General features: G+C 55.9%; 1 protein-coding gene across 1 annotated transcript; it reads left to right on the plus strand.

Moving 5' to 3' along the window:
• Positions 1–17,894: 17,894 nt before the first annotated feature.
• Positions 17,895–52,973, plus strand: SLC16A2 (solute carrier family 16 member 2). The gene is made up of 6 exons (XM_075720694.1): positions 17,895–18,234; positions 45,457–45,601; positions 49,683–50,145; positions 50,535–50,678; positions 51,208–51,436; positions 52,753–52,973. The coding sequence occupies exons 1-6, from the start codon at positions 17,895–17,897 to the stop codon at positions 52,971–52,973; spliced, it is 1,542 nt and encodes a 513-aa protein (XP_075576809.1).
• Positions 52,974–69,299: the final 16,326 nt, after the last annotated feature.

Raw genomic sequence — 69,299 nt, forward strand, 5'->3', positions numbered from 1 at the left:
AGGTCTGCTAACAGCATTTGAGACCATGCCATGGGCGAGCATCCCTGGAGAAGAAAGATCCCTTTAATCTCCCCCCGAAAAAGCCCTAACAAGACCCAGAGCTTGCAGCAGAAGAAACCAAGGAGGAGTCAGGTGCACATTTTTAGGCCAGGGTAGCCAGGACAGGCAACTTTGGCTGAGCCACGGGAGAAACTGCTTTTTAACCTCCCCAGTTAATGGCTGCTAACAGGAACACAGCGATTAGAAACCCCTGCCATCCCATCCCATCCCACCACAAGTGCCATAACCTGCTGTAACAGCACCCCTCGTGCACCAGCAGCACCAAACCTCCAACTTTTGGGTTGAAAATCCAACTTTTCTGACCTAAAACCCGCGACCTCAAGGCCTGCCCTGACCCAGTGAAAGCATGCTCAGTTCTGCCCAGCGCTGCTCCTGCTCGTGCAGATATTTTGGGTAATTTCCAAGCCTTCGAGGGGCTGATTTTCACGGCAAGTCCTCAGACCTTCAGAAAAGGGCTCCCAGGAGCGGAGGTGACTGCCTGGTGCAAGGGGGAGAAGCCTAAACATGGCCAGAGTTAGGCCAAGAGCAATTTGTGATTTCTTCCACACACATGGCCATACCGGACCCCACCTCAGTGCTCAGCACCACGGGCTGACGCACAGCGGGCACCAGGCTCGGCAGCGACCGCTGTGGCACCCCCAGTACAGTCCAGCTGGGCATTGCCGTGCAACCAGTAAAGCCACATCTGGGCAGCTGCAGGGCCAAATTAGCATCTTCTCATGGGCACTACTAGCTCTTGATGGCCCTCAGCAGCCTCACCTGGGACCCCTACCCCACCCATGGGCCCAGGAGGTTATTTAAGCTCAGCTGGGGATGCTAGCCCTACTCTGAAGGATGCTGCTGGTCTCCAACCTTGCTCCTGGCTATGCCCTGTTGGACCTCACCCCTGCAAGCAGCTCCTGCCCCAGGTGGGTCCCTCGGGTGGGTGCTAGTACCCAGGGCAAGTCCTGGGTCTTCAGGGTGGGTGTTGGACCTGTGTCGCAGCCTTGACTTTGTGCCTGTCCCCTTTGGCTCCTGCCTCCTGGTCACTTGATTCTGGGGCTGCCAGCAGACCCTGTTGCCTGCTCTGCCTGCTGTTTGCTGACCCTGAGGGGCCACGATGGAGAGCTCCTGTGCTGGGGTCACCCTCAGCTCCCACTTACTGGCCCCACCGCACCCCAGCAAGGGCAGAGGTGGCGAGGCCGGGGCAGCACCTTGCTCGCAGCACTGGCTTCATGCATGCTGCAGTGATAACCTTGTGCTGCAAGAGCACAGCTGGGGGGGGTTGCATCAGCGCTGCTGGGGGGTGAGACTTGAGCCAGGGCAGATGGGATGTCCAGCCTCGGTGTCTGTGCTTGGGTTGGACATTGGGAAGGGTTTTTTACCTTGCTGGGCTGTTCCAGGCTTGGTGGAAGGTGTCTGACCATGCCCAGGCAGCCCTGGGATGCTATGAAATGTCTGCTCTGGCATGGAAGGTGTGAAAAGGAGTTCCTGAAGTTCTCCCTGGGGATACGTGTGTCTATCCTTGCTGGTGATGGATGCCTGTAGGTGGGGACGAGCTCTTCCCCTCCCGCCCTGCTCCTGCACTCCTCTCTGATCATGGCTCAGGAGACGTGCCAGCCCTTGAAGGTTTGCGTTTTTCCTTTCTCTCTAGCTGAGAGTGCGTTAGGAGATGCAGCTGATGGCTCCGAGGCTGCAGGGAGACCCCAGCCATGGCTAGCAGCGCTGCCCTGCCTGGCTCGGCATGGCCCCTCTGATCCCACCCTTCAGCTGCTTTAGGATAATGGTGCAAGCCCCGGTAATGCTTCGTCTTCAAAGCCCCACTCGGGTTAGGTGGTTATATGGGCTTTTCCAGCCACCCTCAGGACGGTTTGCTTCTCTTATTTATTTCTCATGCGATGGTCCCAGTTTTTTTAGGCACTGGCTGCTCCATGGTTGCGGGTGCTCAAAGGTACAGCCTCAACCAGCCAAACCTTCTTGCGATGACGTGAGCCTTCCTGTTTCTCTGCACATCTACAGGGTGTGTTTGTAGGGTGAGCATCTCTTCTGCTGGGTCCAGGAACATCAGCCAGATTCTGGTATCACTTACATGGACTAAAATCCACAAGGTTTTATTGTCTCCTGAGTGGAAGTGAGGAGCCACAAACCCAGCAGGAATTTCCTGGAGGTGGCAGGCAGGAGGAGTGGGACCAGCTGAGGGCTTCCTGGGAGCTGCTGCCATGGTACAGGCACTGCGGGGGCTCTCCCATCACTTGTCTTCTCTCCCTGACTGCTGAAAGAGTCGATAAGTCTCTATCTTGCTGTAGTGGGAAATGCCACAGGTGAAAGGCAGTGGTGGCAGCCTCAGCTGTCAGGCCAAGGAGAGACTTGCTGCTGATGATGGTAACTGGAAAGCGCCCGCTTCTCCACAGTGCGTAGCTGCTTCCTGGGGTAGCACATTGCAGTTTCCATAATATGTCTGTCAAACCTCCTTGGCATCTCGCCGGGACAGCAGCACTGACCTCCCCGAGCTGCCTGTGCTCTGGGAGATGCATCGGGCTGCTCAGCCCGGTTCCCCGCCGTCGCTCTGCTTGGGGGGCAGCTCACAGCAGCCCGTGCATGGGACTCTGGGCCAGCTCGCAGCCTTCTCCAGCCTGCAATGAGCTTTGGTGCTCCCCACAGCCGCAGATCCACCCTGATATCTGCCGTATCCTACTCAAGCTGGCCATCAGCTTGCAGAGGTGCAGCCTCCCAACCTGCTTTCTAAACCAAGCAAAGGAGCTTGGAAGGGAACAGCGTCCAGCTCACCGCTGCCTGAGCAAAGATCAGCCGAGATGCCCAGGCAGGGGAGGTGGTGAGACCAGAAATGAGCTTTATCTTCTCCCAAGGAACAATCAGCAAATTGACCGCAGCATCCCAAACCCTAGAGCTGCTGGTACTGCTGAAGAGCAGCCCCTGCTTTCCCAGGCCAGGCAGGAGCAGAGCGCAGGAGGGCTGGAGAATAAGCGCTGCCCCAGACCATGACTGCCAGCCCCCGGCCCTGCAGGCCAGCCCAGCAGTGCGATTTGCAGATGCTGGCTCACAGGTGACCCCTACAGCTGGCTCCTTCCAGATGCCATCCCTCACCTCAGCAGCCATCACATCTGGCACCTTAAGTCCTTGGGGTCCATCAGGGGCAGAAAAGCAGCTCTCATTTTGTAAGAAGGTCCAAAAAATGGAGCTTCATGCCCAGCCATTGCTCCTTACGTTCTTTGCAATAGTTTTTCACGTACATAACTGTCTCCTCACCTCCACTGCACCCTCAAACCCACTTGCCCTCTTCCACTGTGACTCGCAAAGCCAAGCTGGATTCCCACGGCAGGGCCCAAAGTGGCCTGAAGGATCATGCAGTCTCCCTGCAAGGAGGGACAGATTGGGTGACAACATGTTTCTCAGGTGCTGGCTAATCCCCAGGACAGATGTTTGGTAAGTGCCTGATACTGGCAGTCTCAGCCCCAGTGCCCTGCTTCATATCACATGAGACAGGGGAGAGAAGTCCTCCTGCTGTCACCCTCCTTCACTGGGGCGAGGTGGGACAGAAGGCAATTTTGGGGTTTGCTTTCCATGGCTGGGTGCTCCCTGCAGGAGAAACCTGGATTGGGAACAGAACTGTGGCAGAGGTGAGCAGAGCTGGGCTGGGAAGGATGCCCGTGTTGCACGCTGCTGGCTTGCAAAAACAAATCAGCCATCAAGGTATCATCAATACCTCACGGGATGGTATTGAAGCACAGCACCCGACTGGCTGGATGGCATGGGAAGCAGAAGCTGAGCTTGTAGAAGACGGCCAAGGGAAACCTAACTCACCGTGTGTCGAACGGCCAAGACAAACCCTGAGCTTGGATTTGGGGAGAACGTGGGTAAGCGTGCAGCGAGCGCAGCCATGCCAAACCCCTAAAATCTGGGCGTTTGGTTCAGCCCCCGCAGCTGAGCTCAGTTCTGGGCCAAGCTTTGGGGGCAGTCTGTTTGCTCGGCCCTTGCAATCGGAGCTTTTACCCGAATTGGGCTCCCCAGGGTGCTGCGGAGCCCCGAGGACCAGACGCTGCCAATAACCGGAGGCTTTTGCAAGGAAGCAAAAGCTTTGGTCGGATGCCAGGAGCCGGAGTAGTGCAAAAAAACCTAAAGTGGTATATTGAAAATCTATTATCCTTGAACAAAAGACAAAAAAAAAAGTTTACAAATGGATATCAAAAGAACAAGAATTCGCAATGCCGGTTCAGGACAGCAACCCATGTTTTGGCACAGGCGCCCTGGGAATGACAAGGTAGGGAAGGGCTGCGGGGGCAGGAGGGAGAAGGAGACACAAGGCAGTCCTGAAATACTGACGGGAGCAAAAAAAGAAAGCTGATGCTGGAGTCGGGAAAAGGACAAGAGGCGGAGGTGACACTCAGCCGGGCTCGTAGGTGCCTGAAGGAGCTTGTCCTACGGTGTTTGGCAGGACAGACAGCGTGCAGGAGAGGGCTGGGAAGGATCCCCAGGGTGTGCGATGTTTTGGAGCAGACAGAAATAAGCGGTAGCTGCAAAAGCAGCAGGCTTCTGAGCTGTTGATTTGTGGAGCTCTGCCACAGGGCGTGCTGGAAATCACTGCGGAAGGGTTCAAGGAGCAACAGGACAAATCTGCAGAGGACAGATGGGGCCACCAGCAGCTGCCTAATGGCTGAGGAGCAACCTCTGCCTCAGGTGGCCATAAGCTCCTGCTTCTCAACCTCAGATGTTTGGCTGATGTGGGCCATGAACAGCCTTGGGAGGGAGAGCAGAGCCCACAGGGGCTGAAGCTTTGGTGTCTCAAAAAAATTCAACCGGCAAAAAACTGTGCAGGCGGCTCCTTGCAATGCAGAGAAACCTGCTCGCTAGAGCTGGACCAGATCTGCTGATGTACTTCGCACAAAATGGAGCGTGATCCGCACTGTGAGGACGCGTTGCTCTAATTTACGAAATGCATCTGCGACCACTTTTTAATTTGTTGCTAGCCCAAATTACTACGAACGCTACCGGTATAACAAATGTCATTGCATTGTGTGAAGCTGATAATCACTCCAGAGCTATTGTCCAAAGGTTAATTAAATATATTAAAACCGGCTGGATCTCAAGCATTCCTCTTGCTTAAAATAAACCAGAGGGCAGATCTTCAGTGAGACTAAATTCTCCTGATTGCACTGAGGCTGATGGGCATGGGAAATGCAATCAATACCACTGCCTGCCCCTTCCTTGAGAGCTCTGCATCCAGGAGTCTGGCTTTACGAACGGTCTGGGGCCACGGAAAGCATCCCGGCCCCATCCTGAGCGAGAAGGGTTACGACATCTCATGGCAAACCATCGGGTGGCAAAAAGCCTTGGGGACTGAAAAGCCCCAGGACGTGGGATGCTGTTTCTGGTTCCCTATCTGCAGGTTATCAGCTCAGGGGCGGCTGGAAGCCAGAGCTGTGGCCCCACTGCTCCCACAGCACATGTGAAACGAGTTGAGAGGTCTCAGCCCTGATCCTGGGTGGCACGGAGGAATATTTGCTGTTGACCAAGAACGGATTGGGGCTGAGCTGCGACTGCAGGGAAAGGGTCAGGCCCTCCAGCCAAAGGGAGGAAGGAGCTGGCCCTCTGGCTGGCCCTGGGGCAGGGCTGCATCGCTGCCTGGGTTGGGGCCGAAGCGGTGACCTGTGCCCCACTGGGAAGGCACATCGCCCGCCCCGGCTGGGAGCGCTGCCCGCACCTCTCCTCCGGTCCATCTGCAGCTCTCCTCCTCTGCTAACTCAGCCAAAGGCAGCTCTACCACGGCTGACAACTGCTAGGAGGCTTCAGCGAACAAACACTTCACAGCAAAGTGCAACATAACGTTAAATCACAGCTAAAAATATTCCTAAAGAGTTTTATTAGTAAATGCCACAGTATTTTTTTTTTCCCCCCTTCTACTGCAAAATGTTTCAGCTCTAGGAACAGCACTTGACTAAATTGCCTCTAAATCACAAACGCCTCTGAAGGCTGGGCTCTGCAACACCAACCTTCGCCAAAAAGCCTGCTTAGGAGGATGCCATAAATGCAACAGCCTCGCTACCTTGGGGGTTAGGATAAAAAGCTCGTCCTGCTGCGTGTCTGGTTTAAAACCGTGATTTAAAAATGGTTTTACCTAAATGATGTTGCTTTATAGGTATGCAACGAGCAAACACTGTAAATTGGCCAGTGGGTTTTCAGGCGGTTATTTTCCTTGGGTTTTAGTTGATGTGGGGTTTGGGTTCTGTCGTTTGATTTGTCAGAAGTGGGGAGCCCTCGGTGCCCCCGGCGCTGGGCATGGAGCTGAAGGCCACTTTGTTGGGTCCTCCCCATCCCACAGAAGCTGCTGCTGGCCCCCGGACGGACCCGCCACCACCACCACCTTTTGGCTTCATCTCTGTTTCGGATACAAACCAAATCCATGCAAACGCAACACCTTGATGCTCTAACGCTGAAGGGAGAAAGGGCTGGAAAAAAAAAAGGTGCGGATCAAACTACGCGTGATCCTCCTCCATCATCCATCGGCTGCTCCGTGCGTGGCTCCTGTGTGAGGACCGCCGGGGAGCAGCGATGCCTTCATCTTCAGAGGAGTCAAGGGATGGGGCGGTGGGAACAGCAGCACAGATCCCGGCTCTGTTTTGGCTGGAAAAGATCCCCGCTGGCCCAGGAATCATGTGTTGCTTTTAAGGACTCTTTATCACCAAAGAAAAATCTTCAATGACATTTTTTTCCCCCCCTTTTGTGCTCAGCTCATTAACAGAAGGATCTGTCTCGCTTGCTGGTGGTTTGTGTGAGCAGGACGCTGCTGAACAAACCGGCCTTATTCTCCCCGATATAGAAGGCGCTTTGATAAACCCAGGAAACCCTTGGCGAGCAGCAGGGGTCTTTCTGGAAACCCGGCACTCTCCGCCTTTTGGAGCGGCCGCAGGACCAGCGTCTCCAGCCACAGAGCGTTCCCAGCCGGCTCAAACGCCTTTCCCTGCCGGGGCTGTGCCCTGTGCCCAGGCGGTCGCTGCTTCGCCCGCCGGTGCTGTACGTGCAGCCCTGCAAAAATCCCGGTGGGATCTGGGGGAGCGGGGGCAGCTCCTGCCTGGGAGCCGGTCGCATCCCCTCCGCTCAGAGACGTGCGAAACGCTGCAGCTCTCGCCCGCGGGGTGCAGCTCAGAGGGTGGCTTTTTGGTTGAGCAGCTCTGCAAAAAACATTCCTGCTAATTTTTTTTTTATTTTATTTTAACACTTTTGGCTTGAGGGCTGTTGTTCATAACTTGTCAAGATCTTGGCATCAGCAGCTGATTTGTCATCCACCATAAAATGGAGGATGAGCATCTTTGGTTCAGAACTGGGCCAAGGGAGATGACAGCTCAAAGCAAAATATGCTTCATCTCGAGTTTTCCCTGTGGGCTGCAGCTCCTCGGGAAAGGAGCGGACATTTGGGGTCTAAGTTGCATCACGGGCATTATGTGTAAGAGCCCTTAGCGTGCTCCGCGTTTGCGACAGAAAAGCACGGTGCACATTAACCTTCTAGCTGCCAGACGAAATTTTGCTTGGACCGATGCTGTCTTCAACCTCCCGTAATCACGGAGCTGTTCGACCTGTCATAGGGTATGCTACTGAGATATGGAGATGCCCTCAAAATACCTTTTTTTTTTTTTTTTAAAAAAAAAAAAAAAAATGAAACTAGCAACCTCTCTAAAATCCAAGCAAGGAGACGCAGCGAATGAGGGGTGTGCCTTGGCACGCTGAAGTTTTGAAGATGACTTATTCTGCCATTGCTGATCTGCCCATACATCCAGGTCCTGCGCTCCCTTCCTCCAGCTCGTGTCCGGCAGCGGGCTGCCCTACGCCAGGCAGCCGCAGACAAAGCAGCCACAAACTACACTAAAACACATCTTAATCCGCAGGTATTTTATCACGCTGACACCGCCACGAGGCAGCAAGAACTCAAGTTTTAAGTGATAAAATTAAAGCTGCCTGCAAGTAGCTGAATCATGGGGCATGGAGGCCCGGGCTTGGCACCCTTGGGTGGGGTGCCCCTGCCTGCAGCCTGGGGGGGGTACCTCGGGCTGGGGGGTTATGGGGGGGGCTCCAAACCCCAGGGAGGGCCCTGGGTTGGGTTGGGTGGGGGGGCCATGCATGGTAGGTGCCCCCAGGCTTCTGCCCCCCTCAGCCCTGTCCCTGCTGCTTCCCCAGCCTCGCAGCAGGCTGCAGCCCCCCATGCCCCCCACATTCCCCAGCCGGGGGGTGGCGAGCCCTGCCCTACGCTGGCTCTAGGTGCCCCCCCCGCGCAGGCGACCGCGGGCCCAGCTTATCCTCCACAATGATGTAAAAATGCGAAGCGGTGGCGGATCCTCCCTCCCCAGGACGCAAGGATGCCAAGTGATGCCCACCCTCCCCAGCCAATGCGAGGGTGCAAAGCAGCCGGGTGCCCCCCTCTCCACGCAGGAGTGCAAAGGGACAGCACCCACCCCCGCCATGCAAGGGTGCAGAGAGGCCTGACACACCACCCCCCCACCCCTTGCAAGGCTGTAAAACTGCTAGGATTCCCTCATGCAAGATGCAAAGCAACGCCCCTCGCCACGCAAGGATGCAAAGGGCCCCAGAGCCCCGCGATGCAAACGTGCCAAGTGGTTTGGCCACCCACCCCACCCCCCCCGCGAGGGAAAGGTGCAAAGCAGCCTGACTCCCTCCCCTCCACGCAAAGGTGTAAAACGGTAGAGGACCCCCCCCCACCTCCGCAATGAATAGGTGCAAAGTGAGGGGACCCCCCCCCCCCCAGGCAGGGATGCAAAGCGGTTGGAGACACCCCCCCCCTTCCATGTGAGGATGCAAAGGGGTTGGGAGACCCCCCCCCTCTTTCCATGCAAGGATGCAAAGCGGTTGGAGACACCCCCCCTTCCATGCGAGAATGCAAAGGGGTTGGAACCCCCCCCCCCCCTTTCCATGCAAGGATGCAAAGCGGTTGGAGCCCCCCTCCTTCCCATGCAAGGATGCAGAGCGCTGGGGGAATCCCCTCCGTGCAAGAATACCCCCCCCAAAAAGATGCAAAGCCATGGGGGGAACCCCAATAAAAAGCCTGCAAAGCGCCCCCCCCCCGATGCCCCGCGGTGGTGTGTGTGCCCCCCCCCCGCAAGCTCACACATTTGGGGGGGGGCGACCCCCACTTTCCCCGTGCCGCGTCATTCCCGCATCCCTCTCCCGCTCACCTCCGCCGGTTGGGTTTGGTTTTTTTTTTTTTGCGGGGGGGGGGGGGGGGGTCTCTCCGCGGCGGCCCCCCCGGGGCTGTGCAGGGCTGCGGCGGCCCCGCGGTCCCCGCTGCGCGCCCCTCCGCGCCGCTCCGCAGTGCGCGCACGGCGCATGTGTCCCCTCCGCCACCGCCCCCGCTCCGCCCCGCGCGGACCCCAGCTCCCTCCCGCCTAACTTTGGGGGTTTATTGGTGGGTTGCTTTTTGGTTTTTTTTTTTTTTTCCGAAATACCTATTTTTCCCTAGTTTTGCAACCTAGACTCGCCGTAAACGGAGGGTTTCGCCCAGCCGGATGGCAATCCTTCCGCTGGCAAGATTAAGAGCTTGAAAGGATGCTCCGGTGCGAAGGGGAGCGGGTTAGCGCGTCGTCTTCTCCGGTTTTGGCATCGCCAACTGTCTCCTCGGCGCTTCCTCCACGCCCTGCGATGCCCGCGGGTCTCCCCGGGGGTACTGCGCGGCGGGCAGGACCCCGCGAGGGTGACGGGAGCCCGAGGACCGGGAGCAAGCAAACCCTCGTCCTCCCCAGCTCACCACTGTTACCAGCTGCTCTTGCCCGAGGATTTTTGGTCCTCTCCTTGGTCATGTCCCAGAGCTGGACCTTCCCCAGATGCCGTTTGATGCGAACGGTTTCCAAGGGTTCTGTCTCGTCGTTTGGGGGTCTCTGGCAGTGGGGCTGGAGGTCTGATGCTGCTACTTCCAAAACAGTCCCTCTCTTTCCATAGCCCATGGGCGCCGCTTGGTCTCAGACCAGGTCAAAGCCTTCAGCTGGAGCTAACAGCACCCAAACCTGGGTGTCCAAAAAAAACCCCCACCTTAGGGCTCTGCCCTTCTCCGGCCGCTCCGGCCCACGCAAACCCCTTGCCCGGGCTCTGTCCACGCTCCAGCCCCTGTGGCCAGCAGGGATTTTCCAGACTGGCCAAGGAGGGACATGAATGACTCTCTCCGGGGCTGGGACTGCCGGAATATCGTACGGCTCTGCCTGTGCCGTCCATGCCAGGGATGCCAGCGGAGCCAGCGCAGGCTCTGGTGACCCCCTACCCCCTCCTCACCCCCCTGGCCGTGCCCCTGCCCAGCCAGGGCAGCCAAGGGGCAGCTCCAGGCTGGAGGCCGGCGGTGCAGCAGAACAAGGCACCGCACAGAATTAGCACATTGCCGTAAAATCCAGCCGCTACTAGAGGGCAGAGTGAGCCGGGCGAGACAGGTTTTTTAGCTGTGCCAGGAGCTGGGATGTGGGAAACAGTGTTTGCTTCCCCTTCCCTCTTCCACCGAGGCATGGGAAGGGAAGAGGGAGAACTTCAGCAGGGTGAGGGATGATCTGTGACATGGTTTGAGGTTTGGAGTGGGATGACTCACACTTTGATTTTTTTCTTTTTTAACGGAGCGCTCCGGGGCTGGATTAAGCTGTGTTTGTAGGGAAGGCACCGCAGCGAGCACCGTGGAGGCAGCGGGGCTAAGCTCCCCGTTCCCCAGCACATCAGGCTGCTGCACCCCCAGCCCTGAGCGCTGCTGCGACCGCTCCCGGTCCTCGCCAAGAAGAGAAAACAAGAACGGGTGCGTGGCGAGTGCATCCCCAAAGGGAGAGCTGCTATCTCCTGCTAACTCGCCAGGCTGGACCTAGGCACCAGGCTACGTCCCGGCCCAGCGCCCATCTCTTTTGCAGGCAGGGGCGTAAGGGTGGCTTTGATGTTCCCGGGGTGCTCGGGCAGGTCTGCAGCCTGCGCCAGCCCCGGCTGCTGCACCCTCGCACCAACCCCACCTGCGCGCATCCCCAGTGTCCTTCCTCGAGCGGCCGGCGCAGCGTGGGGCCGTTCAGGCCAACTGCTTCGGATTCAGCCTGGACTTCCTTGGCCGGCTGTGCTGTCCCTGTGCTGCTGCGTGAGCTGGTGCTACCGGAGGTGTTTACATCTCAAAAAATGAAGTAAAAGTTTTCCCTGACCCTAACAGAGCCAGAGGTGCAGCCGGTTGGGGCGAGACAGGCTGATGCTCCTTCCAGGATCGGCACAGGCTGCGTCGGCACCACCTCACCGCAGGGACCGGGATTCGGGGGCCTCACCTGCGGCCAGGAGGTGGGAGCAGCCCCTCTGCCGTGGCCCGTTGTGTCCGAGCCGAGAGCTGCCCAGCCCTGCCTGGAGCTGTTGGTCACATCCAGCCCTTGCTTGGAGCAGCTCCGGGGCTCCTTGTGCTGCCCGGGCTGGCAGGAGCAGGTCAGCACGTCGTGAACCCACAAACTGCCAGGAGCAAACACGATGGATGTCACAACCACCTCGGGCCCCAGCCCCAGTAGCCCCCAGCCCACTTCCCGTACCGCCTGGGCGAGCATGCTCGCAGCCCCCGCGCACGCCTGAGCTCGGAGGGCACAGGCAGCGAGTGGGCAGCGTGCCCGGGGTGCCCCATGCAGCTTGGCCATCTGGTCCACGCTGCGGGGACGGGCAGAGGAAGGCAGCACGCTGCGCTTGGCGCGGATAGATGGCGAGCCGGGGAGCATCAGCTCAGCTCCTGCGCGCGGGGGGACCTTTGCCGTCTCGCCGCAGCTGCAGGTGGTGGCCAGGCACATTTTGACCGACGGTCTGTCGACAGGAGGTCCTTGCAGATACTCTCTGCCTCTTTACCAGCTCTGCAGATTAGGGACTTCTCTTTCCGTGCCCACCCTGGAGCTGTGGGAGGGGATGCTTTGTGCCTGGCGTCTCTGCCGGTGCCGGGGGTGCTGCCCTGTGGTTTGGGCAGGGTGCAGGTAGGCAGCAGCACCCGCAGAGCTGAGCAGCACCCTCAGCCCAGGGCCGGCCTCTACACAGGCTCTTCCCAGCTCTGTGCGTAGCCGGCGTGGGGTTTTTACCCAAGCTTTTTTCCTGTCCCACTCGCAGGCTGGGTCTTAGACCAGCGGTGCCCTCCTGCCCGAGCTCAGCTGCACGAACCAGCTGCACCGATGCTCCTGGGGCGGTTTTCGCCGTGGAAATGTTTGCGCTGGCTTTGCTCTGGGCCGCGGGGCAGGAGCAGGCAGCCTTCCTGGCCACGCAGCTCGCCGAGATGCTCTGGGCTTGCCGCAAACAGTGTGGGGCCAACCTCGTGCTGCGCTGGAGCTGGGACGTGCCCTCCAGCCTCCGAACCGAGGAGCTGATGGGGAATTTGCTCTCTCCCCGGATAAGCTATGCAATTATCAGTTACTACCACTAATTAACGAATCACGGGAACAACTTATCCTGGGGGCACATCCACGAACTTCTCTGCTAGCAACGCCCTGAACACCCCGGGGTTTTAACCTACTTGGAGTCAACAACGGCTCCCGCATCAGTGGCACTAGGGACAAACAGGCACGTGCTGGCACACGGGGTAAGTGCCCAGCCAAAAACCCCGCGGCTCCAACCCTCCATCCCGCTCAACGCGGCAAACCAAGCGCCGCGCATCTGGAGTCGGATGCCGGGAGGCTGCCAAAACCCGGTTGCTCTTCGGTTTGGGTCGCGGACCCCCAGCCGGCGCAGGAGGAGGTGCCGGGTGCCACGCCGCCGCCGCACGCGCTCCTCTCCCGCGCAGGCTGCTGCAAGGGGTGAGGTAATCCTGGGTAATTCCTGACTTCCATGGAAATGCCTCCAGGCCGCGATGATTATCGCTGTAATTAGCCTCTCTGATTTTTCTTGGTGTTCTATAAAATATTAATTTACAGCTGGATCCTTGCCTCCTTTGTGCGCCGGCTCGAGCTCTTCCCGTCAGCAGAGCATCTCCGGCTCCTCTCGCCAAGGTCCTGTGGGGTTACCCGGCACAGCCGGGGCGGCCGCTGGCGGCTGGACGGTGGTTGGGGCCAGGAGCTTCCACTTCCCGGCAGGAACATGCCCCTGTAGCTCCTATTTCAAAGGAAAGACGCAAAACCAGTGAAGCACTCTCAGAAAGCAGCCTTCACACCTCTTCACCTGGATGGCGAAGGCGAGCGGGCAGCCAAACTGCTCCCGAAGCCCTTTAATGCGACGTAGATCCATCCCGTTGATCTCTTTGGGCCAGAAACAGCGGGTTTTGCTGAACTGCATGGTAAATCAGAGAGGGCAGCGGCTGTGGCTGAGCCGGACCACGTTCCCCAGCCAGCCTGCAGCCTCTGGAGTCAACACGGCGCTGCGATTTCCACCGCCAAGACGAAGCCAAACGCGGAGCTCGATGGCTCGTCATGCCCTGAAAACCCGCTGCTCACACCAGCATTTTTAAGTCGCCTCATTTTTCAGCCAAACTAAGCACAACCACCTTTAATCTCGCTAACGAAGCAGAAAATGCCGCCTCTAATATTTTGATCCCAAACTTTGGGAAGGCCAGGCAGAGAAAGGATGCCACGGCGCACGTTTTGCCTCGGTTGGGTATAACAGGCGGCAGCCCCGCAGTGCTGCCCGCCGTCGGGGCTGCGCTCCCCAGAAAGCAGCGCCGGCAGCATTGGGAGCCCCGGTACTCTCGCTGCCTTCTCACCGGGACAAGCCTTGGGTGCTGGACCCTGTGCCCCAGCATCCCTGCCAGTGGGTGACTGCTGCCACGTCCCTTCAGGCTGCCCCGGAGTTGTTTATTCCTCTGGGAGAATGTATTTGCTGTCTTTGCCAGGCCAGATGTAACGGCTAGCTTAACTGCGGCTGAAATCTGAAGAGAAAAGCGTTGCTAATGACGGGCATGCGGGGAAGGGGTTGTGCCCAGCATACGAATGTCTCTGCCGGGAGCTGCTCGCTACCGGAGCTATTTTTCCTGGCACTTTCGGCCAAGCACCAGACACTGTCCACAATCTTCCGTCCTCGAGGCTTGCTCAGGGCAGCCCTATGTGTCCCCACACCGGGCCGTGCCACTGTGCAATGCCTGCCGAAACAAAGCGGGGTTGCAAAGCTGCCAGGAATTTGTATTCTCCTCCGAGGCCGCATCCCGCTGTGATGCTTTCCAAGGTGTTTGCATGAGATACTTCCATTTGGTCCCTCTTCCCCTTCTGCAAAACTGAACACACACATTTTGTAGCTGCCAAATCCTCTGGCAGAGGCTCTGGCACCACGTTTCGGAGGCAAGCAACAAGCTGCTGAGAGCCACGCTTTGCCCGGGCAACCGGAGGCCCACGGGCCACGACACGAGGCGCTGCCTGACAGCTCTCCGGGGATGTTGGACGCGCATCCCGGAGAGCCCGGCTCGGCCGCAGCCATCCACCGCACCCCTTACCGAGCCAGGAGGCTGGGGGCTTCGAGGAAAGCTGTGCCGTGGACATGGAAGGGTATTTCATCATCAAATGCAACCAAGGAAGAGCAGCTTTATCTTTGTTTTTTCTCTCGGTGTTTCATTCGGCTTGCGGAGCTGCAAACACTGGGTGCGGTGCTCCAATCTAAATAAAAGCTGCTCTTGCACCGGCGAGCAGAGCCGTCTCTGCCCAACGCTGCCGGAGTTTTCCAGGCTGCAGCTCCCTCCTGGTTGAAGCCTCCACCAGCGCAAGCAGCCCAGCCCTTTAACCCCCCCTTTCATTCAGCCTCCCCCGGCGATTTTACCCCCGGCCCCCCAGCGTTGTCCAGCCCAGCCCGGGAAGCTGCAGTGATGCCTGGCACAGCCGGCACCAGAAAATGCTCCGTCAAGGCGCCGTGCAGCCAACATCCAGGAGAGATGCTGCTCCGTGGGTTTTGTGTCCAGCTCAAGGTCCTCAGTAATATTAACCCCCGCTGCTTCCCACTCCACGAGAGCCTTCTGCAGCTCCGGAGGGGAGAAGTCTCCGTAAGACGGTGGCAATAGCAATGCCGTGGCTGTAGCAATGCGTGCTATGGCAAAGGGCTCTCCCACCTCTCTCTCTGCTGTCTTTAATCCAGCCCCAGCTCTGCTGCTGCAGGGAATTAGCATTTTGGGGGTGCAGCTCCCCTGCGCGCAGCCCCCAACTCCTTCCCTCTCAGATTGCTGGGGTTTAACCAAAATAAAATCAGCAGGCCAGCAACCTCAGCCGGCCTTGTGGCAAAATGGTTAGTAAAATTCAGTGCTGCAGCTCCTCGCATCGGCAGAGGGCAGTGGAAGATGCTCCCAAACCTCCCAAGCTTCCCCCGGCAGCTCTGTGGAGATGGGGATCCTGGGAGGAGACTCCACCAGAGAGGAAGGGAAATAAAAATGCAGTTCCTCCAGCAGCGAGGCTGACCCGAGCGCGGCGTTACCGCCGGGCACCCCAGCGGCTCGAGGGGATTTGGGCGCGTCCATAGGCGCGGGCGCGAAGCGGGAAGGCGAGGGGAGGAGGCCGCGTCTCCCACCTTCGCGCCCCTCCGGCTCAGGTCTCGCCAACGCGCGCGCAGGCGGCTCGGAGCCAGGGAGAACCACTGCTCATCCCCTGGCCGGGAGGAAGCGGATGGCGATGGAGTAGTCGTGAAGCCGGCAGGGATTTTGCAGTCAAGAGCAGGCAGGGAGGCCGAGGAGAGGTTCTTCCTGGCTGTAGCCGTGTCCCAGAGGGTCTTCGCCAAGCTGGGCGAGCCGCAGCACGTAGGCAAACGCCTTGCCACCCCGCAGCCCGCCTGCCCGTGCCCAGGTGCTGCTCTCCGGCGGCGGGAGAAGCGGGGAGACGGCGCTGGCAGTGTGGCCCTGCCCGCCGCCTCCCTGCCGGCTCCGCACCCTGCCCTGCTGCCTCGCCAGGCGTTTGTAATTAATATCCCTGGAGGTAAAGAAAGAGCAGCGTGAGGTTGGGATGTATTATTTTACTCTGATAGGAATCTGACACTGACACAGCCATTAGGGTAAAGAAAGAATAATAACTTAGACTTGGCATATATTAAAGCGTAAATACCTTCAGCGTGTGAAAAGACAGGCTTTAATATATTGGTGGGTTTGTAATTATTTATTGAAAGAAGAGAAAAGGCAGCGCTTATTGCAAAACAAGACGGAGGTGAGGGAGCAGCTCCCCGCCGGGGTTTGGATCGCCACCGCTAGCTCGCCCGTCCTGCTCGGCGAACCCCAGTGCCGAGGCGACGTGGGGTGACCCACGGCCCTGGGGAACATCCCGCTGCCGGCATCCCGGCGAGAAGCCTGCCCGGCTGCGGGCTGCTGTTACAAACACGCTCTCAAAACTTTTTGGGGCGGCGGGGGTGCCGGCGAGCCAAAAATCCCACCGGCAAACACGGCGTGAAATGAAATCAGTCCCTGGTGTTTTGCCGCCCGCTCGGCCTGCTCCCGGTGCCGTCATCTGCCTTGGCTGGGGCAAAGGGTGGCAGCGGCATCAGCCTGCTGTGGCCACCGAGAGCCCGCCGCGGCCACCGAGAGCCCACTGTGGCCACCGAGAGCCCGCCCTGGCCACTGAGAGCCCATTGCAGCCACTGAGAGCCTACCGTGGCCACTGAGAGCTTTCCCTGGCCACCGAGAGTCTGCTGTGGCCACCGAGAGCCTGTCGTGGTCACCGAGAGCTCGCCGTGGCCACTGAGAACCCACTGTGGCCACTGAGAGCCCATCCTGGCCACTGAGAGCCCACTGTGGCCACTGAGAGCCCACCCTGGCCACCGAGAGCCTGCTGTGGCCACTGAGAGCCCGTCCTGGCCACCGAGAGCCTGCTGTGGCCACTGAGAGCCCGTCCTGGCCACCGAGAGCCTGCCCTGGCCACTGAGAGCCCACTGTGGCCACCGAGAGCCCGCCCTGGCCACCGAGAGCCCATCGCAGCCGCCGAGGGGGCCCCGGCCCTGCCGCGCAGCCTCCCCCCGCGGGCCGCCCCCGCAGCCGGGGGCCCGGGGAGCGGGGCAGGGGGGTCCGGGGGGGCCGGGGGGGGGGGCAGCGGGGGCCGGGGAGCGGGGGCCAGGGGAGTGGGGCCGGGGGAGCAGCGGGGCCGGGGGGGCAGCGGGGGCCCGGGGAGTGGGGCCGGGGGGGGCAGCGGGGCCGGGGGGGGCAGCGGGGGCCGGGGGGGCAGCGGGGCCGGGGGGGGCAGCGGGGCCGGGGGGGGCAGCGGGGGCCCGGGGAGCGGGTCCGGGGGGGCAGTGGGGGCCAGGGGAGCGGGGCCGGGCAGCGGGGGCCGGGGAGCGGGGCAGGGGGGTCCGGGGGGGCAGCGGGGCCGGGGGGGGGCAGGGGGGGCCGGGGAGCGGGGGCCAGGGGAGTGGGGCCGGGGGGGGCAGCGGGGGCCGGGGGAGCGGGGCCGGGGGGAGGGCAGGGGGGGCCGGGGGAGCGGGGCCGGGGGGGGGCAGCGGGGGCCGGGGAGCGGGGGCCGGGGGGGCAGCGGGGCCCAGGGAGCGGGGCCGGCGGGGGCAGCGGGGACCGGGGGGGGGGGGGCAGCGGGGGCCGTCGGCGGCCCCGGGCCCGGCCGGGCCCCGCGGGGGCGGTGCTGGCGGCGGCCCGCCCCGGGGCCGTGCCCGCCGCAGGATGCAGCGGCGGCGGGGGCGGCCCCACGGGCCGTGCGGGGCCGCGGCCGGGCCCGGGGCCGCCTCGGAGCCCCGCGGGCGGGCGGCGAGCGCGGGCGGCGGCGGGGAAGCGGCGCCCACAGCCGGCCGGGCCCGGGGCGGGGCGGGGGGGGGAGCGGGCGGGCGGACCCCGCCGCAGGTAGGGGCCCGGGGGGCCGAGCGGCGCGATGGAGGAGGAGGAGGAGGAGGAGGAGGATGGAGGCGGCGGAGGGGAGGCGGGGAGTGAGGCTGCGGCAGGAGGGGGCGGGCGGGGGGGCCGGCCGGGGGGGGCGGCGGGCATGTGGGACCGGCTGCGGGGCAGTCGGGCGGCGGGCGGCGGCCGGAGCGCGGCCGCGATGGCGCAGCGCGGAGAGAAGGGGCCGGCGGCGGGCGAGGGCGATGGCGAGGGCGAGCCGCCGGCCGGGGCCGGGGCAGGGGCCGGGGCCGAGCGGGGACCGAGCGGCCCCGCCGCGCCCTTCCAGCCCCCCGAGGGCGGCTTCGGCTGGGTGGTGGTGTTCGCCGCTGCCTGGTGCAACGGCTCCATCTTCGGCATCAACAACTCCTTCGGGATCCTCTACATGATGCTGCAGAGCGACCTGGGCGAGGGGGAGAAGGACCCCGCGCTGGAGTTCAAAACAGGTACGGGCCCCCCCCCCCACGCCCCCACACCCCCCTTTCCCCGGCTCCAGCCGGGGCAGGGCGAGCGGGGGGCGCAGAAGCGGAGCCCCCCGGCCCGGGGGAGCGGCGGGGAAGCTTGCGGCGGCCCGGCCGGCTCTGCCTCCCGGAGCGCAGCGAGGAGGCGGCGGGGCTGGAAGCGCCTGCTCGGATGCGTTGAAGCACGGTTGCTCCCTGCCCCCTCCATCCTTGTAGTCGTGGCCGTATTTATCTGCAACGGCATCATGTGTTTCTAAGCTCCCATGTACTCAATTAAAAGTAATTAAGCTGAAAAGCGTGCCCTTAGCTTGTCCTGCTTGGTGTGTTTTGGAGTAAGGAGAGCAACGCTGCTGAATCAGCTGGTGTGCGTGTGCGTGAGCCACCCCCTTTATTCTTTATTATTATTGCGATTTTGTTACGGGGTTTTCAAGCCGTACGCCTGTCCGCCGGATCTGCCGGATCGCGCCCGAGGGTGGCTGCGGGAGAGCATCTGCCTCGCCGATGCGCTTCCTCCCAGTCGTGTCCATTCAGCGGGAAAGCCTGCGTGGGGCAGGTCCGGCAGCGCTGCCTGCGCGGTCACGCCAAGGGCGGCGCGGGGTCTCCGGCCGTTAACGCCCGTTAATAGCAAAGACCCACAAGCTGCACCCGGTTGTGCGTTTTGGTAGGACCTACAGGCTCGGCCAGGGTGGAGGCTGCGTTGCGTTAACGCGGAGAAGGGACGTCGCTTGCTGCAAAGACCCCGCTGTTTAAGTAGACTTGGCCGAGGGACGCCAGCTTGCCAGGGTGGTGGTCCCAGCAGGTCTGCGACAGACGGCAGCGGTGGGAGGCCCAGCCTGGTCGCAGAATCGGTGTCCTCCCCCCCCCCTCCGAGAAGATCATGCCCGGCCCCAGGATGGACGCCCATGGCCCACCTTGCTTTTGCCTGGCGGATAGAGAAACAAGCGCTTGGCATTGAGGGAAACTGCTGCTGGTGGTGTCCCTCCGGATGGGACGTGGGCAGCAGCCCGAAAGCGAAGTGGGAGCGTGCTGCGGAGAGCGGCTGTGCTGGGGGGGGCACGTGAGGACCTGAAAGTCTTATTTTGGGGACCAGTGTTGCCCGCGTTCCCTCCGCTCAGCTGACACCCGACGGGTGATCGCGGCAAGGAGCGCGCCAGGAGGAAATCCAGTACGAGATACGCCGCATCTACGGCTCACGAATTCGCTCCTTGATACTGTTACCGGAGAAACGGCGCGATCGTGTAATTACGGGCAGTAACGGAGTGCCGCAGAGAGCTGTGGACGTGTGGCCGGTTGTAATTAGGGTGATTGAGGGGCCGTATGAGCGTGCGTGTGATCCCTAGGAAGCTCATCGCATAGCTCGCTCTTCCCTGCTCCCTGTGATCGTATCTAGAAAGCCTAAGGCAGAGCTCGAAAGGTAGGAGCGGTAACAAAAGAAATTAAATACTGCAAGTTCTGGTGGTTTAAAGGCTCCATGCCCAAGACGGAGGTTGCAGGAGTCACATCTGCCTCTCGCTCCTGCGATCTATTTATGGCTGTGACCGCACAGAGGCCTCGAAAAAGAAAGGCGTGTGGGTGTGCGAGGTGAATGCGGGCTCGGTAATTAAATTGCCTGGCTGACGAATAGATGCGTTTTTGGTCCGGGTGCTTAATGAAGAGGCCATTACTAATGCCGGCGCTGCGCGGCACGCCGGCCGAGCGCTGCCTCCGCGCTCGGAGCTCGCGGTGCAGGGGCTCCGGCGGCGGCGGTGGAGCCCGTCTGCCGCGGGGAGCGCGGTACCGCGGGGGCTGCAGCTGCACCGGCCAGGGTCGAGGGCAGCGGGGTGCGGCGTGGGGCCCCCCGCCTCCAGCCCTTCCTCCCTCGCTCCCACCCCTCCCCGCTCCGGGTTGCATAATTTCCCCGCGGCGCTCATTTGTGTGCAAACATAATCAGGAAAATATTGTAGCTCCTTTCCAAGCGTTAAGTGATACGGCCTTCCTGAAAAGACCGGCGCTGTCTGTTTGTCCTCCGACGTCAGTCTGCTTCTGCCGGCTGCGAGCGGCGGCCGCACCCCGGGGTCCCCCTCGCCCCCCGCCAGCCAGGAGCAGGTCGGGGGGGACGAGGACCCGCTCCCTGCTCCCCGCTCCCCGCTCCGACACCGGCGTTCGGCGTGGCCGTGGGTGCGTCGCTTAGCCTTTTGGCTCCGCTCTTAAATCTCTTCTCGGAAAGGTGGGTTCGTGTCAAAGAGGGGATTTGGAGGCAGAACGGGGAGTAATGTTGTAAGGCGGTCAGGCATCCCTTTAAAAATAGGGTTATGTTTATGCTAAAGCAGGTACGAGTCTGCACTAAACAATAGCTGCCCCAGCGCAGGGCTATAATTATCGAGGTTTATTTCTTGTTTGCATTGGTCACGTTTTCTCGCGTTTGATCTTGAGAAACGCAGGATCCGCGGAGTTCAGCTTTGGGGTCAGGCTTTGAAAACAAACCCTCTCGCAACAATGCATTGAATGCATAGGCTCCTTTGTTTAAAGAAATATACTGCGCCGCGTATGTCAACAAGCAGCGCCGGGCTGAGGCGGGCTGGCCGCCGGGACCACCACGTGCCCCTTCGCGGCGGGAAGCCAGAGCCGGGACTTTTGCAAGGCACACTCTGTGCTTTCGGGTTTGTTTTCTTTCGGGGGGGAGCGGAGGACTGGGGCGGGGGGGTTCACTGAGACGGGAATAAAAAAAAATAATATACATGCGAGTACTCAGCCAGGAAAAAAAAAAAAAAAAAAAGATTGGCCACCTCTGCTGGAGAGGTGTTGAGTGATGCTTGAAAGCGTTTGCTAGGAGCTGAATGGTGGCGTTTCCCTCCGGTTGTACAACGCTTGTTCCGGTGCCGCGGGATCCGCAGGGCACGGCCGCTCTGGTGCCGGCCACGCCAGGCGCGGGCTGCCGCCGAGCCGAGGGACGGATCGGCCGTCGCGGTGTGCTCGTCTTCCCCAGCTCCAAAAGCCAATTTGAGTGGCAGAGCAGTCCTGGTAAGTATTAACTGAGTGCTGACCCTGTTAAATGGATGTCTGCTCTGCCGCTGCTTGGATGCTCTCCCAGCCTCGGGAGAGGCGAGGCAAGGTGAGCCTGTCCCCGGCCGGGGCTCTGCCCTCGGCCCAGAAGGTCCCGCTTGCACCCAAGCCACCCGAGGGTCCCGGCGGGGTGTCCGGCTGCCTGGGGAGAGCCGGGAGGGCGGCACTGCTCCGTGCAGCTCGTTCCTCCAAACGCATCCTTGGAGGAAGCTGCCGGAGCGCCCCGTGCCCGGGGAAGCCGGGCTGGTGCACGGAGCGCAGCCCTGGGCTTAGCGTATCTCGTTGCGTCCAGGAGACCAAGGCAGAGCCGATGTCATCTTTATACCCAAATTCCCATCTGTTTTGGTGGGGAATTTCCTTGTGAGCACTGATTTCACGTCTTTAGGACGGGTGAACTTAGCTGGAAAAGGCAATTTTCCTCCAACATCGTAACAGAGGCTTGGTAAGAAAGAGTGAGTTTGTTTCTTAGAGAAAATAAAGCATTTCGGTGCTAACCCTCATAGTGAAAGATCAGGAGGAGAAGCCACGGCCAACTCTCTGGGCTGAAGAAGAGTCCCAGGGTGGGTGAGTGTGGCCGGAGCACTAGGAGCTGAGAAGGAAAATCCCAAGGAGAGCATAAATCGCAAGAGGCAATTCTTGGAAATGGTCCCAGCTAAATCTCAGCAATACCCCATGGCCCAGGTGAGTCCGAATAAGGACGGCTGCCACGAAACTGCACTTTATTTAGCCTGCTGCAACGAAAGACATCTACCCCAGGTGTTAGGCTTGGGTTTTGGGAGGCGTGAGGGCACTCTTACCGACACTCTTAAATACAAATTACCAACCAGTGACATATCCGAGACCTGTGGTGGGTGTCATCGCCCGGTGCTGGCACCCGGGAGGCTCCTCTCTCCTGAAGGTGACGCTGCGGTTGTCACCTTCTTACCCAAATCTGCAGGATTCGGTGCTTTTATTGATTGCCAGGGAGCTGCGCTGGCCCCGTTTCACAGATGCTTTGGCCGAGGGCACTGTGGACCTCGGGATTCCTGGGAGCTTCCCCGCATCCATCCAGGTTTCCAGCCCTCCTCTGCATTTCCTAACCCCGTGGAGGGATGCGCTGTCATGAACAATATTTACGTAGCCTAGATGGGGATGTAAATTCAGGCAAAAAGAACCAGAAAAAGCCGTTTATCACCCAGCCCTGCTAGCTGGGGAGTGCAAAAGGCAACGCGGAGCTTTCCCAACTTTACTGGGGGTTCCTCGCAGTGGGATGCCGGTGTGCCAGCACCAGGCTCTTCCCTGGCTCAGCTCCCACCGTTTTGGGAGACGGAGCTTGTGATGGCAGGGGAACAGGGGCGGATTTCGGAGGAACTGGGTTTGCACCTCCTGAGCTGAGTGCAAGGTGCCACGTGAGATAAAGCAGCCTGAAAAGCAATCAGAGCACAGTCATGTCATTAAACCTGGTTCTTGAGGCCGTCAGTAGCGATTAAGGTTATTAGGAGGCCGGAGCGCCGTTTCCAAGGGAAGTTCTTGTTTTTAAAGACCGAAGGGGCCCTCTCAGCCAGCACACTTGCCATTTTAGTGGGTTTTAATTTATTTTTAAGTGTCCTCCACCAGCCAGCCAAGGTCCAGTCTTAGTTGTATTTTTTGGTGGCCATGGCCATCATCCTTGAGTGGTGGCAGCTCCCGTGACCATGCTGCGGTAGACGAAGAAGTGGTGCGTAGGGTTGTACAATTGGTTTGAAGTTTTTGTTTTCGGTCGTTTCAGTTACGACAAACCAAACAAAACCACCCCACCTTGCTGGGATTTGATTGTAATTCAAACTTTGAAGGCGCCGGGTTTCAGCTCTGTCGTTGGGACTGGGCTGGGAGGAGGAGGAGGAAGGTGTGGAGGGCGAAGGGGACGGATGCTGCAGGGTGCAGGGCCGGGATGGATGCGGAGGTGCGGGGTGAGATGGGGCGCGATGCGGTGCAACGCTGCGGGGCTGGGGGGGTCAGCAGCAAACGAGCAATTTCATTCCCCCTTTTGGGGGGAGATCCAGGACTTTGACAAGTCACCCTTTAATCCCCATAAAAACCCTCAGCAGCTGGAAGCTGACCATCAGCCAGGGCGGTTGACGTCCAGCACCTTAAAATAGCACCTAACCCATCAGGTTGGGCGAAACCCCGTAGCCGGAAGGCACCGCTGACCTCGCCGGCAGTGCCCGTCGGGCTGGCTGTGCATAGCTGGCGTGGGCGTTGCCGCCCGCCTCGGGTCCCCAGGGCACCTCCTCTGCCTCCCTCCCTCCTTATCCCACGTGTTTACGGACGTGTCCATCCATGGGGCTCGTGCCGCTTGTGGGGCAGCACCGATGGGTGCCCTGTCGCACCGTGTGCCAGGCGAGCGGTGGGTGAAGCCGCTTTTCCAAAAATCCGATGGCGTGATGGAGACCATCAGGCTGGGGGGACGTGGAGCCGGAGCTGCGGCTGAGGGAGCTGGGGTTCTTTACTCTGGAGAAGAGGAGGCTGAGGGGAGACCTTATCGCTCTCTACAACTCCCTGAAAGGAGGTTGTAGCGAGGTGGGTGTTGGTCTCTTCTCCCAAGTAGTTAGCGATAGGATGAGAGGAAATGGGCTCAAGCTGCGCCAGGGGAGGTTTAGGTTGGAAATTAGGAAAAATTTCTTTACGGAAAGGGTGGTCAAGCATTGGAACAGGCTGCCCAGAGAGGTGGTGGAGTCACCATCGCTGGAAGTGTTCAAAAACTGGGTAGATGTGGCACTTTGGGACATGGTTTAGTCTAGTCTACCCTTGATTGGTTTAGAGTAGACTTGGTAGTGTAGGTTAATGGTTGGACTGAATGACCTTAAAGGTCTTTTCCAACCTAAACGATTCTGTGATTCTATGATTCTATAAGTGTTCAAAAAATGGGTAGATGTGGCACTTGGGGACATGGTTTAGTCTAGTCTACCCTTGATTGGTTTAGAGTAGACTTGGTAGTGTAGGTTAATGGTTGGACTGGATGATCTTAAAGGTCTTTTCCAACCTAAACGATTCTATGATTCTATGATTCTGTGATCTCCCGTGGGGTTTGTAGGGCTGTTTGGGGAAGGAGGAATAACCTGGGTTTCCACCACCGCAAGGCTGCGAGCCCGCCGGCACCGGCAAGGCTGAGCGCTGTGGGGTTGGCAGTGCCCTGGTTGTTTTGGAAAGTCCCCAGAGGGATGTCTGCAGCCTGGTTTTGTATCCTGCAGCGCGCAGGGGGAAATTCCTGCCGGGGGCATGGGTGGCAGTAAACAAGCCCTGCTCCCGCCACGCTAACGGGGAGCTAATCCCAGTGGGACGGCGGCACCGGCACCCGCTGTGCCCGGCGGGGATTTGCATCAGTCAGCAGCATCTCGATATAGGGCCCGGGTAACCTTTTGCTTTTTTGTCCCGGTGACTCCTTGGGACATCTGCCAGAGCAGCGCGGCGTGCGTGCCAGCAGTGGAGTGACAGTGCGGCTGGGCGAAGCGATGCGTGGGCTGAGGGGGGCCTCGGCGGTGTTTGGGTCGGTGCCACGTGCGCTTGCCCTCGCCCGCCGGTCCCCACATGGGCTCCCAAAGCAGTTCCCCCCCACCTCGCTGGAAACAGCTGAGGCTTCACCCCGGCTCAGCGATTGGGGTTTTGCCCGCTTTTGGCTGGCGTCCAGGTGCCATAGGGAATTTTTTTTGGCATGTCACCAAACACCTCGGTCTCTCCCGCTCACTTTTTTGGGGATGATGACCCTCCCGGGGTTTCCTATGAGCTGGGCAGGGCATGGAGGAGGATGCCAGCATTTCCCAACTGGGACAGTGGCCACACACCCATCTCTTGCAGCCAGTGGTTTCCCTGGGGAATCGCTTTTCCCCGGCTTTCCGCAACCACGAACCTGTGTGTCCACGGCGTAACCGTACCTGCTCTGGCAATGGGGAGCGAGAGGACCGGGCACCCCCCGTGCGCCGATACAACACGCATGCAAAAACGCTGCTGCACCCATTACCGTAGGGATTTGTTGGGTTCTCCCTTCCTCTTCCTCAAAGGATTGATTATTCCCTATTGCAAGGGAAGGAGATGCTGCCTTTTGGCGTTCATCCCTGTGGAAAAAGGCCCGGTGGAGGGGCGTGTGCCGGGCTGGGCATCGCCCCGGGGATCCTGCCCGGCTCTCGGGCTGGGGCGTTGCCTGTGCCCGCCGTGGGCGCTGCGGAGCTCGGTTCACTCCGGGCTCTTTCCGTTCATCCACCCTGAGACAGTTGGGGCGGTTGCAAAACCCCCATGACGTGTGCTGGGAATTGCTGCAACACGCTCGCAGGTGCGAGCCGTTCCAATCTCTCCCAGGCACCTCGTACAACAGGTCCTGCCAGCTGCCGGGGCAGGCGGGATGCGGGGCTGCCCGCAGAGCCCTGCCTGCACCGCCGCCTGCCCGCGGCACGGACTGCAGGCAGCACCGCTGCTGCCGCCGCTTCATCCTGCGCCCCGTGGGGCAGGGGTGCAGCCCCGGAGGCTGGCACAGCCCCGGCTTTGATTAGCACATTTGCCGGCTTTTTCCCCACCCCCCCCCTTGCCCTTTTATTTGTAGATCCCTAAAAAAATGATCTGATGCAAGAGCTTCCACCCCCCCCAGCACATCCCTTGAGAGCCGGAGCGGGGCGAAGCGTTGGGGAAAGCCTTCGGGAGCGGCTGCCAGGTCGCAGCCCTGTGCCTGTGGCAGGTTGCTTCGCTGGGACTCGTCTCGGGCATGCCGGGCAGCCGTGCCGTGCCGTGCCGTGCCGTGCCGTGCCGTGCCGTGCTGCCCTCCATGCGAGGAGCAGCTCGGGGTGCTGCGAGCAACCTCCCTGGGCTCATGTGGGACCGGCGAGAGGACGGCAGTGCCGGTCCGGCAGCTGGGCCCCGTCACCCCTTTGCCTTTTTGCTTTGCACACCCCGGGGGAGCTCCAGCCTGGAGATATCCCGCTCCTGCATCCCGCAGGGCGCAGGCAGAGGAGCGTGGCACCACGCCGCTGTCACAGAAGCTCCCGGCGCTGTGTCCTGGTGCAGGCACCTCAGCGCGAGGTGAGGGCGGTATTTTGGGGTCGGTGCTGCCGGCAGCGCGGTTAGGGAGCATCCGCTCTCCAGAACGCTACGGTGGAGGCGGCGAGCTCACCGGACCCTGTTTCTCCCCATCTTTGGGGTTTGTTTGGGCTCTGGGTTTGGATTTAGCAGCTCCCTGATGGTTTTTAGCTTGCTTTCCCTGATGCGGAGCGGAGAGCAGGGCTGCGGTCGGCCTTCCCGGGGCTGACTTGCTGGGGTTTGCCCCAGGCAAACGCCGGGGCCCTCCTCGGGGAGGAGAAACAACCCTCCCACAGCGCCTGCGGTGAAGGAACCTGCTTTGAGCACCCACTCATCACCCCATCCCTGGGGACCAGCTGCGACGGGGACCCCCGGGGCACGCAGCCCCCCCCCGCCCTGCCCAGCGGCATCCCCAAAAGCCCCTTTCTTGGCCATCTCGCGTCAGGCACCAAAACAAAGCTTTTGTTCCAAGCTCTTGGCCTTAATCTGCCCGCCCGCAGATCCTGTGCGTAAAAGGGAGGTGAAATCCTTCCCTCTCGGGGGGACGTTGCGCGAGCGGGTGTGTCGGTGCTTGCCAAGGAGTCAGGCGTTTTGGCCGGAGGGTTTGTACGAACCCCGCGCGGAGCAGCGGGAGCTCGCTTCCTAAAGTTGGAGCCCGCCGAGGTGGAAATCGAATCGAATGTCAGCTGCTTAACGTGAGCGTTGTGCCTCCAGTGCCCCAGCTGAATCGGGTCCGATGGGAAAAAAAAATCATCTGTGATTAAAGATTGACGGTAATTACATAATGGGTATGCACCAGATGATGCCCAGACAAGCTCCTTCCTGGGATTTCCCAACTTTTGGAGTGTTTAACTTTGCAATCATCCTAAAGCGCTTCTACCATGGGGGGGTAATTACTGATATTACGGCAGCACCCGGCGCGATTGCACAAGGTTCGGCAGCGGCACTGTGGCCACCGGAGCCGGGCTTGTGGGCAACCTTGCCTCCTTTAATAGCCGGGGTGGCTTTGGGGCACGGCCAGGCGCTAGAGATGGATCTCCCATTTCCATACCCAGCGTTGCAACAGCAGAAAAGAATAAAAAAAAAAAAAAAAAAAAGAAAAGCTGCTTTTTGGGTCTATCGGCGAAGCGAGCAGGGCGGCTGGGGCCGTGCGCTTGCTCCGTGGCCAGCCGGTGGCAAAGAGGCGACATCAAGACGTTCTTGATGGCGGGCCAGCTATTAATGCATGTATTTTAGCAAAACCCAGTTTATTTCTTAAGGTTTGTGTAAGCAATGGAAGCGGGGAGCAGTGGGGGCAGGGGGGAGCTTGTCTGGGATTAAACTCGCCTGAAAGCCAAGCACGCCAAGCTCGCGAGCCCGCGGAGAGCTTAATTAAAGTCAAAGGAGAAGTGTTTCCAAGAAAATAATACGGGGTATTTAAACAGGATATTTTTGTTCTGGGCCCAGAACGTCTCCTTTCCCTCTTCGGTGTCAGCTTTAATAAAACAAAATGAGATCTCCAAGAAAAACAAATTGGAGCTCTTGAAAGGCGCTGCGGAGATAAAAATCAGTAACACTGTTGCTGGTAACACCTTGGGTTATTAAAACGGAAAGAATGCTAACGATGCGATTTGCATCGGCCTTTCTTGTGGCTGCGCCCGGGCGGGAGCCCGCTCGCCCCGGGAGGGGGGCACAGGCACGGCGGGGCCCCGGCGCCCCTCACCGTGGCCTCTGGGCTGGGCCGGGGGTGCGGGTGGCTTCGCCGGCCGGGCGGATTGGGGCGTATTTGGGAAACGGTCATGCGGGTGGGATTTTGGAGGGCTTTCTTTTCCTTTCCTAAGGCCGGTGAATACCGCTCTGCCGAAATCTGGCAGGGTCAGGAGCGGCGCTGAGGTCAAATACTAAAAAGACTTGGGAAAAAATGGCAAGAAGCAGGATTCAGGGGACACCACGCTCAAAAAACCAAATGAAATCAGGGCTGATCTTGTTGGTAAAGGATGCCACGGCCCATCAGAGCTCTTTCAGAAGCAACAAATGCGTGGATGAAAATACCAAACTGGACTCATTATGGCCTGAGAGCTGCTGGGTACGGCTTTGCGCAGCGCACTTAAGACGCCGGGCTGGGGAACTGGGGCCACCTCCTCTAAAACCAGCGCACCGATCCGGCTGGTACGGCTGAGCCTGCCGAATCCTGTGCTGAAGGGCTGCTCTCAAAGTGCCCCGGCAGCTGCCGGGCTCTCCCAGTTGCGTGGCCGTGGGTTGCTCCCCGGGATGCTGAAAACAGAGATGCGGGGAGGGCTGGGGAGCAGCTGGTGATGTGGTTTTTGCACTTTGGTCCCTCAACCTTGGCTCCTACCTTCCCGCAGGAAGAGTGGGTTAAAAGCTGCCCCTTTTTTTCCACGTGCTTCCATCCTGGCCGGAGCCGACCGTCAGCGGAGGCCACCAGCGCCGTCCCTGGGTACCCCCCGAGCTCTGCGGGGGTGGACGCGGGGCAGCGCGCAGGCACGGGGGTGATGCTGCTGACCCAGGTTCGGGGCAGGGAAACCCAGTGCTGCTGTAGGGTCCTGTCTGTCCGTCTGTCCGCCCAGCAGGAGGATGCTTTTGGACAGGGTGGCTTTAAAATGCTCGGCATGATGCCGTCCACGCCGTAAACCCAACCTGCCCCTGCCTGCCAGCGGGACAGGGGTGCAGAGGCCAGCTCCTGCCTCGCTGCCGTGCCCCGGTCCATCAGATAAGGCAATTATAGCTTTATCGCTTAATTGCAGTGTATAATAATAGCAGAGTGTTATTGAGATAGGATGTTGCCAAGGGGTGAGTATCGGTGATGTTGGTTGGTTTTTTTTTTTTCCCTTTTTTCAAAAATAAACCTGGCGGGGCCTCGGCGCTGCTGGAGGTGTGAGGTCTTTGCAGGGCTCCTCCTGCCCGTACCCCACCGCGTCACCTGCCTGCGGGGAAATTCAGCATCAAATAAAAACCGTGCCGACCGCCCCGATGCCAGGGAAGCTCACCCGCCGTCGGTGAGAAACCAGCCTGGGAGGGGAAGGGGTGAGGACCGACAGAGATGTTGTCGACCATTTTCTAGACGGCTTCTCCCTTGCACCTTGGGAATGTGGTTTCCATCCCTTGCAGGTTTTTCCTGTCCCGCTTGGCAGGTTGCGGGGTGCGTGCTCGCCGCTGCACGTGGGCATCGGGCTAGTGCCGGGTAGCCGGACGCCCTCGGGAGCGAGGGTCGTGCATCCTAAAGCCCTTGCACAAGGCTTTTCCGATCTCGGTGTCACGTGTGAAATGCTCGACTGGTGCCCCTGTGCCGAGATGGGAAAAGGAAAATTTCATATTTGGCAACTCTTTCCCAGCCTGCTGGGGCTGGTGTGGGAGAGGAGAGCGGGGCATCGGCGCCGATACCCGGAGCTCTGCTTGTCTCCGACTCGCGGGGTCCCGGTTTTCCGCTGTCCCCATGGAACCCTGCGGCCGTCAAGGTGGCTGTGCGCTCCCGGTGTCGGGATTTGGGGCATTTCCCTGCCCAGACTGGCCTGGCTGGGGGCTTTCTGCCTTGTAAATGGGGATTTTCGGGATCCGTATTGGCGCAGGGTGGGTTTCTCACCAACGACTGAAGTTTTGCCGTGTTTGTCCTGACGTCTGCGGGGTAGGGTGATAAAAGCTCAGGGACAAGGGATGGTGTCACAGGCTTTTATGTGGGAGAGCCTGGCCCTTGGGATCTGCATTTTGGGAGAAGGCCTTTAGTAAGGGAGATTCATATAAAATCAAATGTGTTGCCCAAAGCTAAGAAATCGTGGCAGATTTTTTTTTTTTTTTTTTTTTTATTAAGCTATTAAACTCTGCCCTGCTTCAGTTCATCAAACAAAAGCGTGAACGGGAGTGGAGGTACTTCAGGTCCTGATTTGACCTCTGTAGCTGGCTGTTAACCCTCGCTGGCCCATCCTAAACTACACCCGGCGATAAGATTAGCCCCAGTCTGGATTTTGGAGCTTATTTCCCTCTCTTGGGACAACATCCTCCTGACCCCAGGTTTCCCACCCACCCCATCTGCATCCTCCCCCTGCCACGGTTTGTGCCCCACTGGCCTCATAAAATAAAACATGCTGCAGAAAAAAGCAGAAAGCAGTTTTTACAGCGCGGTGGCGGAGGGCGTTTCTGTGCGATGAAGGCGGCTGCTTAGATTTTTCTTGTGGGATGAAGAGGGAAGGAGGAGGAAAAAAAAAAACCCACCCCCAAAAGCTGTTGGGAAGATGATGGCAGGCAGAGCAGCATGAAAAGCACTGTCTTTAGGGTTTTTAATATTTCCTCTGCTTCCAAGGCAGGAATCGGCTATTGCAAAGCATCAGGCATTGCCAGGTGATGTTGGCCCACTGGCCCCGCGCCGGCACTTTTTGCAGCAGATAGCCCTTTCTTTATCAGCCCTTTCTTTATCGCTCAGGCCACCCGCCACCCGGCTGTGCCAGGGCAAAAGCTCAGGCTTCGTCTGAGCATTTGAAATTGGGAAGATGATGAAGAGCTGAAAAAGCAGGATGCCAGGGCTGGTGTGCAAGCTGCAGGTAGTTGGCTGGTTTCCCCATTAGTCAGGGCTGCTGACGACTCAATCTCCTTCCCCATTTTCTTATGAATGAATCAGTTTTGGCTCAGCCCGATGGTCAGACTGGTTAAGTGAGAAGCAGCTGGTATTAGTTTCATGAGCAATCGAGACAGAAGCGAGCCTCTCCCCGGCTCTGCAAACGCCGCGTGATCCCCAGCCGGCCCGCAGCCGCCGTCTCAGTGCCTGGCAGGATTGGCAGCATCGTGGGAGCCCCCCGAGCCCCGGCTGGGGAGGGGGTTCGGCTTCTCCATCACCCCATTCCCTTACACCTCCATGCACCTCCTGACTCCTCCACACACTGAAGCTTTGTGGCCGGGTTAAACCAAGCGGCGGATGCAAACGGGGCTCTGCATCCTGTGCTTTCCACTGTTCTAGTGCCTCTGGCCTTGGTCAGTGCCGCAGCACAGATTTTTTCGGGGCGGCGGGCAGGAATTTCAGCTTCAGGTCGCCTGCGGTCGCTGCTCAGCTGCAGCCAGGGAGCGTGGCTTGGCTGTGTTTGCTGCTCCAGTCCTCAGGTGGCCCCGGTTCACGGTTGCTCCTTGGCCAGCAGAAAGGGTTTGAGACAAGAGGAAATGGGCTCAAGCTGCGCCAGGGGAGGTTTAGGTTGGATATTAGGAAAAATTTCTTCTCGGAAAGGGGAGTCAAGCATTGGAACAGGCTGCCCAGAGAGGTGGGGGGGTCCCCATCCCTGGAGAGGTTCAAAAAACGGGCAGAGGTGGCACTTGGGGACATGGTTTAGTGGGCATGGGGGTGTTGGGTTGATGACTTGACTGATGATCTTAGAGGTCCTTTCCAACCTTAATGATTCCTGGTTTTTACTTTCATTAGAAATGATCCAGCCACCAAGCCGGGAGGCGTGGGGTTGCTACTCTCCCCTTAACTGGTTTAGTGGTGGACTTGGCAGTGTTGGGTTAATGGTTGGACTGGATGATCTTAAAGGTCTTGTCCAACCTAAACGATTCGATGACTCTATGACATTTTGCCGCAACTTGGCTGTAGCAGTTGGGATTTGGGAACCCTTCCTGCCTGGGGCAGGGACCTGGGGAAGGGGTACGTGGGCAGCAGCGAGCTGTGGGCTGCCTCCGCTCGGCCCCGTGGCTGCAGACCCCGTGGTGCAGCTTTACCCCGGTCTTTCCTTCGTTGCTGGCACACACACTTGGCGCCGCGGTGGCGTTCGGCACCCCTGCCCCGCTCTGCCCATCCGTAATGCCACCGCCACGCGTGTGCACCAGCTCACGACGGCCAGGCAGAGCTTGGGAAGGGAGAGCCCCGTGTCGGAGTCGTTGCAGAGGCTGAGCCCTTCCTGAGCAATCTGATGGTGCTTCAGTAACCAGACCGTCCCCAGCGCTGTCAGGGAGCGGCTGGTGGGCTGGTGCCCTCCAGCAGATCTTCACGGTCCGGTGCTGGGGCGAGCGGTGGGGTTCGATCCACCCCACACTCGGGGCTTTGCATCCCGGGGCTGCCCGTGGCCCCTCGCGTCCCTCCTTACCCCAAAATCCTGCGAGGCTTCGGCTCTCCCCTGCCCTTCCCTTCGCCCCTGGGCGTGGGTGGGCTTCATGGGAGAAACTGGAACTCAGCCGCTTGGAAACAAGCCCGGGGACTGCGGCGTGTGTTACCTACAGCAACCCCATGCCTCGCATCTGCAGAAACAGGGTAGCTTTGATGCCTGCCCCTACCCCAAAATGCAGTATTTCCGTGGGGAGGGAGAGGAGGCTCCCTAGCCACGGAGGTAGGACGTATGGCGCTTAAACCTGAATCGCAGGAGGACCAAAACTTACCCGGTAACCGATAGAAACCTTCATTAACCTGCCCTGTTATTTATTCCGATACCAAAGCTCTTGATGCAGCAAAAAGCGAAGGCATTTCTCCGGGGAAGTGCATTAATGGTTCACCGGGCTTCGAAGCACTTTGCTGCCGAGGCACTTTAAATGGTCGGGGCTGTCCCCAGTTCCCCTCAGTCTCGTTAAACATTGCACGGCTCCGGAGCAGCCACGGCGCGGCTCTGCCCGCAGCCGTCGTGTGGGCTAAAGCCCTCGGGGGGTTGCTTTTTTAATATATATGTATATGTGTGTGTATATACATAGATGCGCGCAGGCATATATATGCACATATATGTATATGCGTGTGTGTGTATATGTATTTACGGATCCCCATGCATCGGCAGGAGCTGGAGGGTTCGGGGCTGGGTTCCCGGGATGCTAATGGGAAACGCGGGGCTGGGTACCATCCCACGCAGGAAGCCCCGACGCCTCGGCCGTGGCTTTTCTCCACCCGCCTGAAGCATCAAAGGGCAGGGCTGGCTCTTCCCCGCACCGCGGGGCAGCCGCTGAAGCCACCCGGCGTCTGAAAAACTTTCAAATGAGAGCAGGTCAGCCAAAAGTAACAGCCCACTGGCAAAGGGGTATAACCTGTTTCTTGTTGGGGGAGAAAAAAAAAAAAGAAAAAGGAATAAAATAAAATATTGCTGTTCTTCAGTTTCCTTTAGCGATCGGATTTGCTTAATTACAGCATGGTCTATTTTTCTGAGATATCCAGGTGTTCTCAAATGTGTGCTTTAATGTAAGGAAACTCCAAGAGATTAAAATCACATGGATATCTTACCCCTCTTTTGGCCTCCGGGTATTTGGTTTAATGATGATACGCAAACCTTGCATCCTTCGGGGATTTTTTTCCCCATCAGTAGGCTTCAGGAGCACTATCCAGAGGCGTTAGTGTCTCCGTGCTGGAGACCCAGGGGAAACTGTCCAGCACCGGAGGAGGAAATAATTTCCTGATGGCCATTGGGAGAAGAGCCCAGATCTTCCACTATGGAGCCGTTTTGCCGCACGGACACGGCTGGGGCAGCCTGGGATGCTGCCCTGGCTGTGTGCCCCCTCGAGGGCTCGGCTCAACCTGCTTACAAACAGCTTTTCTTCATTTACGTTGATTTCTCAAGATACCCGCTCAACGGAGGAGGCTGCCCGATGGATCACCCGCTGCAGGCAGTCATCGCCTCGCGCCGTCCCTCGTGCCGCAGAGGGGTTTGGGCTGGGGCTGAGCACCGGCACGGGCCCGGGGAGCCGCCGGCGTGGTGGGAGAGCCCAGGTGGAAGAGGCCATCGCAGGGAGGCTTTACCTCCTTTGTGAAGGAAGCTTGGGGGCAAAACAACTTTAAAAGCCGACTGGCGCAGCCTGGAGAGGGGCCTCCCTCCGGAAAGCGCCCGCAGCAGCCGCTGCTGCCGCCTAGATTTTCCCTTTCATATTTCTAGCTCTGTATGTAGTCTGGTATTGGGCGGACTTTGTCTTCGGGGAAATTGGGGCCTGGTTGGGTGTAAGCAAATAAGTAACATAACTGAAATATTTTGATAATATTCCGGCGGGCGGCTCTGCTCGGGTGCCGCGGGGCAGGCATTGCTGCCGCCCCGGCACTCTCTATTTTGGGGCGCTTGCCCCAAGGGGGTTCAGGCTGAGGTTGCCGTAGCATTTTTTTCCTCCGGAGCTTGGGGGGGGGTCCGTGGGGTGGTTACGGGCCGGGGGTGATTGGGGGGGAGGATGCTGCAATGCAGCGGGGCAGAGCCAGCAGCGCCGGTAGTGCGTGCGGGTGCCGCTGGGAGGAAGGCAAGGGATGCTTTCTTCCAACCTCGCTCATCCTCGGGTGCCCCAGCCTTGGCCGATGGGCACTTGGGGGATTTGGCTCTTCCCACGCCATCCCGGTCCCCATCCCGCTGGAGGAAGGCTGCCAGCAGGTCCCTGCCCTCCCCACAGCGCCCGCGCCCGGCCGGGGCACAGCCGCGCTCTCCGAAGCGTCAAACAGCCTTCGGGGTTCAAAAGACAGCAGGTGGCTGTGGGCCGTGGCGGGGGCACCCTGACACGGGGCCGGGGGTGACGCAGCCGCCGGGGGGGTGGCAGGAGCCGTCCCTCCCTGTGGGGCTCCCGTGGGGTGGGTTTTTTGGGGAGGTGCCTTTACAGACCGTCGGGGTGCGATGAGACAAGAGCCAAGCACCGCATGGTGCCGGAGGGGAAGGGCAAAGGGCAATTAATTATTAGGCAGTGCCCAGCAGGGACATGGGAAGGTGTCTCCGCTGAGCACCACGCACCGGGAAAGGGTTGGGTCAACTGGGAGACGTGGAGGAGAGGAGGGCGAGCGATGTGCGGTGCTGAAGCCCAGGCTGGGGTTGTTCCTGCTAGAGGAGGGCAGGTGCATCTGCCTTCAGCTCCCTAAAAAGTTGCAAAAAAAAAAAAAAGGTAATAAGCCGTTCTCTCTGTCCGGTGAGGGACAGGTTGCAAAGTGATGCTTTGAAATTTTGCAGCAAGGAAGGTGTTGGTTGGGAGAAAGACTTGGGAGTGCAAGAAGACCAGCCCATGTCTAGGGAAGGTTGGAGATGCCCATCACCGGAGAGTTTGGAGAAAAGGCTGGGCAGAAGTCTGCTAGGGCTGGGAGGAGATCGTAGATGTCCTGCAAAGGCACCTATTTGCCTGAAAAATGGTGGTTTAAGTGTCTGGGCCAGGTGGAGGAGCTGTGGCCAGGGCTCCTGGTTTTGGTCTCAAGCACACTGTGACTCTCCCCTTCATGGTCAGGACTGGCAAAGGGCTGGAATTATTTTTCTTTCTGAGTATCCCTTAATTAACTGAAAGGGAAGGCTGTCAAGTACCCAACCAGGAGGGGAAAAAGATCTTCATTATCCTGTGACCAGCCCAACATTTTGCCTCCATTTATTCTCCCTGGCCTTTTTGTTTTCCCTTCAAAAAAAAAAAAGGGTGTTTTTCTCTTTTCCTCCATTTAACTGCTATTTATTTGCTGGTAAGTGGAAGGAATTCAGCTGGGATCAGCCCGGCTCCTGCCAGCAACTGGAGTTAAAAAGTTTCCATGGGGAAGATGTAAGAGCAGAGCAGGGGGGTTGTTTTCCACCCACCACCGGTCCTCGCTCTGCGGGCCCCTGCATCGCGGCCAGCCAGGTTGGGTGGGATTAATTCTTCTTTTTGACTGGGATGTTGACAGGCGCCCATGGGAGTTGCATGGGAGGAGCATGGACCCGGGCTGGAGGGTTTCTTCTCTCCATTAATGGGAAACAGAAGATGGCTTGGGAGAAATTTGGCAAAGAGGGAAACTTTTCTGTCTCTTCCAGCTTGGAAAAAAGCATCCTTTCTCACCCCAGCCTCCCTGCAGAAGGCGGAGGGTTCCCAAACGCAGCCCAGGCGGGGTTTGCTGCCGGCGGGGAGAGGAGACACAAAGTGCCCGCTGATTTCGCAAGGGATGGAGCAGTCTTGGGCCACCAGCCGCGTTTCGGGAGGGGTACCCAACCTGCCTCCCATTGAGGGCCAGGAGCCCTCCCGTCTTCTCCCCAAGGCGTCGAGGGGTTGGGATGCCCCAGGTGCTTTCACCCCAGAGTGACGTTGGGGATTTTTGGGGTCGTGCAGCCGTGCCTTGGGTATAATATCGCCGTGTAGACAGAGATGCGATGCCAGCTGCGGTGGTGGGTTTGTGCTGGGCATAGGCACCCGTAGGGATGCACATGGGTGCTGTGCCTGGCTGGGAGATGAACCGCTGGCCGTGGCATAGAATGCCCCGTTGGCATTGCCCCCTCGGCCCGGCCCACGAGCTGCGGCGCTGCTTTGCCGTCTGCTCTGATGTGCGCTGGCCAGGAGCCACGACCTCTGCGTGCCGGCAGCGTATCACAAAGCCGGCCGAGCTGCTCCGAGCCAGGGAAATGCCGTACCAGTCACATGCGTGGGACGGCTGGCAGGGTGCTGGGGCGCAGGTGAGCGTGGGGCAGGGGGCGAGGTACCCCCAGAGTTGCCCTCTTGCCCTTTTGGGGTTTCAGGTGTCCTCCCCAAAAGTGGCAGCGCTCATCTGGGTCCAGGCTGGGAAGCGGTGGCCAGCACTGGCCAGGCGTATGCCCCAGCACTGCTGGCCCAGTCTTGGTGCTGGTGCCAGGCTGGGAGGGGCTGGCAGGCTGCCCCTCACACGGCTCCTGTCCTCGCAGGCGCCCACCCCCTCGCATCCTCCCTGCCCTGTTTGCAAACCTGGTGGTTTTTGCCTTGGGTGGATGATCACGTCTGGCAGAGCGGTGTCTTGGTGCTGGTGGTCTCCAAAGGGAGGGTAAAGCGGTGAGGCGAATTCCTGAAGCTCCTCCACCCCTGCCCCCCAGCTGCACTGCCCTCCCAGTTGTCTGTGTGCTGCAGGAACTGGTTATCAGTACAAGTCTGCCAGTTACAAGAAGCAGCCATGGTGGGGGTTCAGAGATGACACGTTTTTGGGCTGGGAAGAGGAAGGGTGTCCCCACCGCCCTGTCGGGGATGGGAGGATGGCCGTGGCAGGGCGTGAGCGCTGAGCTGTTCCCAAGCGAGCGCTTCGTGCGCTTGTACAAGTGGCTGGAGGAGGTTAATCATAGTCAAAGCCCAGTGAAGTTTGGTCAGGTCACGGCTTTTCCAAAGGGTTAAAATTTCAGACGTGCAGCAGCTGGCATCCGGGGCCACGGCTGACCCACGCTGTCCTGCTGGAGTTAATCATTGCCGTCGGTTCCAGGACCTGCCTGGCTCCAGCAACGGGAACTGTTTCCCCAAAAACAGAGGGTGAGGAGCCAGCACATGGGGCCGGGAGGAAACCCCAACCTGCCAGGATGCGTTGGGCTGGGGAGAGCCGGGCCCCCTAACCCTGACCCTGACCCTGACCCTAACCCAAATCCTGGCCCTAACCCTGACCCTAACCCAAATCCTGGCCCTGGCCCTGACTCTAATCTTGACCCTGACCCAAACCCTAACCCTGACCCTAACTCAAATCCTAATCCTGACCCTGACTCTAACCCTGACCCTTTACTCTCCCTTTCATTTTATAAAGTAGATATTGTGTTTATTGCCCTGTTGGAAGCAATGCGGTCACCCAGAGCAGGGCAACCTGCAGCAGCCGCTGGCAGCCGCTCGGGAGCCCCCCACTCTTCCCACTGACCCCCATGGGCCCTGTGCTGCCGTCTGCGCTTGGGGGGGAAGGACCTGGTCCGCTTCGGCCACCCAGTCCCAGCTGGGAGGTCCCTGGGGGCCTCCCTGGTCCTGGTCCAGCCCCAAGCTGCTACGCTAGGAGATGTGGCTGCTGCGTGCCAGGAGCGTGTAAATCCCAAATTGCTCCACATTAAGCCCAAGAATCATGAAACTTGGGGTCTGGCCCCCATCTGCTTGCCTTGCTGAGAGTTAGTTCTCCAAAATGGGGCTGGGGGTTGTTGGTCGTTTCCCCACCGTGCTTTCCCCACCCTCCCACTGCAGAGCTGCCAAATACATTTATTTGGGGGGCTCCTGTCCTTTGGGCAAGTGCCTGCATTGCAGGGGGGACATCCGAGGGGCATCACAGCTGGGGAGAAAAATGGCATTAAAAAAAAAAAGGAAAGATGGAAAAAATCCGGAGGAAGGCCTCCTGGGTATGGCACCATGTGTTTGGGTGAGAGCCGGGAGCTGTGGGGGCAGCTGGACCCTGGGCTGGTGCCTGCGGTGCTGTGCTCGCTGCTGGTGTTCCTGACGCTGGAAGGTTTTTTTTTATATATATATATATATATATATATAAAAAAAAAAACTTTCTTCTCCCCGTGGGTGTGTTTTGAAAAGGGGCTTGGGAACAATGAGGATTAACAAGCAGATAGAGAATTAAATGCAGGGTTTGAGTCTTCAAATGTGTGCACATTTCAGAGCGCCTGTTTGTGCCAAGATAAACTCCGTCAGGAATAAACATCGTTTTACATGAAAGGCTAATTACAGATTGGCGCTCCGCGAGCGGGAGGAGGGAATTTTCACCAATTAAAATGGAACTTTTCTGGTTTTCATAAAATTGCTGGATTAAAACGCAGCCAGGGGCTGGTGAGGTGTTTGACAGCGCAGTTGAAGCAGGGGATGCTCGCCCCCAGGACGTGCTTTTTTCCCCCAGGACTAAAGAGGTTCTGCCAGTTCATTTGGGCAGGAGCTGCGTTAGGGCGCTGGTTTCGCCCAAGAGCGGTTGAACCCCAAGAGCTGCCCTCCAGGCGTGCAGCCCCGGGCTCTTACTTGGGGAGATGGGACATGGGCAAACTTGGTCCAACTTGGAGTCACCCAACATCAGGAGAGGTTGGAGTAACAAGGTCTCCAGCCTCCTCGAGGGTGTAGGTCATGGAAAGACGTCTGGATGGGACGTGGTGGATGGGAGCCTGGGTTGAGATGAAGTTGTTGCGACCGTAGCTCCTATTTGTTCGGTAACTTTAGTGTGCGGTAGGTGAATCATCTCGCAAAAATTGTAAGCCAGAAGGCGACGTGGAGAAGAAAAACCTTCCTGGCCTGCTGAGGGGAGTGCTGGGGAGAAAAATCCGGCCTGGGCACATGGGGGGGTTTCAGCTGCAGAGCACATGCTGCCTTGTTGCTTTTGGATGGATTTCACAAGAACTTGCATTTCTGGACCGGCTCTGGAGCCTCCGAGGCCTAGCAGGAGTCAGGCTGTGGACAGGGAGGACGTGATGCAGCTCAGACACAAGTCCGAACGCCATTTTGCTCTAACTGGGGTCGAATTTTATGGTTTTGGAATGAAAAGATGCAAAACGTGGCTGGGGCCAAGTTTCTCCAAGATGTTCAGCGCGCAAACCTCAGGCAAACACTCTGCGCCTGCTGCTTGCCAAGCAAAACCACAGATTTGTCTCCATCTCTACTTAATGTGGCCACAGGGCAGCTAATATTGTGACTTTTCTCTCACATAAGCTGATATCTGTTGCTTAGTGGTTACAGGAGGTGGCCTGGGCATCATCTCTTAAATGTCCCCTGTGTCCTTGAGAGTGAGGGAAGGCAGAGAGGCCTGATCAGGAGAGATGTGGTGGTTTTATTAAAGCAAAGTATGTTCCCAGCCTGCTCTGCTCTGGTGCCCTGTGCTCCTGAACCAGTTAAAAATTGATTTTTAAAAAGTCTGCTATGGCAAAGAGTGGATGGACGCTTGCTGGGTCTGGTCTCTGAGAAGCTGTTGCGTTACCCATGGTCATGGCACCATGCCGCCATGATGGTAGCTGCCACTTCTCCTACAACATTCACATTTTTCCTTACTCTGTCCTAATACCACCACGAACAGGACACTGAAAGGGTCTTTAGTCAACCCTGGCCTTGAATAATTCCCCTGAATAATTCCATTTATTCCAGTTTTCAGGCTGGTTTGGAATTGTTTTCAAAAGAAGGGAGTGGGGAGAATTCAGCCAAACCTAATAAAGGAGGACTTTGTTCTGAAGCTTTAGGGTATGGTACCAAGCAGGGCTTGCTATACAATTAATGAGTTTATCTGGCTTTTAGCTGCACGTGATGCACAGTGGCTGCCCCTGCACCACCACCTCCCGTCCAGAGGAGCCCAGCAGCTCCTCAGCTTCGGTTTACTGCTCTTCAGCTTCGGTTTGCTGCTCTTTAGCTTAGTTTCCTTTCCTGCCGTGCATCGCGGTGGCTTCCTCAGATGTAACTTTGCATCTGCCTTTATTTAAGCCTTGACCAACCCTCCCCGGGATGTGCTCGGTCTGCGGGGGGTGTTGAGTACATGGGGCCGAGCCGTTGGGAGCACTCCAGGCTTTACTTTGAGTGAGCAAGAGGATGACGCAAATTGCTTTTTAAGGACACAAGATAAAACAGCTGCTTCATTTTCACTGCAGATGTGCTCCAGGCAGCATGCATTAGCTCCGCGGAGGAGGGGTTACAGCCATCCGCTTTCCCACAGTGTCTGTGTGGGCAGGGCCACCAGGTTGCTTGGGCTCCCAGGCCACTCGAAAAGGGAGCCAGGTAGGGCTGGGAAGGGCTTTGAAGATGTGCGATGAGGTTTGTCGTGCCAGCAGAGCTTCCTTGTCCCCAGAAAGGACAAGTCAAGAAATTACTTATTTCTTGGAGGAGTGGTACAGACGGGCAGATGGAGGCAAATCACCTTTGGCTGCCCCATCTCTCCTCCGAGCAATGCTAAGTGCCGGGGGAAAGTGACCCTCCGCAGCACGTCCCCATCCCCTCCGGCGCCTGCCCTGTCCCGGCCGCGCAGCGCGAGCGGGAGAAGCCGCGGGAAGCGAGGGAAGACACTTCCTCCAGCAGCGGATCTGAGGTCACCTCCTGGTCCTTGATCCCTCCAGCCCAGGGTATTTGGGTCAGCGGGGAAGCACGTCTGAGAGCGACGTCCCTTCCTTCTCTCTCCCCGAAGATTCATTTTTAAAAGAACAAATAGGCTCAGCCGCAAGTGCTATACAGTATGATTTTTTAATGATGTTTTGGAACAATGAGCTCAATAGCAGGGCCGGGGGGGTTTGGATCTGCGTCTCAGAGCACTGAAGTTTTCCCCTGTTGTTTCTCACCTTCTGCGCCCGCCTTGCTCTGCTCTGCGGCGCTCAGAAACCATTTTCTGCTCAGGAAAATACCGGCAAGGAAGGAGCTTTTCATCCTTTTGGGGTGGTCTCGCTGGAAAGAAAGCTGATCTGGTGTCACCCACTGCCAGGAGGACGTGGTGGCCGAGGCACACTGGGTCCCAGAGCTCCTCCATCATGGGCACAGCTTGATGGTGCACGGCTGGTGGGCAAATGGGTCACCTCCCCGGTTTTTACTCCATCTCAAGCCCAGAGTGAGCAGTGCTGGGGAGAACAGCTCAACTTGGCCGTGTTACCCACGTAGAATCATAGACTACTTTGGGTTGGAAGGGACCTTTAGAGGCCATCCAGCCCAAGCCCCCTGCAGCGAGCAGGGACAGCTTTAACCTGATCAGGTTGCTCAGAGCCCCATCCAACCTGACCTGGAATGTTTCTAGGGATGGGGCCTCCACTGCCTCTCTGGGCGACCTGTGCCAGTGCTTCACCACCCTCAGTGTAAAAATCTCCTACACCACTGCATCACTGTTCCCCTTGGAGATTTTCAGCCACTGTCTTCTCTTGTCCGTCTTGAAGGCCATGTTACTTTGGACCTGCCACGAGCCAACAGTTTGGCTGTCTTTGTTAAGTCAAGGTGGGAAGGAGCAATTTGGGGAGCTTTAGCTGGAGCTTTACCCCCTGTGCAATCACGCTGTGAGAGAGCTGCTGGTGGGATGCTCTCCTTGGTCAACCTTTCTGCTCCAGCCAAGGGGCACCAGCCCCATGCTGGGCTCTTCCCGTACCCCAGAGCATTCTCAGGACCACCAGGAAGGTCCCATCAGCTCTGGAGGAATCTGGGGCTGCAGGTGGCCTGGGCTTGGGTGGCAGCTCGGGCTGCTGCCGTCCCCCAGCCTGCTGCCATCTCTGCCAGAGCAAGCACCGAGGAATGGGATGCCTGCACCCGGGGGGTCATGGCTGCCCAGCTGCTGTGTTGTTGCCTTCAGGAGGGGCTGCGGGTGGGAGCAGGGTGGCAGGGACATGGTCTTGGCATAACTTGCAGTGCCAAGCAGGGTCAGCGGAGAGGTGGCTATGGGGAGGGACAGCACGCATTGAGCCACCTCTATGAGAATATTAGAATATTGCCAGCCCCCAAATCAGAAGTCATCTTCACTCCCCCTCGCAAAAGGAGGGTGCTTTAAATGTCTTTTTTTAACTAAAAAAGTGCTTTCTGAAGATTTTGGTGTTTCTGTAAAGGCATCCCTTTCTCAGCCATCGCCAGCCGGGTTGCACCATGGCAGCTCCAAACCCAGCCCCTTCAGCTGGCACTTCCAGGAGGTGGTTGGATTTATCGAGACTTGATCAAGTCTTAACCCAACTCCTGTCCAAATTCTGCACAGCTTTTGAGCTCCTTCCAGCCCTGTCCTCAGCTGGATTCAGTCCATCATTTCTTTTAGGATCTGCTTGATCGCACCACGTGGCTGATAAGGCTTCGTGCCTCTTGTGGGGGCTTGTCTTTGTGTTTTTCAATATCTCGCCCAGATTATCAGCCACAGAGGGTTGCGAGGTGTGGCTGGGCTAGGAATTAACCATCTCATCCAAACCCTGTGGAAATCAGAAGCAAAGATTCCCCCTTTTTTTTTTTTTCCTGTGGGCTTTAAATCAAGTCGTAACTTCTCCAGCATCTGAGGAGCTGCCGAAGGGAAGCCCTGACTCAGGCTGGTTAAGCCCCATCTGGTTTCCACTGGAGGAATGGCTGTCTCTGCCCTTCACGTCCAGGAAAGTCCAGGAGAAACTTCAATACGGCGTTACTCAGATTGCCAAAAATAAACCCTTCATCCTCTGGAGCGGAGCCAGGGACTCCGGCTCTGTGTCTGGAGGGCAGGTTTGGGGCTCCACTTCACCTGAACCCCGATTTTTTCCCAACCCGTGGTTTTCTGCCATGGCTTTCCTCCAGCCTTGCCCTGACCCAGGTGAAAGGAGATCACCGCCGTCGTGCTGGGGCTAAAACAGGGAGGGTAAATTGTGGAACCCATTCTCCGGGGGCTGTTTCGGTGTGAATCGCACCGGGACCGGAGCCGGGGCCGAGGTGGCTTTCTCCTGCCCTCAGATTTTGCCGAGGTTTCCTTCCAGCGCTGGAGCTCGCCCAGCCCTCCCGGCTTCCCGGGGCTTCGCTGGGAAGCGCTGGGAAGACAAAACCCTGCTCTGGAAGTGAGGCTATTGTTCTTACTAATTTTAACTTGATGTTCTTCCCCAAGTCTATTTTTATTCATTGCTTGTGGTAAGCCCTTTCTCTCTAAGGTAGAGCAATTTGCCACGGGACTCTTTTTTTTGTGTTTACCGATTTTAATTCAGTGATATCTCCTTTTTACAAACCCAAAGCTGGAGGAGCTTTTAAGCGCCCGTTGCTGAGCCTCTCGCCCCGGGTTTGCTTTGATCTCCACAGGTGAGTATGCATTTTTGGGGCCAGAGACTGATATTGCTTATTTGCATGTAAATCTCCGGGTTATTAAGATCAGAATCTGGCCCTTTAAATTTAATACTTTGCTTTATGCTTTTATTTCCGCGTTTCTTAAAGTAATTTCCAAAAATAACAAACTTCAAACATGACGGGGCCATCTAACATTTTACTGCCTTGGCTGGAGTAGAAGGAACATTTCTGGAAGTATATTATCCAATTTAACGAGCCTTTCCCATCTTGGCTTTGCTCCCACCCCTCACCCCCTCTTGGAGTTGTTTTGGACGGCTCTCTGGAGCCGTGCCACCTAATCCTATTAGAAGGACTTTCATTACACTGTGCCTTGTGTTTATAACCAAGAAAATCAGCCGGAGAGGGGGGTCCTCTCCCTCTCCCTCGCCCTTTTGCGTTTCGCCTGGTGTCAAGACCAGAGCCCGGTGAGTCCCACGAGGTTCCCGCGCAGCCCTTGCTTTTCTTTTTATTGCTCCACTCTGCACTTCTTAAGGAAGACTTTGGAGTAAATTGGGTCCTTGCGAACTTATAATTAATTTGGAAGGGTCAGTTCTTCCCAGGCTAGCGAGGGCTTCTTTGTGTGGTCCTTTTTGAAAGGCAGAGGTTGGAGAGGCTGTTATATAGCCGGGATTTGCTTTTAATAGGGACCTGGCTATTTTCTGAAAATCTCACGGCTCTTGAAGGACGGGTTGTTATTGTGCGGGGCTGTGCTAAAAGGGTTTGCAGAGCGCTCGGTTTAGGTGCAAAAAAACCAACCCCGAAAAAGGAATAAAAAAAGCAAGGAGCACATGTCCCGGGGTCTGTGTGGGGCGGATCGCGCTCGGCAGCCCGGAGCCAGCGCCTGAAGCTGGGAGGTGCTCCAGGAGGTCCCCTCGCTTGGGTGCCAGGCAGGGCTGGGGGCCCCTTGTCCATCCATCCGTCCCCGCCAAGGGGACCTCCTGCTTCTCCTCAGAGCTGGTAGACTGAGGTTTTTTTTCCTTACCACATTGCTTTTCTTGAAAGCCTGCCTTTCCTCCCCAAAATAGTCACAGAAACTATTACAGAGAGAAGGTGGAGGGCAGGGAGAAGACGATGGGCTGAAATAATCTGCAAATAATAAAAGTTTCTGAAAAAAGACAGACAGACAGACAGTGGTTTTCTCCAGAGGTGGGTTGGAAGGAGACGTGAGATCACGGTCCCGCCTGGGCATGGCCCGGTAGGGCAAGGGATGTAATCCAACCTGGCACAACCCGCGTGTCTCCCATCAGCTCAGCTGCAAGGAGAAATCCCTGCTGGACGTGGGGCGAGGGGAGGTGAGGCTGTCCTGGCTCTGAGGAGTGGGCAGCAGTGAGGGATGAGTGCGGTACCTGGAAATGCAGAGCTATAATTCAAGATATGAAACTCTTCATAGCCAAAGCCAGGGAGCAGAGCTTCTCTGAGGAGCTTGGGGGGCTTTTGGCCATGGAGATGTTCCCTCTGGAAGCGGCGTCAGCACAGGCGTCATTACCCACACAGCAAGAGCCGTTAGAAAAAAGCGTTGAAAGCTCGGTGCCTTCCCTAGGACACATATGAACCCAGCGGAGGGGAATAAAAGGAAAACCTGGCCATGCCTCCATCACACGGGTGAACAGCGAGACGCTGCAGGTTGCACCTTGGCCGCGACGCCAGCGGGCAGCGCGGGTGGTAACCATGATAACGTGGTTATTTATGAGCTGCACTGTTAGTTAACGGTGTGATGGGGCTGCCTCTCTGCCGAGACCAACTTGAAAGCTGGAGTCAGTCCCTGGTTGTTGTCCTTCTGGCACCTGTTTGATGTCCCACCCTGACTGTCACCTTTCTTCTCTCTCCCCCTAGCATGGGTTGGCTCCTTGGCCATGGGCATGATTTTTTTCTGCTCTCCCATCGTCAGCATCTTCACCGACCGGATCGGCTGCAGGACCACAGCAGCCTCGGGAGCTGCCATCGCCTTCGTCGGACTCCTCTCCAGCTCCTTCACCAAGTAAGGCTGCAGAGGGGCCATCCAGCTTTTCAAGCGAGCTCCTCTCCCTCACTGTTCCCTGCAACCCGCCCTGCCTACACATTGCTGCTGCCTTTTGGGGCAAGGCAGGTGGTTTCCATCCAGATGAGAGGTCTCCTGGCATCCCTACAGCCCACGTTGCAGCCCACATGCGCACAGCCTGTTTCTCCCTAAATTGAACTAGGTTGCTCTTTGGTCCTTATGTAACAAGAGAGTGATTTTTACCTGAGCGAGGGAATTTATTTTACGGGATTTCAGCCCTCAGGTCCTTCATTTGATCTTGAAAACAGGCAGCGAGAAGTTGGCACGCCTCTTGTGGGCAGCTCCAAAGAGACGCTCGTGGACAAAACTGTTCTCCTTTGCAACCAATTTCACATTTGGTACCGAAAGTAAATTAATGCCTAAAATAATATTTGATGGGTTACACCTGGCAAGAGGGAGGTTCCATGCAGGGCAGACAGGGAGGGAGACGCAGACAGGGTTTGGAGAAGTTTGTGCTGTTCCCGCACCGGCTTGGGCGTTTGCGGCAGCGCGGGGCGATCGCTGCGCCTCCTTTTCCATGGCTGATCCCATGCCGCGAATTTCTGCTGGCAGGCGCTCGCTGATGTGCATTTGGGTGGCAGGTGTACCTGATTCGATGTGAGAATCTTTCCAACCCAAGACATTTGCATCTTTGTGGGAGCAAAAAGCGGTCCCCTCTGGGGTCCTTTATGCGGCACTTGTTAAATGGAGTCTCAAAAGCACTGCAGAGACACCCTCCAAAGCGTCATTTGCCCCGGTTTTTCTGAACAAAAACATTGCTTTGGGTTGGATTTCAGTTAAAATCAATATTGTTTTAATTAAAATCCTTCAAGAAGCGGGTTTTTGTAAAGCAAATACACACTATTTTCCTGGAGGGTGACTTGCCTGCGCTTTGCTCCTCCCTGCCCACCCTGCGTGCGCGGGGCAGTGGGACGCCAGCTCCCTTTTACCCTGGTCAACAAGACCCTCGTGCTCGCCCCAGCCCTGGCTCCCTGCGTATACGTGCTGTGTGATGGGTCCCCGAGTCCCCAGCTACGGGACCCCCATTGCACTGGGAGCGGGGAGGCAGCTGCTGAGCCTCAGGGACCGGGGCTGATTGCAGCCAGGGGACTTGGGATGCTAAAAGCATCTCGGGCAGCGGCGTGGAAGAAACCACCCTCTGCAACTTCCTCTGCAGGTGCCACCCCTTTGTATTTCAAACGATAATAGTAATTGGAGAAAGTGCAGTCGGCCGGTCCTGAGGGAAGGTATGCCCGGGCTCCTGGCAGTGCAGATCACAGGCGCTTCCCATGTAACCTTGCTTTCAATCAACGAAGCTTGGACTTTCCCCCCACCCCCGCCATTGTAAAATGTTTGTGCAAAGAAAAGGAGCTCTTGGGACCACATCGCTGCCAGTGGCTTGTTGTGTCGGGCTTAAAAGAAAATCAAACAGCACAGGCAGAGAAGAATATTATTTCCAGGAGAGCTCCAGAGCTGAAATCCCCATTTCCTGCCTTCTCGCTCTCGGTTCACATTCCTTTGGCTGCCTTTTAAGGGTGAAAGGAGCCCCTTCGCAGCTGGACCGCGGCCAGGGAAGCTGCCTTTGGCGCAGCCGAGCCAGGGCCGGAGGAAGAGCAGCGGGGCTGCGGGATTTGGCAATGCTCCATCTGGATGGCGAAGGCCGGTCCCGAAATTCGGAGCCAGCGGCTCCTGCTCACCCAGAACAATGGAGAAGCTTTTTTATTTTTTTTTTTTTTGGCCCCCTTGCCAGCTCCCCCAGGCGCAGCTGGAGATGACCCCACCCAGTGCCGGCTGGGCTCCGTGCACCGGTGCAAAGGGAGCTGCTGTTTGTGAGCTGCTGCTGTAAAGGGAGATGCAGCCTGGGTTTGGTGGGCTCAGGCAGGGCTGGACCAAGGCTCATCAACCCTTTATCTCCTGGTTTCTCAACAATGAGTTTGTTTTGTCCAAACAGAGGAGCAGCGGTTCCCAGCGCTGCACCGAGCTGATCCAAAGACCCATTCAGCCACCGAGCCTGCGTGGCAGGACCCCAGCACCCAGCTCACACTCAGTGCCTCCTAGCCTCAAAATACTGGGAGTTTTGTATGAAAACCACTAAATAAACAAAATACGGTGAAAAGCAGAGCTCTGGGGAAGGCTGAAGTTTTCTGGATGGGGTCGAGGCGAGGGTTTTCCTTGCTTTGTTGCCTTGCACCAGGGTGTCTCCTGCACTCGTAATCAGCTCAAGCCACCGCAGATCTTACGCACCTTCAAGAAGAGAGAAATCCTGGTTGTGTTAAGACTTCACCTTCCCTCCAGTTTTAAGGGGAAGTTGTAGCATGAGGAATGGGAGATGGTGGCCAGTTCAGCAAGGCTGTCTTCATATGCCCCCCCAATGCCCTCCCAGCCCTCCTCTTCTGCACCATTAAGTGTTCTGTGGTGGGGTTCGAGTCCCTTTTCATCTGCCTCTCCTTCCCCTCTGCAATTTCTGCCCGGTTTCTCCTGCAGAGAGAAATTCCCCAAACCTCTGCCAGTGGGGCTGAAGCAGGGCCATTCCCGTTGTGAGCTGTAAGTGAGAGGCAGCTGTTGGAGGGAGAGCTCCTTGTCCCAGGAGATGTCATTATCCATGGGAGACCTCGTTATCCGAGGGAGACGATGCCACCCTTCCCACCGGAGGAGCAGCTGGCTGATTCCCAGCCAGCGGGGTGCGAAATCCTGGCTAAGAAGCATGGCTGAAAGCAGCCCCTGCTCATGCAGGGGTGTCTTAGCATCAACGGGGAGCAGATGGGAACCGCGGCATTTGTCTCCACTTATCCAACACGTCAGCTTAGCGGCGCTACCAAAGCTGGTGTGACCCAGGTGCTGGTGCATGGGAGGTCGGAGACAGCCTGCGTAGCCCAGCTGCTTGCCTGGCTCCTCCAGAGAGGGTTTCTGATGTGGCTTCGTTCTGGAGTAGCTGGAAATTGCCTTTCAGGACAGTCATTTGTCTTTGAGCCATTGGGTACAGCAAGCACGTTCTGCTTTCTGCTTGGCTAACTAAAGAGACGAGTGTGTAATGGAAGAAATGATGTGCTTGTAAGCGTTTTCTCAACTTCAAACTGCTCCATTAGATCCGGGCTGCTGTCTTCTCGCTTGCTTCAAGAGCAGCGCTCAGTATTTCACGAGTCGTTCTGAGTGTTGGAGTAAAGACCCCGTTTGTGCAGCATCGCTTGTCCGGTGAGCTGCCCAAAGGTTTCCATCGCACTCTCCTCCCGTGCAGTATTTCGTGCAGACTTTTGCAGCTGAGTGTATTGCATGGGAATGAAGAAAAAAATCCTTCATCTGGAGAGAAACACAACGGGTTATTTGCACCACCTAACTTCAGGCTCCTTTCTGAGCTGCTGCTTTTGGGAAAACTGGGCTGGCAGTTGGGAAATGTCTCCTTCCAAGGGCTCTCAGGACTTTCCACCTGTTCTGTAGAGCAGCCACTTTGCTCCCTCCTCAAGTGCAGCCACCAATGTAAGGTACAAATAAGATCTGGTAACTGTCTAATTGAAGCTCCCAGAGGAGCTTAAAGAACAACTCAATTAATCAGCCTGGAGCTGGGGCTGAAACGCAGTGTTCCCTTCCGAAGTGCCTAATAACCAGCAGGGTTGGTGCCTTTTGCTTTCAAACACTGGGTGCAGAATGTGTTCAGTTAGTCCTTCCAGTGGAAAAAACAATGAATTTCTAGCTAAAAATAGCCCACCCTGCCTACCTTAGAAAATCTTGATTGCTGTAATTTAAAAACCATGCAAGTTAGGTCAGCTTCCCAAGGAGGGCAGGTTGGCTGCTGTCTTCTCCTCTTTGCAGAAAGCACTCCCCAGCTAAGACTTCATTTTCCCGAAGATTTAACGTGCCAGCTGTGCAATGAGGCTAATCCTTGCTTTGGCTAGGGAATAAGCCTCTCGGGGTCAGACTGTCTGCGTAGCACCTGTGGTATGCGAGACCTTGGGTCTTGACTCCAGGTTTTGCAGGACCGTGAGGGAGAAGACTTCCTTACCCCTACGTAATGTAACCACCCCAATGTGCTTTTTTCCCCCACTAGGTCTCTGGAAGTTCGTTATTTCACATATGGGATCCTCTTTGGCTGCGGCAGCTCCTTCGCCTTCCAGCCCTCACTGGTCATCCTTGGTCACTACTTCAAGCGCCGTCTTGGCTTGGCCAACGGCGTTGTGGCTGGCGGCAGCTGCCTCATCTCTGTGCCGCTCCCGTTCTTCCTGAAGGTGGTCGGGAAGGCCATTGGGCTGGCACATACTTTCCAAGTACTCAGTGCCTTAATGCTCATCCAGATATTCTTGTCCCTGACCTATCGGCCCATCTTGCCGCCTTCTTGTGACTCTCAGCACGATGGGCAGGACAAGCTGGGTAGCCGGAGCATGCGGCAGCAGTGCTGGTCCCAGACGCGCAAGTATTTCAATTTGAGGGTTTTCCGGAGAAAGACTTATCGGATTTGGGCCTTTGGGATCGCTACTGCTGTCCTGGGATATCTCGTACCTTACATGCACCTGGTAAGAGCCTTGGCTGGGACTGGAAGGGGAGGGAGGGCCCTTTGCCCAGAGTGAAGGGGCTCCTCCGTGCAAGCGAGGAGGAGGTGGGAAGGTGGAGATGGGCGGTAGGGACAGAGCCACCAAAAGCCTCGAAGCTAAGAAACTGCTGCAGGCATGTCCTGTAAACAGGAATAGTGATGGGAGGAGACAAGATCCCGAGGGCAAGCATCAGTAGCAGGAGAGGAGAGGGCTGTTGGGTTTGGGGTGGGCAGAGGTGGTGTGGACATGAGGGTCACACAACCACTCCCAAAGCGACAAGCCCTCTGCGGGAAGTCTTGTCCCTTTTTGGGGATATGAGAGGGATTAACTTACTGAGGATTCATGTCCTTGCATCCTTCCCTCCATCCTAGGTAAAATATGTGGAGAAGCGATTTCAAGAAACAAAAAAGGACTGGATCCTCCCGGTTTGCCTCGGAGCCATGTCAGGGCTGGGGCGCTTGGTTTCAGGCCGCATTGGCGACTGCATTCCTGGGCTGAAGAAGATTTACCTGCAGGTACGATGTGTCCGACCCTCCGCGTAGCTGCTGGCTAACCACTGTGGGACAGGGGGTAGCATCTCTACATCAGTATCGGCACTCTGCTTGATAACTGTCAACCACAGATTGCAAATCCTTTACCGACCATTACCTAACACCCTTGTCTGCTGTCAGGGAAGAACATTTATTATAGAAAGGTGTACAGAGAAGTTGCACACTTGACCTGAGGTCTCAGTGTCTGTTCAGCAATCAAACTCTGTGGCCGCAACACTTCCCAAACTGCTGGACACCCTCTCACCTTCTTGTGGTTTTTGAAAAACAAATGCTCAAATCTAGCAGCTAATCCAGCAGATAATCCTTCCTAAAGCTTCTTAAAAGGTTATTCTTAAGGTCCTCTCTGAGACGAGAACAGAGGATGGATGGCATTGCTGGGTCCAGAGGAGGGGCCAATGTCGTTGACCTGTGCAGTGTCATCTTCATGGCACTTCCTGCTGCCCATCCCCACTCATCCTGCACCCCAATGACATGCCCACTTCTGTCTCCCCAGGTTGTGTCCTTTGTGCTGTTGGGCATCCTGTGCATGATGATCCCCCAGTGCCAAGGGTTCGAGGGCGTCATTGTCATCTGCCTCTTCCTCGGCCTTTGCGATGGCTTCTTCACCACCATCATGGCCCCCATCGCCTTCGAGCTGGTGGGGCCCATGCAGGCGTCCCAAGCCATAGGGTACCTCATGGGGCTGATGGCTGTGCCCATGACGGCGGGTACGCCGATAGCAGGTTGGTAGCGCCGCGGTGCCGGACCTGGACCCAGCTGTTGGGAGGGAGCAGACGCTTGTAGCAGCTTTCACCCATTGTGATATTTTGGTGTGAGACCAGACCTATGGTTTTGAATTTTCTGGCTTAACGTGTTGCATGGGGGTTGAAGTACGGGTGTAGCATCACTCCATGCTACGTCCTGTAGGATTTCAGGGCCTTTCTCCAGGGTGATGAAAGGTAACCAGCGGGGGAGCAGCAAGAGCGACTCAAGATCGTATTAACTGATTTCTCTTTGAAGCTGAGCTAAAAGTTGGCAGACATTAGTTTTCTAGAAGTCCTTTTAGATATCTGGGGACTGATTGCTAATGGGTGAGTTCAGGCCCTGGATTGCTGAATCAAAGTTAGAGACGGAGACACCCGAATCTCTGTCTTCCCAAGACTTGGGTACATGTTTAAGCATAGTAATAACAACAGCCTTAACAGCGAGCACTTTGCCAAAGCTGGCCCTTGAACAGCAGAACGTCTGCATCAGCAATCGCTAAGCTAAAGCTGTATAAGCACTACTGATCTTTCTGGTTTTGGCAGCAAAATTCAGTTTAATGCCCTCGTGAAGGAACATGGGCGTTTCAGATTAGGGTGCTGCTGCAGAACCCCTGGCATCGGGCTTGCTAGGCACAGGGCCGGGTGAAGCAGCTCATTTCATGGACGTAATCCCCAGGGAAGTATCTACGCAGGAGAAAACTCAGAGGGATTTTCCAGTGCCGATAAATGGCCACGCGTTATTCTCCAAGGATGTCTGGCTGTGTCAGAACTTGCCGAACTAACAAGTGCAGAACCTCATTTGGTTTTTAAGGGATTGTTTGTAACTGGCAGCGTGTATTTTTCAGCTGACATCGCCATGTAGATAAAACATCCGTAAGCAAAGCAGGGCTTCCAGATGGAGGCAATCAGCAGAGGAACAGCCCCTGCTTGCTTTTCCTATTACCTCCTGGCTGGCAAGGCACTAGGAAGAGCCACCTGAAATGTTTGGTGGTTTAACGCTGTCTCAGCTTGCGTGTGGGATTGTTTGGGATGTGTCCGATTGTGTCCTGTTCTGGTTAAATAGGAAGGATGGCTGAGGCTTTCCTTCTTGGCTTCCTTGCTACGCAATGTTGACTGCGCACATCCTTTAATCCAGGGCATAAAAACTCCAAGGAATGCGACGGGAAAAAAAATTGTTTTAAAATCTACCTCCCCAAATCTGGCGGTTGAAGCAAGCTGCAGCTCTCACTTGAGGAAGGAGACAAATTGGTCTGTAGACTAACGCGGCTGTAACCACCATTGTTCTTCTCTTTCAGGATACCTCAATGATTATTTTGGGAATTATGACGCGGCCTTTTATTTCGCCGGAGTCCCCCCCATCATTGGCGGCTTGGTGCTCTCCGTCGTCCCGTTGGTCCATCAGAGGATGCTGAAGAAGCAGCGGCTGGATTCCGGCAAAGACAAGATGCTGGTCTCGGAGGCGGTGGTGAACGGGGAGCTGCTGCCGGGCTGTCCTGCCTCCGAAGCACACATGTAACGCCTCCGCTCACCGACACTCACTGTTGCCACCAGCAGCCTCTCCGTAGCCCAAGCACAGGCCCTTTTCTAGACGGACCATAATTCTCAATGATCGCAGATGCACTACCTTTGTAAAGGAAGAAAAAAAAAAAAGCCAACACAATAAGTTCTTCTAGTTAAAGGCTTTTAACTAGCAGAAACGCTCTTTTTTGGGGCAGTTTTGATTTCAAAGCTGCCCTTTTCTCTTTTTTTTTTTTCCTCTAACCTTTTTTCTAAGGCGACCTCTCACCAGGATTCAAACTTGATCGATCTCCCGCTCCTCTCCTCAGTTTTCTGTACGTCACGACAGAGGTTTACAGCTAATAAATGCCTTTTTAAAACAGGCCGCAGATGGGGCTTGTTGAGCCTCGCAGCTGTCCATCCTTCTCCTCTGGTGTCACTCGGGTGCCACATCCAAGCGAGACAGCCCCTTCCCCGTCCAGTGCCAGCGGCTGTTTTGGAGCCAGCAGATCCGGAGGAGGAAACGCTGCTTCAGTCCGATGCACAAACCAAATAAATGGTCGGCGAGTTCCACTTTTATCTTCTTCTCTCCTCCTTTTCCACTGCTCTCCCACGCACCCAGGGAGCTGCAGCTGGGACGATGGGGAGCTCGGCTGGCTCCGGTCCTGCCGCCCTTATTGAACGGAGCCACGCGGGAGCACCCCCTTCCTGCAAAATATGCCTTAAAAACGCAAGGACAAGACCAGCAGATCCCTCATCCACTGAGTTTTCTCGCCCAGCGACTCAAGATTGGGCTTTTGAGGTGCAAAAGAGAGGGGCAGCTCCCAGCGCAGCCCACAGGGCTGGCTCTGCAAGGAGGAAAAGCATGGGCAAGCCGCCGAGACGGGCACTTCGGAGGCGTCAAGGGTCGGGACAGAGCCCTGTGTGTCACAGGTCTGCTCCGTGCCGGGAGGCGGCTTCCCTGCACCCAGGGATGCGGGGATGCAGCCGGCTCGGGGCACAGGGGCAGCCAGGGATGCGGGGATGCAGCTGGCTCGGGGCACAGGATGCCAGCGCTCTTCTTTGTGGCTGGTTGTGTATTATGCAGCAATAACCACGCGTCGGTATTGGCAGGGGAAGCCCGGTGTTTCCGAAGGGTTTAAAAGCCCTGACAGCGTTTAACTCGTAGCCCGTGCATTGCTGTGCGGGGTCGGTGCCGGGTCAGTGCCGTCCCCGGGGGGGAGAGGGGGAGAGAGGTCAAGAAAATAGCACATCCCACGGATACCCACCACACAGAATGAAGGCAGAGCTCGGTCTTGTGTAGAAATTCGTCATCTCCAGGCATCGCTAATGAGCGTGGCACAGTGCAAGGGAGGTCCTCCTGCCGTGCAAATGAGGTGCCGGCTGGGCCCGGAGTACCTTTTCCTGGGAATAATAACCTGGGAGAGAGCAAGAAACAAAGCTTGCATTTATCCTGGCTGCAAAACCATCCTTCATCGGATTTTCATTTTATTCACCTGCCATTAAAAAAATGAGAAGCCTAAAGAGGGACGTGTCCCATGGGAATCATCCCTCGGTCCCCGGGTGAGTGTGGGGGTTTGTAACACCAAGACAAATCTTTGCTGTGGAAACTCGGTTTCAGCGGAGGCCCCCTACTCCCGCGGGCAGCGGCGAGACCTTTGTACATAGGCTCAGGATCCTGCATGCCCCTCTGGCCCTGTTTTTAATCTGCGTTGGCTAATGCATTCTAAGGTCTTGTGGTCCTTAAGGTCCTTCTGTCCTCGTACAAGCTCGAAAGTTAACTGGTGTGTTGTGACGTGTCTCTTTATGGCTATAAACCCAGATAGCCGCTTGTCTCTTTCTTCGCTAGGCTTTTCTGTGACTGTTGTTGCCCTTCGTTGCCCATATCGCATCGTCTGCACCAGCTCTGCTGACCCATGGCTTGGTTTAGGAAGCCACGGGAGGCAGCAGGAGCTGCATCGGAAGGCAGGGCATGGATACGCCCGTGCATTGGGGGAAACCGAACCACGGTGCCCTTGCTCCGGCGCCGGTGGGATCTGCCAGGCTTAGCCGAGGGCAGGGCATTAAAGTGATGCTTTTCAGGCAGGAGCGTTGGCAGCGGGGCATCTTCAAAGCCATCTGACAGCAGAAGGAAAGAAATATGTTGCATTGTAACTCCTTTTGTGAGTTCGGGGGCTTTTATTCACGTTGGAGTTGGATGAAATTCTTTAAATCATATTTTTGACCTTGATGCCCCCCGAAGGAGAGCTTATGAGGGATTTAAATTCAAGAAGTAGCTTCTTCAGACCAAGAAGATGATGAGCAGAGCTGCCTCAAACCCACGTCTGGCCTGAGCGAGTGGCTGCGCGGCAGAGCCCACCGATGACTGCACCCAGCTTGCGTGAGACTTCGTGGTGGTAAAACGTCTCTGGTTGATAAGGTGATTTATGGTTCAAATCCTAGATTTCTACAGATTTCCACTTGCCTTAAATGCTCCGCCTGCCTGCGAAGGTCTTTGCCCCAAGAGGAGCCTGAATTTGGTGCGACGGGTGCTTAACGCTGCAGCGGCATCGGACCAGCTCTGTGTCAGCCGGGAGCCAGCTCTCTTCCCGGGAGGGATGGTGGTGCCCACATTCATCGCCCTAAATTTCGGTCTTTGCCCATGGCTCTTATTATCTACCCTCTAGGAGATTTTGAGTGATGAGGTGCATTCATGGACCATTTGAGTTTAGTCGAAAGAATCCACCCTTCATCCTATCCCAGACCAATGTCTGGTACCAGCCTCCCAAACCCACTCTCGGCATCTTTGTCCGATCAAGATCCTGCCCTTGGTCAAGACAAGGGCAAATTGTGCAGCCGGGAAGGTCTGTTTGAGCAACAGCAATGAAAGGTTCGCCTCGTCTGCAAACACAGATGGGAACGGGAAGGGCAAAGGTTGGAGTAGTGTGTCAACATAAAGGGCAGCATTTGGGGGTTGGTTTGTCAGCTAATGCTGCTGCTGCGCCTCTAGTTTGTCCCTTGAGCATCGGGCAGCTTGCAAGAATTTTTGCAGACTTGTGGCATGTGAGAGGTGGGGTTGTAGCAATCTGAGCATCTATAAACAGGGAAAAATTGCGTTGCTCTCCAAAACAACCCTTTAGCTTGTTGTAGTCTGGTGCAGAGACTCCAAATAGGTCCCCACCTCTTGCAAAAAGCTTCATCCGAAAACCCCTCCTGTTTTTTCCCATCAGGATCCGCTCATCCTGGCCCAGCACACCCGTGGCCTCCTCTGAGCGGGCGAGGGCTGAACGGGAGGCAGCGTTCACGGCAAAAACTTCCTTTTACTCTGTTTTCTAATTAAAAAAAAACCCCAAACTTCTCCCTCCCTTGTGAGTGCCGGGCTGTGATTCCTGCCCTGCTCCCTTGCTCCAGGAGGGGAAGGTAGAGCCCAACACTCCGGGCTCGGCTGTTTTCGGGAGCCAGCGAGGGCACGGGAGCAGGTCGAGTCCTTCGGGGATGGGAAGGGGTGGAAGGGAGCGGGGAGGGAGCAGCTTCGCTCCGTGCCCGGGTTGTTTGGAGAGCTGCAGGCGCGCGCGTAGCCTTATGTAAGTGTACAGCAAGCACGGGACGTGTCCCAGCAGCACCAGCTCGGGGCTTGGCTGGGGCTGCCTTTCTAAATCTTTAGCTTGAGGGTGTTCAAAAACAAGTTGTTGTCTTTTCTTCTTTTTTTCTTTTTTTTTTTCTTCTTTTTTTTTTTTTTTTTTTTTTTCTTTTTGCTGCTACAGAGCGAGGCGCCGGGTTTAACTCCTCTCGCTCTGGCTGAGGGATGGAGCCGGACAGCCGAGCTGGAGGGGCTCAGGGGGTGGTTGTGTTTTCAGCCTTTCAGGGCTGCCCCACTGATGGGAAGGCTGGCAGGACAGCGGCTGCGGGACCTGCCCGGGAAGTGCCATGATTCATGGCTTAGAGCTTTTTCTAGCTATGAAACAAAGCTGGAACCATCTGCAGGAGCTGCTTCATTGCAGCGTGCCCTGCCCTGAGGTCCTGCGGCCAGGGAAATACACGCTTCTAAGGCACATAGCCTGAATTTAACAAATTCTGGCTACTCATTGGCTGGGGTTGAGGTTTCCTAACATTTCCCTGCTGTGGGAGCTGTGGGAAGGCCACATCCTAATTGCCACCAAAGCTTGAGGGCTTTTGCAGGTCTGCTGCGGTACCGCGGGGTTTGGGGACCCCCAGTTTCAAGACGTTTTGGCTCTGCCTCCCATCATCGTGGTGGTTTGGGGCTGCCAGTTTGGCCACGCCAGCAGTCGAGGAGCTTCGTAACCCTCCGGGCTGAGCTGCCTGGTCCGGAGGAGCTGGGAGAGGGAGGTGGCCTGCAGCTGGGCAAGGACATTCCTGCCCTTCCGTGCGTGACCGGGCCACAGGAGTGTTTTGCACGGCGATGAGAGGGTCTCTTCTGGTGTTGGTACGTTGGTGCTAAGAGCGATTTGCTCTGGGCAGGCTGATTTGGTGCTGAGGATCTCATCTACGCTTGCTCAGATCGCTCTGGTTCAGCATCTCGGGAGGCGTAGGGTGGATTTTAACCCTGGTTGACATCTGCATCCATATGTGGCCATACAGCCCTCAGAGTAACAACCTGCATAAAGGTGAACTTGGAGCAAATCCTCGGGATGCAGAGGGAGACAGATCCAGCTGAGACCTTCGCCTGCACTGGCAAGGGTCTCGCTGCAGCCCATCACCCGGCTTTCACATGCCTCTGTGCCCAACAGAGTTTTCTTTGGGGGTTACCTTGGTTATTTTAGCTTCAATAATTTTCATGCTGGCAGGGTTTGCTGCTTCTTATCCAGCTGGAAGCAAAAAACTGGAATGACTTATGAAAGCCCCGGCTCCTTTGCCAAGGCAAGCGGGGCAGCCCCTTCCCGCTGCCGGAGCCGCTGCCTTTCTGCCGTGAACGCTCGCGCTCGGGCAGCTCTTTCGGGTGCTTTTGTTTAAATCTCAGCCGCCCTTGTAACCTCTGGGAGAATGATGTGATTGACAAGTGCTCCTTAAATACTCCTCCAACGTCCTCAGCGTAAGGTCGGGCGGGGACGGAGCTGGCACCGTAGAGGAGCTCCACCAGCAAGCGACGAACCGAAATAAAACTATTTCCCTTCTTTTTGAGAGCCCGTGGAAGGAAAGCAGAGGTGGGGTGGATGGAGCTGCCATCCCTGTGCAGCTCCAAGTGGGCTTTGCGGCTGCAGGGGTGACCCTCCCCGTGGCCGGGGGCTTGAGCACGGCTCGGGGCACTTTATCAGCTTGGCACGGCGAGGTTATCGCTGGGCTGTGGCCGGCTCATCCTGTTTTGTTGGTTTATTTTTGCAAATGTTGCAATGCCCTTGGTGCTCCCACCAAGGACAGACGCTGCGCGTGTCCCCGCGTCTCCTCTTCCCACCACAGCCGTGCCGGCGCGGTGGCAAAACACCGGCACCACTGATGGCAGGCGCAGGGCTTGGGTCCCCGCTCCTGGCAGGGGTGAGGCAAGAGAGGAAAGACACACAGTCCCTCCCGTTTTCTGCAAAACATGACTTTGGAAGAAGGTTTCATACGCTCCAAAGTTTCTTCTCTTTTTGTAAAATACTTCCCAACGCTCAACCTACGTCCACCTCCGACCGTCAAGGCAAGTGTAGCTCTTAACCGTAGTGTTAGAGGCAAGACTTAGTGTCTATTTTACTAAGGAATGAAGCTTTTTTTTTTTTTTTTGTACATTTTTAATTGTGGCGTGTAAGACGAGTTGTTTACTGGAGCAGGTTTTTGCGTAGCGTTGGTGCGGCGCTTCTGGTCGGTGACGGCCAGGTTACCTGAATGCAGTTGGGTTTTTGGCTGCCAAGTGCATTCAATCCAATCGTTTCGGAAAAGATCATGACTTCTCAAGGCCTGAACTTTCCCAGCATATCCTCTTTCAGCTGTTTGAACCCATTAAAGCAGGAGGCAGGACTTTTTTGGGGAGGCTGAGGGCAATTAGGAAATCACCCTGTCCCCCTCCCCTGCCCTGAAATCCAGTGGGACAAAGCCAAATATTTGCTTTCGGATGGGTGGATTTTGGAGCCGACTCCACATAGGAGCACCGGGGCGGAGGCTTGAATTTTGGCCGTTTTCGGGAATTCATGGGACAGCTTGTTTTTAAAGCAGGACCTCCAAGCCTGCTGCCATCACCCTGAGTTCGTGCCTCCCTCCAGCCTTGCTGCCATCGCGGTCGGCATTAGCTCCATCGCTGATGGAAAAAATCCTGCCCACAGCTTTTCGGGGAGGGATGCGTTGCTTTGTCCTGCCGATATACTGGGAACGCTCACCCTCGCGGTGTCTGTACCCACTAGAAAGACTCAGTAAAAGGCTGCAAGCACCTTTGGTAGCTTTGCAACCCCTTTTTTTTCCGAACCGGGTCCAGCAGAGCCAGTGGCCTGAAAGCAGCCGCTCAATTCAATGCAAAAGTCAGAACCTGAAGTCTAAAATTAGTCCTTTTTTTGACATCTGCTCCTTGTAAGCAATTTATATTCCCTTCAAATTTTGTATCTGTAAGTAAAGTATTTGAATGTGTGTCTTAAAATATGACTATCCGTTCAAAATGTGAATTTCTGATTGTTGGTATCCAAAAAAAAAAAAAAAAACCCAAACCCCACCCTGACCCCATATTAGCACATTTTTTGTAATTAATGTTTTATGAATGTTGTTTAAAAAAAAAAAAAATTGTGTAGAATAAAACCAGTTTAAAAAGAAAAGGGCTCTGTGCCTGTGTCTTGCCAGGTTTCCTCTCCCCGTGGCCGATCAAGAGCGCCGGTCCTGGGCAGCTTTCCCGGCTGCTGCCGACCCTCCGCCCGGCGCCTGCCTGGGATGTCGAAAGAAAAGGGGCTGGAGAGGTGGCAGCTCAGCACAGGAATTATTTTTATCAAGTCTTTCGTACACCTTGAGAGGAGGCTGTGCAGAGGTGCTGGTACCTAACGGGGGAGAAGAGGTTCCTGATGCGACGCGGGAGGGTGCAAGCTGGAGGTGGTGTCGGCGGGTGGAGGATGGTCCTTGTCCCACCTGAGGCATCGAAAACTGAAAATAATAAAGAAAGAAATCCCTGAGAGCATCTCGGTGCCCAAACTGGTGTCAGGGCTTGGGGTGAGCCCCCAGTGACGCCGATGGGGTCCCCCCGGGCACAGCTTTGGGTTTGGCTTTTAGCAACCAGCGTCTTCGGGGGCTGCGGCTCGCCGGCGTCTTTGCTCCACGGAGCTCCTGCACAGGGCCAGCACCGGGCTTTTCTAAAATTATTATTATTATTATTAGTGTTTCTTCCTGTTGGCGGTGGTTCGGGGGCACGGGGCGACCTCCTGTGTATTGGCGTCGGTCACAGGAGAGCTAAGCTTTTTTGTCGATAAGAGCAGTTACGGGAGGGTTGAGGGTGGGAAAGACCGGGGATGATTATTCATAAGTGAGGTTACCGTGGCTGTGAGATACTGAAAAGAAGGCTTTTATCAAGGGCTTTATATTAATGATTTGTTTATGCTAGGTGCTTTAATTGACAGTAGATGAAAGCTGACATATACATTAGTTTTATATAGCTCAGGCTTTTTTTTTTTTTTTTTTTAATGTGCCTCTCAACCCTTTTTCAAGTTGGGGCTATTTACTGCAAATAGTATTTTTTTTTTTTAAAAAAAAAAAAACCACCAGGAGATAAGAGATGGTAAACAGAGATTCAAAGGGAATGAGACTACGGCAACGGGCTCCTCCAGAGGATTTTTTTGCATGGAGGGACAGAGCAAGGAGAGGTAACGCTGCAGCGCGTTCCTGGGAGCGGCAAGCACCATGCGAACACGCGGCGCTGCGTTTGCAGGTATCAAAAAAAAGCAAAGCCAGCCTGATATGACACTGATCTTCTTGGGGTGGCTGCAAATCTGGTGGGGGGGCTTGGGAGGGTGCTGGGGTGTGTGATAAAAGCGGGCTGCACACCCACGGGGGCACCCAGAGAGGCAATGGGGGGGGGGGGGGGGGGGGGGGGGGGGGGGGATCGCTGCCCGGCTGCTCCCAGCCCGCCCCAGGAGCATCAGCTCGTCACAGCCCATCTCCGTAAGGGCCATATAAAGAAAGCAATCTATACGTACAGATGTAGACATCTCTGTATCTCGCCATAGGTGTGCGTGTGCATGTGCCCGGCTGAGCCCAGGGCATGGAGCGGCGGCGGCTCCAGGCTGCTGCGGCTGGCCCTGAAACATGGGGAGTTGAAAAAATGGGGAAAAAAGTATTTCGGATCAGGGGCAAACCCCTGAGTTTTTCAATAGAAAGGCTGCAAACTCCAAAAACCAAACGAAACAACAACCAAAAAAACCCCCCCCCCCCAACGTTTTCATTACTATAACACAATAGTTTTTATACATCTATTCATACATTAAAACTGAAATATCATGGATTAAACCAAGCTGCTTCTATATAATAGCTTACATTTGTGCTTACAAAATGCAAAATTTGCATGTATGGTTTATACATTAAATATGAACCACATGTCAACGTTTTAAATTAGTTTAATAGTGATAAGTCACATATATGTTTTAGGTATATATACATGAATGGCATATATGATATCTATAGTTACATTTAGTTGGTTTTTTTAAAATTTATACATATATATATATATATATATATATAGACACAGGCTGCCATTGGGTGAGGCTGACCGCCTGCAAGCAGTTAATGGGCATTTGGAGGCCGCGGGCGCATGCTGTGCCCAGCCGCTCCTCCGCTCCTCTCCCCGCGGGCTTCGGGCTGGGCTTGTTTTCTTTCATTGTCTTCTTCTCCATCTGTTTTCTTTTTGCAGGACTTAAATATAATAATCCTTCCCCCCCCCCCCCAAAAAAAAAAAAAGGCACCAAAGGAAACCCCCCCCCCCCATCTGCAAGTGCCTTTGAAGGACTTGAAGGATGCACCGACAACTGGCAGAAGCTTTATTTAAAAAAAAAAAAAAAAAAAAAACCAAAACCAACTCTGCCTCTAAATGCAAATCTTTCCTAGAGCTGTTGCTTCGCTGTCGTTATTTAAAGCAATAATTTGGAACAGAGCCCTTCCCAGGGCTGTGCAGCCGCACCCACGCTCCGCAGGGCTGCCGGGGCTGTTGCTCAGGCAGCTGCGGGAGGGCATCGAGCCGGGGCGCCCGTGGGACCCTCTGCCCCAAAAACAGGGCGCCAGCACCCATGCCCGGGTACTGCGATGCGGCACCGAAGGCGAAAGGAGAACACGCAGGGTGCTGCTGGCAGGGGGGGTGAGCGATGGGGGTGAGCTCGGGATGCGCTCGCTTTCCTTCGACTTGGGGTTAAGGGGCTTTTTTTTTTTTAAAGTGCGAGATGGGAAACCGCTTAATATTGGCAGCAGGGCAAAGCAAGGGAGGGGAAAAAAATATATGTGCTTAGATCTGAGGCAAACACAGAGGGGGGGGGGAGAGAGCAAGAAGGTGTGCATGGCTGGGAGGGAGGGGAGGGAGCAGGGATCCGCTGACACCGAAGCTGACGCCGAACACGCAGGAGCCCTGCGGCGGGAGGCAGCCGGAGCCCACCCCGCCGGTGCGGGAGCAGAGAGGTGCATTGGGCTGCGAGAAGCACTGATTGCTTTTGGACCCGTTCGCTTGTGCATGCTTTATCCTGGCCGAGGCTTCGGGGTATGCTTTTTTCATCTTTTTTTTTTTTTTTGCACAAGAGCTGCACTAAACAAGTCTCTCCCAATCACCCACAGCCCCGCTCGATCCCACATTGGAAACACCAGCAGCGTTTGGGGGCTTTTTCGGCGGGGTTGTGTAAACAGCCCCTCCCGCGGCTGCAGGGTGGGGTGCGAGCGGGGGCCCCGCGTGTGTCCACCCCCGCTGCCCTTGCAGGCTCCAGCTAATGTTCTGGCATGCACCTTTTCCGCCCAGGATCGGGATTTTATGGTTATAAATCTGTTGTCGGCTCACCCGGAGCGTTGCTCGGGCCAGGCCAGCCCCGGCGGACGTGGCCAACGCCGCATGGCCCCCAGCAGCGCCCGCTGCCCGCCCGCTTGGCCCCGAAGGGCCCCGGACCGCGGTCCCCGGGTCTCATCTTCTGGACCTGCTCTGCATCCTCACAGCCAGACCCCGACGATCCCCGTGGTTTTGCTCCCACCCATATTCTTCCACCTGTGTTGATGTTTTTCCCAGTCCCACTCAGACAAGCACAGTTCAAAAGCCTTTTCTTTTTTTTTTTTTTTTTTTTTTTACCCTTCCTTAGTTTTCCTTCAGTTTAATTCACCTCCTCTCTCCCTTCCCCTCCTCTGCCCTTCATCCCTTTCCATCATTTCCCCGCTCCCCCGCTTTCCCTCCTGGCCACTCCACGCGTGCAGGGAAGACGGACGAGCAGCGCTGCCCGGACGCCAGCCGACAGCAATCAGCTTCCAGGGCATTTCCCAGCCTCCCTGCCTCCTGCAAGTATTTCAGTTTAATTTGCAAAGGTGCATCGAAATAAAGCAAGATCATCCCAAAGGTGCCAGCAGCAAAGGCCAAGTCATTTCCAAGTTTATTTGGGATTTATTTAGAAGTCAGCACTGCCTACAGAGATTAAATTATTTCTTCCACTGCGCATTTTCCTGCCTTTCCCCTGCCTGGCGCTGCCTTCCCCTCGGCCGGCAGCGAGCGATGCTCACGGCAGGCACGCAGCGTTCCCACCTCTGTTTCCTATCTTGGCATAGATCCCTGCTGTGGGGTCGGGAGATGAACCCCGTGGGCTCCCGAAATAGCTTCGTTTCAAGAGCTTTCACACCCGTAACACCCTCCAGCATCAGCAAAACCGCCAGCCAGCCTGCGGGCAAGCTCCGGCTTTGCAGACGCGGGGCAAAACATGGGGTTTCGGTCTGGGGCGGTGTCGTCAGGGCCATCTCACTGCTGTGAAAGGCGAGACTAGAGCAGGTATTAAAGCCAAAAAACCAAGGCAGGCACTTTTTGCTTCGTGGCATTTTGTACAGGACCCACCACAACGAGCAAAGCTGCTGCTCCAGAGCAAAAAAAAAAAACCCACCGGCCTCAAACTTTCAGCTTGGAGAAATGCTGTTCTGCAAATCCATCCTGAGAAATCAAACCAGTGCAAAAAAAAAAAAATAATAAAAAAAAAATCATCTCTGCTGGCAACCAGGAGCCCGGCTGGCTCCCCTCCTAGCGCTGCACAAGGCACGGCTCTGCCGGCCGCCGGAGCCGCGGGGACCCTGCCGCAGCCCCCGACCAGCTCCCGCGGCCCGAATCCCACGATGCTGTGGCAAGGATACCGCCTCGTAAGCTTCTTCCTTGAAAACCCAGGACCCTGATGGCGTCGGGTGCCGAAACTCAAGAAACCCTCAGCAAATCTGGGTTGACTCCTGGTTTATGAAGTAATCATTGTTGAGGGGACTTGACGCCCGGATTTTCACATGCTCGGCTTAACAGGGGATTTATTCAGGGGAACAGTTGGAGCATGCAGCATCAGCATCTCATTAGCATCAGAGACAATGCCCCTCCAGTTTAAGACTAAAAAGTGGGTTTAGTTTTCCCTATATAACTTTATTGTAAGGGTTTAGGGAGTCACAATAGAGCTGAGTTTAGATTCGTTACATTAAAAGCCCTGAAACAGGTTCAATCACACTTGAAGCAGCTGGGAAGGGCAAGCGAGCAGCAGCCAGCCTTTGCTTTTCTCCCAAACACTCGATCCCACTGAGGAGCGGTCAGAAGAGCCCTTTTGGAGGCGAGAAGCCCCCGAATGCGTGGTTATTCCTGCACGCCCATCGCTCTGGGATGGACGGCTTCGCCAAACACCGCCTTTCTCCTCCCACCCAGCAGCAGGACCAGCAAAGCGGCCAAACGCATTCCCCTGTGAAGGTCCGGATCTGCCGCGGAAATACGCCCTGAAGGGAGGAGCAGGACGATGTAAAAGGTTACAGGGTTTAAGCACCGAGAGGGAGGAATAAGGTTATATAAAGTTTTACAGGCCAGAACAAAGACCTCGAATATATTAAATAAGACAAACATAGGGATGAAGTCAGCCACACGCGTGCTCCAAGGTTGGTTTGGACTCCTTAAGCAATTTAGGGGTTGATCGACAGTTTTTAAGGAACAAATACAGGGCTACCCAAACCGAAGGCCTTCCTACAGGGAGATGTGGGGCTGGAGTCGGCGACCTGGCAAAGAGCTCCTGGTACAGAAAGGGTGGGAACCACTTCATGAGGGACGTCACCGAAAGAAAAGTTGACGCCTGCGTTAAAGACTCAATTTCAGATTGAACCGTACACTTGCAGAGCAAGACAGACCACGGAGCTCAAGATGAAGCATGTGGGAATGGGGGCGAAAAAAAAAAAAAAATCCAAGAGCTCTCCCCACGGAGAGTGAAGCGGGAGCAGAATCCCGACACAACGCATCCCTGGAGCAGCCCACGACTTTCCTCCTTACCGAACAAGAGCATCGCTCGCTGTGCTGTCAAGCACCAGCCCAGCCGTGGTACTGCTACCCGCTTCTGTGGCACCCAAAGCACCGGGCGCTGCGTGTTTTCGAGCCGTGCGTGACCCTTCTACCCCTCCTTTTGTTTCGCTGTCAGCACACCCCTCTCGGCGAGCGGCTCCCACTTCCTACTCGAGGAACAGAGTTGAGGCGAGGGAAGCCCCGATCATAAAGACAGCTTCCCACGCCCTAAAAAAAAATTTCCTTTCCACCCAAGTAAGCATTGCACGTACACCAGCTACTAATTTTAGGAGGAAGCTTTTGGCCGTGTGTGAGCGCTTCTCGTGAAAGGCGCTGAACACTGCAAAAGGGCATTTCTAGGGAGGCTCGGCCCTGACCACCGGGCCCTGGCGCTGACCCGCACCCCTAAAGTCACAGCTACTGCTTGAAAGACAACTTGCAGACGCTGCTTTGGTATCCCACCTTATCCACTGGCAGCTTTACAGAAGTCTGGGACGTACTGAGATTTATTGCTTCAGTTTTATGTACTAAGGAGCAATAAATTCTTCCAAGAAGCTAACTCTGTACCATTCCAGCTCTTTCCTTTCTGCCCAGCCTCAAGGCAGAAGGTATACGGAGGAAATAAATTCCTGCCACATCCACCATCACTTACTCCAGTGCATTCCCACCGTCCCAAGGAGTGATGATCAAGCACAAAATGAACACTTCATGCATTTTATTGAGTCTATTTAAATTTGCATTATGACATCTTACATAGGGAACAAACTCCTCCTAAATGTTAGCTATCAAATCCGCTCAAACTGTTGTCCAATGACCTCAGAGTACCATTTTGTATTAAACAAGTCCAGTATAAACAGATGTAAAGCACTGTACAAAAAAAAAGAAAAAAGAGAAAAAAAAAAAACCCCCTATTACATTCTCAGGTGAATTCAGGGCTTCCCAACCAACAGCCTTACCAGCAGATTGTGAAATTCAGGAAGGGGGCTCGGGTGTTTTAGATTAAGGGAACAAAACCAGATGAAACAATCAAACCAAGTTCAATAGCGTGTTTCCTCGTAAGAAGGGAAAAAAAAAAAAAGAGATACCTCATAGCAAAAAGAGGTTGGGAAGCCCTGGTATAACAGATGCAACCTTCTTTTCTTTTTTTAACACAACACAACTTACATGTACTTTGGGTAAGTTACCGTTGATTCTGTCTCTTCACCCTCCTTCTTCCCTCCCTAGTCAAGGATAAACAAACAAAAAGCCTAGTGTACGTAAAAGTTGGAAGTATTTCTGAATTTGCTATAAATTCCCTTAATGTGGCTCCAAGCCAACCCTCATGCAAAGCACCTCCTCCTGGGAGAAGGCAGAGGAGCGGGCAGACATTTCTGTAACGAGCGTGTCCCTCGTCAGCTCCACGCCTGCTTACGTACCCTTACTCAAGCAACGCGAGCCCCCGCGGCAGGAGCGAGGATGACCGGTGGGAAAACCGAGACACCAGACAGTTACACGAACGTGCACGGTAACGAAAGGGATCCCAAACTACAGATGAGGCTGCGGCTAAGCCGACAGGATGAAGCTTTGTATCGCAGCGTGCCGGTGAGGATCACGCTAGGAGATTCAGAAACCCCCTCATCGCGCTGCTAAAAGTCAGAGACCGGTGGCCAGCCTTAGCTGCGTTTCTGTTCTCATCTTCATGTTAGACCCTCATTATTACAAGACCACTGGGAACCTCCTCTTTGTGTAGGCAACCATTTCACGATAAACATCGACTGCAGACGTACCGGGGAAACAGTCCTTTGGACTCTCCGCATTTGCATAATCCAGACAAGTGACAGGAAACTGGAATGACAGTCATTACGGTCCATTGTGCCAACTTTGGTGGGAAATCCATTCGTTTGCAAGATGACACAATGGACAATTATGGCTCCTTCAAAACTGGTACGGTATCGTGTGCGGTGCAGCTGCTGTGCCTGCACATCAATACTTCTTACAAAATGCCTTTCAACTTTCATTGAGTAATTTCTATGCATGCAGTACCTACACTAATCAAATCATTTTTAAAACAAGTCAATTAACTGCCTACAAGTTCTTTGCAAAAAACCCAACTTGTTCAAAGAAATAAAAAAAGTGCACGTGAAAGGGAAATCTGACAAACCCCAGGAATAACTCTTCAGTCTTTTCACAGATAAAGCTCCAACTGAAAAAAAGAAAGTAAGCACCCACAACTCCGTATCGGTTCACGGCCCGAGATAAACTATCAAATGCACTCTTAAATAAAAAACACTGTGCGTTCTTCTAGTTTTTGGCCTTGCGACTGCTTTAATTGCTGTGTATGGAGGTCCTGTGGATACAGGTCTGTCCTGTCAGAAAGGAATTAAGCTCGCACGCCAGACAGATATTCACAGCAGGAGCTTGGCCGCTCTGCAGTTTGAAAAAACCACCACAACTACCGAGGCAGGCAATAATGGGGAACCTCCTTCAAAAAGACGATAAAGCAACAGCCTCCAATGCAAAAGGAACCGTGCTGCTCCAAGGAAGGAGGTGGCTACCCCGGCTTCGAAGGGAGGCCGAGAGAGGCTCCCACACGGTGGCACTGTGAACCAGGCAGCGGATGCAATGAGGCTGGCCCTGCCTCTTCAGACTCCTCATTTCTGTACAATCAGGCCTTTGAAAACGACAAAAGTAGCCATTTTAACCCTTCATACGGCCACACACGTGAGTTAAGTGGCTGCAACCCTCCTGTAATACCAAGAAAGCATAAACTGAGGGAAGCGGCAAGTACAAATGCTCAATACCAAAACGATTCCTGAACTGTCGATTAGGCTAACCGCGAACCTTGTTAAATTAGAACGGCTTCCGTATTTGGTTAGCAACTGAAGCGTTAACATTGGCATTTCCTAACTCCAATCTAACTTTAAAAGAATAGAAATTGAATTACCACAGAGACTGACAGATGACTCCGCTACGTAAAGAGGTCTTTGCTGTATCAGCAATTTAATTTCTGCCAACTCCTCCAGACGTCGGGCAAGGAACCCCCCGCACCTTTAGCACGCTCAACGTTGGAAAAGGCATAGAAAACACTGAGAACATTCAAGGTCTCCCGGACTGAGGTTAAATTATTTGTTCTTGGTACCATTTGGGAAACCTCCAACATTTTATTAGTTGCTATTGTTACAGAAAGATAAAATGTTAAGGCATGCCACTATTAAGCTATAACAAAACTGTAAAGTTGATTCTACCAACGTGAACAGTTACTGGCAACTCAGAACATTAAAAAGAAAGCGATGTTGAATGACACGTATTACAGCCGTGCTTCACATTAATTAGCACTAGCAGGCTCCTTTCTTTCTGGTCACCAGCCTTAGTCCTCAGAGATGTACATCAGACTTTCAAAATCTAACATGGTATTCATGTAGAGAGGGGTTGGGTTTTTTTTTTTTTTCCTTCTAATTCTATGCTCCAGTAAGTCAGTAAAGCTACTGGAACTGCAACTGATAGCATTTATTTGCTATGTGAATGCTACTGGAAGAAATTTAGAAGTGTTATTTTGCTGAGGAAATTTTGGCATAGAGAGTCCAGCACCTGAAATCAATAGCTAACTTCCAATTTTACAGTGATGCATGTCAGAGGGAAAAATTTAAAACATGAGCTTATTTATTCTTCTGTTCAAAAAGAATAGACGTATCCCCTCTGCCACGATGGTGCGTCCCACCAGGAGGAAAGCGAGCTCAACAGCCAGTCAGGGTTTCCCACTGAACCAAACACCACAAAAACGCACACGCAGAAAAAATCTGGAATTTTGGGACATTGTAGAATCCTTAACTAGCTGATGAGATGTTAAAATGGCTTAGAGCAGAGACTATAGTTTATGCAACCACCACCGCAAAACACCAAAAATGTGTTTTAATTAGGAAAAAGAGATAGGCCAGCTTTGGTTTTGTCACCAGCAACATTTCCCATATAGCC

Source organism: Pelecanus crispus, chromosome 13 (assembly GCF_030463565.1).
Source record: "Pelecanus crispus isolate bPelCri1 chromosome 13, bPelCri1.pri, whole genome shotgun sequence".
Classification (NCBI taxonomy): domain Eukaryota; kingdom Metazoa; phylum Chordata; class Aves; order Pelecaniformes; family Pelecanidae; genus Pelecanus; species Pelecanus crispus.

What these genes read in the sequence shown, in the direction of transcription:
- SLC16A2 (XM_075720694.1), top strand. Translation starts at nt 17,895, where the DNA reads ATGTGGGACCGGCTGCGGGGCAGTCGGGCGGCGGGCGGCGGCCGGAGC. An exon ending in CGCGCTGGAGTTCAAAACAG is followed by an intron (nt 18,235 to 45,456) that starts GTACGGGCCCCC and finishes CTCTCCCCCTAG; the next exon opens with CATGGGTTGGCTCCTTGGCC. An exon ending in GGCGGGTACGCCGATAGCAG is followed by an intron (nt 51,437 to 52,752) that starts GTTGGTAGCGCC and finishes CTTCTCTTTCAG; the next exon opens with GATACCTCAATGATTATTTT.